The sequence below is a fragment of the Phocoena phocoena genome, chromosome 5, assembly GCF_963924675.1.
Source record: "Phocoena phocoena chromosome 5, mPhoPho1.1, whole genome shotgun sequence".
Taxonomy (NCBI): Eukaryota; Metazoa; Chordata; class Mammalia; order Artiodactyla; family Phocoenidae; genus Phocoena; species Phocoena phocoena.
In genome coordinates, this window is record NC_089223.1 from 17,748,881 (window position 1) to 17,820,969 (window position 72,089).

The 72,089-nt window shown below is 37.1% G+C and overlaps 2 protein-coding genes across 3 annotated transcripts; both read right to left on the reverse strand.

The window, feature by feature from the left end:
- Positions 1-282: 282 nt before the first annotated feature.
- Positions 283-46,783, reverse strand: DNAJB14 (DnaJ heat shock protein family (Hsp40) member B14). 2 transcript variants are annotated; one of them, XM_065877587.1, is made up of 9 exons: positions 46,513-46,783; positions 31,040-31,211; positions 24,529-24,674; positions 11,501-11,686; positions 9,857-9,951; positions 8,929-9,038; positions 7,913-8,085; positions 4,938-5,107; positions 283-471 (listed from the first exon to the last, which is right to left on the reverse strand). In XM_065877587.1, the coding sequence occupies exons 1-8, from the start codon at positions 46,643-46,645 to the stop codon at positions 4,983-4,985; spliced, it is 1,140 nt and encodes a 379-aa protein (XP_065733659.1). In that variant the 5' UTR covers positions 46,646-46,783; the 3' UTR covers positions 283-471; positions 4,938-4,982. The 2 variants fall into 2 exon arrangements, with proteins under 2 accessions (XP_065733659.1, XP_065733660.1); XM_065877588.1 differs by lacking the exons at positions 283-471; positions 31,040-31,211 and having other exon boundaries at positions 4,531-5,107; positions 46,513-46,616.
- Positions 46,784-48,206: 1,423 nt separating this feature from the next.
- On the reverse strand, positions 48,207-50,467 carry H2AZ1 (H2A.Z variant histone 1). Its single transcript, XM_065877396.1, has 5 exons — positions 50,280-50,467; positions 49,759-49,836; positions 49,357-49,470; positions 48,881-49,010; positions 48,207-48,643 (listed from the first exon to the last, which is right to left on the reverse strand). The coding sequence occupies exons 1-5, from the start codon at positions 50,280-50,282 to the stop codon at positions 48,582-48,584; spliced, it is 387 nt and encodes a 128-aa protein (XP_065733468.1). The 5' UTR covers positions 50,283-50,467; the 3' UTR covers positions 48,207-48,581.
- Positions 50,468-72,089: the final 21,622 nt, after the last annotated feature.

The window sequence follows — 72,089 nt, forward strand, 5'->3', positions numbered from 1 at the left end:
AACATTAAATATTTTACAAATCAGACATTTCATTGAAATTTCATTTTGAAATCTAATTGTATAATCTTGAATGCACTATAGACAAATAAAGTAAGATCTCCTTTACCAATTTCACTTCATTTAACTTACACAAGGCTTCCAGTAAAATTCCATCACACCTTGAAAATTACCTGCAGCTTTTAAAAAACATGATCTAAACTTCATATGGAAAGAAAGTCTTATGTAGCAACCCAAAAATTAAACAAAACAGGTAAGAAGCATTTCTTAATACAAATAAATTATAAAAATATTATTTATGTGTGAGTTTCTTTCTTCTCATTGATATAGTCATCCATCCATATACAGTCCAAAGCAGTTCATTTTTAAATTGATGCTTAAAATACTCCGATGTCATTGAAAAATCTCTATTATTTTAGTGGTGCTCTTAAATGGCAAAGTAGAATATCAGATTAGAATGTCCCAACTCCTGGACTGAAGTGAATGAGACATTCACACTCATGCCAGATGTCATCTGTTATGCAGTTACCAGACAGCTTGGCAACGAGTAATTCCAATTTTTTATGGTAACTTACTAAAACATTCCAAGAAACACTTCTTACCCCTACATACTTGCAGATTGCTATAGAAAGATACAATTATATTTGAAGTATGGGCCTTATAATAGGAATTTCTGTTAAAATATGGAAAAGATCAACAGAAAGAATCCACACCAATGAAATTCTGTGGACTGATTTTCAAAGTTAGAAATAAGAAAATCCACTGCTAATGGAAGCCCTGCTCTGTGCAAATATAATGTGGTATATATTAAACAATCACATATTTGAGGTATTAGCTGGAAAAAAAATATATATATACATGTGTGTGTATATATATATATATACACACACACACACACACACACACACACACACACACACGTATACATGGACACATCCACAGAATATTCACAAATCTATTGGCCCCAAAACCAGCAGATAATAAAATTAAATAAATGAAAAGGAATCACATATCAACAGGAAAGTTACACGCAGGAAGTTACAAAAAATGTGCTTACATAATCCTTAATATAAGGAATATGTTTTGAACTAGTGTTTTGAGGGAAAATGTTTCCACTTATACGAAACTATCTATTGAATAGTAATAAAACAAAGAGGAAGCCTGAATTCGAGGACTGTATTGCCTGCCAGATTATTAAAGGAATGTGCAAGAATTATTGAAGATCATCATTCTACCCACTTCTTCTTTGAACTTAAAAATTAGAATTAAAAAAACTTTGAAGTTATTGTGAGACTACTCTCTTTTCTTTTTCATGGGTTTATGGAGAATTTATGGACTTTGGGCAGTAGTCCAATATGGCCAAGAGACAAGGTTTTTCAGCTATCTAGTACAGATTAAAATTAAGATTTATTGTTCATTTTCAGAAGATTTTCTGTTCAGTTAAGAAAAAAGATTATGGGGCTCCCCTGATGGTGCAGTGGTTGAGAGTCCGCCTGCTGATGCAGGGGACACTGGTTCGTGCCCCGGTCCGGGAGGATCCCACATGCCGCGGAGCGGCTGGGCCCGTGAGCCATGGCCGCTGAGCCTGCGCGTCCGGAGCCTGTGCTCCGCAACGGGAGAGGCCACAACAGTGAGAGGCCCGTGTACCACATAAAAAAAAAAAAAAAAGAAAAAAAATTATGAATGCCTTTTCAGTTGGTTCACTCAGTATGACGACAGATAATAGTAAGAGTAATACTGAACACAAGCTTCATATGGGAAAGCTAATAAATAAGTGCACAAATTCTCCTTTTGAATCATTTGGTCTTTTGACATAATTCTTACTTAACTAAAAAGACGGCTCATTTGGTCCTCAGGCCAACATCTAGAAATATTTCACTGCCTTAACACAGGTGGGATATTTTTTAAATGAAATACATTAGAATGCATTATTAAGTAATACTAACATGTCACATCTGTTAAATAACAGCTGCATTTAAAAATACTACAAATCAACAAAGGGAAATCAAGAGGTTAACCATTTCTCTCAGTAACAATTTTACATACTAGTATAACTAAAGATTTAACAGGAAGAACACTTAAGCATGAAAGTGCAATTAAAGCAAAGGGCTGGAATTCTATCTTCCTGTTCCTAGTAACACCTGAGCTGACATAAAAGCAAAGTGGTTTAATGCACTGGCATATATATACCTTAAGGGCTTACTCTTCTCTACCAAATCTTTGTAATTATCATATATAAGAATGTAATGATTATGAAACAAATACTTATTTAAGCATTCAAATGCAGTCTGTTCCCAAAACATATTGTTTTCACTTATTATTTCTCATTGTTGAGAATTAAATTCTCAGATTTGATCACAATAAATTCCAAAACTTACAAATGATTAGCACCTATTTGGAAACAAAGGAATTAAAAGAGGAGGAGAAAAGGTACTATTTACTTTCCCCCAAATCCTTGCAAAGACAATGATGTTTGTGTATGTGTTTAAAAAGGGATAAAAATGTAAAGCACTAATAAATATAATTGCTGCCAAACTTCTAAAATACCAGTTAGAAAAGCTAGTAAATCAATACTCAAAGATTGAGGGCTTTTAGGCAATGATTAAAATGAAGAGGACAAGTTATCAAATTAAATTGGAAAGCTCAGGTAGCTAAAAATAAGATGGCAAAATGGAATTTTTGTTAGAAGAGCAGCAAATGTGAAAATCTTACATCTCAAGATAGCTGACACTGTAAATCATACACTTTGATTAAAAAAAAAAGATAGTAGAAGTCTTTTTACTTTGTAGAATTAACCCAAAATTCTAAGACCCTTGGACGGGCCTTTACACCATGATATAGCTGACATTAAGGACTTACTTTTTACTTGCATACTTTACATGTGGCTTCAATTGTCAGGCACTCGATCAGCCATTTCCCACAGTTGTTTGAAAATTTTATCAAATGCATTTTATGAAATGAAATGTAATGCAACTGAAATATAGTACTGTCCAAAGGCCATGTATGACTTCACAATATATAACTTCACTTAACTTGATAACTTCACCTATCCCCTTAAAGTCAGGATTAAGGGAAAAAGAATCAGTCAACAAGAGTTCAATTCACATAAGCATCAATCACAATAGTGTAAATATCCCATTAAAACTGGAAAAATAATAGATGAAACTTTTTTCATTTATATTTGTATAAGTTTTCTGATGCATATAAACTTTCAAAGTTAATTAGAATGCTATGACCTTGTTTTTAAGAAACTAATTCTATAGGCTGAAGAAAATATTTTAAATTGTATTTTCTTTTAAGCACGATATTTTTTCTTTTTAAGGTTGCATTTCTAAAGAAAGTTGGTTAAGCTGTCCAGTTTTCCTAGGATAGTATGCTGTTTAGTTAAACAACTAATACAATCAAGCATTTCTATTGATTTACTGGAAAAGGGGATACAAGAGAACATTTAAAAAAGAATGGTCATTTCAGAAGTTCTATTCAACAGATGGTATATAAATTACATTCAGAAAAAAATCTTTAAATAAAAGAACACTGCACTCTAACTAGCATTCTCTCACACACAAAAAAACCTAACCAAAGATGTGCTCATGTTCTGTTAAATGAGTATGAAAGCAAAATCATTAAAATACAACTGTTAAACATAGAAGAAAGAAAAAAAAACATAGACTAGAAATCAAATAGTTTCACATCCAACATACAGGCACCAAAAACTTCAATTTCCAGCTGATTTTTCCAATTTATATTATGGATTTAATTATAAGGAGCTTATTCCTATAGGATTAATTGAATTACTCAATGGTGAATAGATTTTAGCTCAAATTTTTGTAAGGATAACTTGCTATAAATCACTATTCTACCTACTGCTATGTTTCTGCTCACTGCTGTATATGGCCAAACAGATCATGCTCTGATCAAGTAAGTCTCATGTTAATCTACCTATATGTTTACGAGTTGGCAATCAGGTTAAAAGGCACAAAGCTTTATTTCAGTAGTAATTTTTCCTATTACTTAGACAATATTAAGAACTCATTTAGTTTTGGATCCTGTTTACTAAGGATCCTCATCACTAAGAAGAAACTGCAAATTTCCATGGGGGGTAAAACAGGTAGGCCCTTTTCTTCATAAATTTTAGCAGCCTTCAAAGATGTATATATATGAACATTTGGGGGCCTTATAGTTACTGGAATTGCAAATGACATAACTGCAATTTACTGTTGAAGACCCTTTTTGGTTAATGTTTATAGAGCCGTTTCCTCATATTTTCTTTAAAATCTATCAGTATAGCATTTCATTTCTATGCATGGCTTAGCAATTCATAAAACTAAATAAATAGCAAACTGATACTTTACACCAGTTCATTTATCTCAATATATAATTTAGAATATAATGGCAATATTAAAAATATCGATTCCCTCTACGCTGATAATGCTACAAGATTTTACACAAAGTTAAACAACTTTTGTTTTTTCTTTTCTTTTTGATAAAGTTTCATTGCAACCTCCACACACTGGACATCTGACAAGGAAAATGTAATTTCGTCATAAAACATTTATTCCATCACTTTAAACTAAAGTGTCTCATGGAGCTAAACACCAAAAGAATTTAAATAAAAAGGCAATAATCTGTATATACAGAAAACGATCATTCCATAAATATTTACATGACAAGGGAAAGAAATTGAGAATCTAAAACCAGAAATGGCTACAGGTGTGATAATCCTTTCTCAAGACATTTTTAGTTAGGAATCATATAAGCTTTTAAAGTGAAAATAACCGCAGAAGCATAACTAAAATATTAATTTTAGTTTTCAGTTTCTTACTATTTAAAGGAGCCAGTAGGTCATAAACAGTCCAAGATTTCAGGGACCAACTATTCAGTTTAGTTTTCAACATCAAATCTTTTTCTTTAGCTCTCATGATGAAACTAAACTTACTTACAGAAAAAATAGAGAGTACTCTAAAAGGTATAAATAAAATTCCAGTTCATCCTCCTTTATAAATACTTGTCAGCCGCTCCAATTCTTTACAGTTGTCCATGCTCAAGGCATCTGCCTTCCTTCGGAGTCGTTCATCATGGTATACTTTTGCTGCATACTGCATATCTGTTTCTGTTAACAACAACCAAAAAATTTTCTAAGTAAATAGTAATTTAGATCAACTAGTTGTTTAAACTCAAAGATGTTTTCATATAAGTCCTTCAATATATTTCTATTAACTGTTTGTTTGTTTTAAAGAAATCCAAGTACTAGACCTAAAAGCCATTTGGAATCCTACCATGTGAAACAAACACAGAGGGACTTCGCTGGTGGTGCAGTGGTTAAGAATCCGCCTGCCAATGCAGGGTTCACAAGTTCGAGCCCTGGTCCGGGAAGATCCCATGTGCTGCAGAGCAACTAAGCCTGTGCGCCACAACTACAGAGCCCGTGTGCCACAACTACTGAAGCCCTCATGCTCTAGGGCCCACGTGCCGCAACTACTAAGCCCAAGTGCTGCAACTACTGAAGCCAGCACGCCTGGAGCCGGTGCTCCGCAACAGGAAGCCTGTGCACTGCAACAAAGAGTAAGCCCCGCTCCACTGAATTTGTTGAATTGTATATTGAAAATTTTAAACATACACAAGTTGAGTACCACAATAAACACTCTAAAACCCCTCACCTTGATTGACCAATTCTTCATATTTTGTGAAACTATTGATGTTGATCTTGTCGGATTGTTAAAAGATTAAACTAAATTATGCCACAAAAACTACTTGGCTTATGCTAGGGATGGAGTAAAAAAAAATAATAATAAAAAATAATAATATAGAATACTTATGTACTTATGGGTACAAGACATTACGCTAAGTGTTACCATATATTATCTGTTATGGTCCATATTTTAATGACAAGATAACTAAGATTTAGAGAGGTTAAGTAACTAGGTAATGCGCTGGTGAAGACAGGATCTTGCAAGACAGTCCCAGAGTCGGCACTTTAAACATAACATTACACTCATTCATAAACATGAATATCTTTCTTTCTTTCTTTCTGTTTATGCAGTCAATTCCCAATTTTTATTTAAGGTAATAGAATGTAAGTATGCATAACCCCCAAATCACCCGTATTTGGCTGCGGACTAGGACTTGTATTTGAAAATGAGATATCTAATGTGCTCATCATTCTTTTAGCACAAAATAAGCAAGTCTTTCATACATTCATTCATATGAATTCATTAATCATTCATCCAACTGTTCATATATCCATCAAAAATTTACTCTGCCTATGTTGTACCAACAATTGTGCAAGGTGCTACAGATCAAAAAATTAGGTGAAATAAAATTAAATAAGTAAAATTTGGGAAATACTTCCCTTAAGACCTTTGGCTAATGCACGGTTTCCCAACCTCAGCAATACTGGCATTTGGGGCTGGATAATTCTTGGTGTGGAGGTTGTCCTGTGCATCCTAGAATGTTAGGCAGCATCCCTGGCCTTAACCCATCAGATGCCAGTAGCAATCCCTTCCACCCCAACCCTGTGTTGACGCACACAGTTTCCAGACATTACCAAATGTCCCCTGGGAGGCAGGGGCAAATCATTCCCAGCTGAAAAACCACTGGTCTTATGTAACCTTCTCCACTTTGAGAACATACTGATTCACAGACTCAGAGACTTAGAAACCAAGGAGGTTTCTCCTCTAACTATCAGTATATAGATGAAGAAACCAATGCCAGAGATAAGAACTCTCTTAGAAGTATACAATGGTTATGTTTTATCAAATTTTCCCTAGTGAATAAGAGATGATAATTGCTCCCATTTTCTGAGTATTTACTACATGTGAAACACTTCAACTATTGCCTGATTTAATTTTCACAACAAGCCCATAAAGTTAGGTATTAGAGAAGACTGTGAAGCACAGTGCCTAGATTATGAAAGCAAATTGGTTTTGAATCACTGATCACCTCAATGACCTTGGGCAAGTTACTAATTAATCTCTCTATGCCTCAGTTTCCTCATATGTAAAGTGGGTATAATCGCCTCACAGTGTCATTGTGGAGGGAGCTTAAATGAGTTAATATATATAAAGGGCTTGGGACATGACTGAAAAAATAGGCATTATATAAATTATAGTTACTTCCTGTACCCACTCATCATCATCATCATCCATTTTATACACGAGGGAATAAATTCATAGAGGTTAGAATATTCGGCCTTAATCACTCAGTTAAAAATTTCAGACCTAGGATTCAACTTTAGCCCGTTTAATTCCAATGTCTACACTATATGGTCTATATTATTATTTGGAACAGTAAGAAAAACAAAAAACTATAATAACAGTTCACATGGAGCATCTCAGCAGATTCTTACGGTCAATAGTCAATATTTTTATAGATATAACTGCTTAAATTAAGGAAGCTGAGGCTGGAAGAGCCTAAACAAATTAAGTGTTCACAAGAACTTCTCTACCTACAAAATAAGTAAAGGAAAGTGGAATGTCAACAAAACTCATTGTACATTAAGTGTTACCTGTTGAAGCTAAATTGATGAAGAGTTTCAAATTTAATTCTGAAACAGGATACATATTAAAACTGATGACACAGTTTATACCAGGATTTTTTTCTTTCTTAGTGGTACATAAAATAATGTTGCATGTTACAACTGACAACATCTTAAATACAATGAAATTTGATATTATCTACTTATTTCATCAAATATTTATTAAGAACAATAACATAAACACCATTTATTAAGTTCTTGCCATGTGCCAAATACTGTTATAAGACCACATGTACAGTAAAACATATTGTCTCATTTAACTACTGGGCTCCGAGTATGTGCCAGGCAATTCTAGAACATTCCTTGAGTAGGGAAATCTACAGTAATCAATTCCAAAGACTCTGAATAAGTTTTTAGATGTTAAATATTTGATAAACTTACTTTGTTGTCTTTCTTTCCAGCAATTATTTCGAATATTAGTCACATAGTCTTCTTCCACACTCTTTTCTACCTTTTGTAATAACATTCCTTTATATTCATTTTTAAAGTCTTTGTTGACATAATAAACGACACCCAAGTTTTCTGTCTGCATTTTAATCGTTTGCCCTGATCCACTGTAAAAGAAATGCTTGATCATTATTTTTTTAATTAAAATTGTACATTCTGATCTGCTTCTACAAATCAAGCTAATAAAAATAATTAAAACGTCAATATTGGTAATCAAATATTTAATATCATCTCAAATTACCTAAAACCACCACTTATGTCATAAAAAAGTAATCATATTTTAATACATTATGTTCCTGTAAGTTCTCTCAATTTTTAGTTAATAAAAAACTTATTTGTAAACAATAAATCACTTCTTATTTTTAGACCAATCTGTTTTTAATACTATATAATCACTAGCAATATGATTTTACAAAGTTTCCATTATATTCATTGTATTACACTAAAGTTTTTTGGAAGGTATGCTGCATTAAATTTGCTATATGTCCTGATCACTTATATATAAAGTATATTGTGGAAAAATACCTCACATAACAAAAAAGTAATATTTGCTTTTATTTAATCAATATTTTATAAACAGAAGAGTGAAGTCATATCCTATTTAACGACACAAATCCTATGTGAGATCAATCACAACTCTATTTTTGTCTTTAAAGTCTTCTAAAGCTTTTTGTCTTTGATGTCAACACATTACCTATTACATTAAATTGCCATCAAGTTCGAACGTAACACTTCTGTCTTTATCCACATTAGAACAGAAATGTAAACTAACACAATACAAACTTACTGCATAAGTAAACTACCTTTAAAATTAGACATTTTAAAATCAGGTACACATGTAGTAATAGAATATTTGGCACTTAAAAGTTTAAAAGAGCACAAGGCCCTTTAAAGTTAGTTAGGTAAGAAACAAGAGTTCTTTTTTTGTAAAACTTCACTGAGCTACTTACGATCTGGGATATAAGGAATAAGGAGGATTAGAGACCATCAATTGGCTTAATAATGACACGAGGATCAATACAATAATGGGCATCAGCTGGATAAACACAGAAAAACCTCCCTACAAAAAAATCATCAAAGAATAACAAATTGTAATATAACTTTAGTTGTCAATAATCCAACAATTGTCAAACATTTTTAGAGGAAGAAAGGACATTTGAGATCATCGGTTCAGTGCTTCCAAATCTGCCTGATCATACCAACGTCCTGGGGTGATTCTTATAATACAACTTTTTAGGTGCTTCACCTAGAGATCCTGATCATGATTTGGAAAACATTGGTATAACCTGATCTCATTTTACAGATGAGGACGTTCTCTGTCTCCCTCTTTTTCTTCGTACACAGAGACTCTATCAATACGCAGCAGGTTGCAAAACTATTTTTATCATGGATTTGAGGGTGGAACATGGACACTGATGAGAGTGGCACAGCTGGGGACCAGACCTTTTAATTTCTGGTCCAGTGCTCTTTCCATTTACCTTTCTCCTTCACGTAATTTAACAGCTATATGCAATTAGGTATAACTGCATTAGAGTAAGGCAAGTTACTTCTAATTTAATTTTTTCAGTGTTAATTCTAAATTATTTAGAACCAACAATAAGAATTTACGTTCAGAACATGCACACTGCAAGTTTACCTTCATTAGAATCATAGAATACCAAATGTGAAGGTGTCATATTGCCCAACCACCCCTCACCTTGACTTCTACCCCTGCTCCCCCAATATCCCTAAGGATTCTTTAGTCTCTATTGAACACCTCTGGTAAAAGAAAACTCATCACTTCCTTTTAAAACAACTTGCCCTATTTTCAGACAACTCTATGCTTTTCCTGAGCTGAAATTTGCCATTTTCTGATTTCTAATCATATCATAAACATACATCTCCTCTTTCTTCTTCTCTTTCATGTCCACTATGTTGATGCTGATGTTGACTGCTATAGCCAGCTCGTCCATTTGAAAATGAATGTACACTACCTAGAAAATTAAAAGCAAGGTTAAATTAGGGAGAACAATTATCATCAGAAAAATCATATTTTCCTTTATATTTTTATTTATTTATTTTAATTACTAAAACAATGCATGTTTGAGTAATGAATGCTTATTGCCCTCTCCTCTTGTGAGTGAAGGGTGGACAAAACCAGGAATGATTCTTCTTTGCTTCCCTTAAACTAAGGAGAAGCGCTTTCTTGATGAAAACTTGAATGAGAGGTCCTCCCTAATACTGCATACAGAGAGGACTTTTGCTGTGGTTGGTTGATTTTACAAACCTTGGATCATTAATCTGAAACTCTGCTTTCTGCATTTATCAATGAATCACAAGTACTTCTAGAAATCAAAAGCTCATGCTCTGATTCATTTTTTAAAAAACAGCTGTATAATATACTATGGTACAGGTGGACCACAATTTTCAAACATTTTCTTGTTGATGGACATTCAAGTTGTTTTCAAAAAAGGTGACCAACCAGAAATGGCTATCACTGATAAAGTAAACTATGTTATAACAAGCAAAAGAACTGCAAATCAACTATCAGAAAAATTCACTATTGTCTGAAAGATTTCTAATTGTTCCCAGCATATTTTTAGTCAAAATTATTAGTCTGAATAATTTTTTTGTGAGAGGTAATTATGTATCCTAGTATGTCAAAATGCAGGTTATATTTTCAGTCATTAATTTGTATTTACACATCCTCTTTCTTTCAAGGATGCTTTACAAAATGCCTTATCAATGATCACAATCTTTCTCAATAATATCCAGACAGGACTACCAGGCCAAATTATATTGCTACATTCATAAAGACTATCCTAATTTTGAATGGGATGTTTAACTTAGCACCTTTTGTTACTGCTGTAAACAAGACTGGACCTATAATTTTAAACACCTTAGAGAAGCTACTCTTAAAGAAAATTAATTTCCACACAAGCAACTTACAGTAAATGTAAGTAAAACACAGTACTACTTATGCTGGTACTAAAAATCTATTCATTTAGTAGTACTTCTAGAGTATTTTACTTTGATAGCGTAGTTTAAGAAATTATTTGTATCTTAATGTAATTTTTTAAAACCCACTTACTTTATATGTAACTTATGATTCAGACATTTCAATGGACAGTACCTCCACATACATCCATATTAACAATCTACAATATTATTAATGAAATCTACAAAGATCTTCAAAGAACCAATGTCAAATAGTCTTTCAAGGTACAGGTTACCTCCTACAATTGTATTGGCACTTAACTAATGCATTGCCACTGGATTTCCTACTTACAGATCCTTTCTTCAGCTCTATGTAAAATACACAACATCTTTTAAAAAATAAAGTATGTTCTAGAAAAAAGACAGACTTACAATAAAGGTAATAAGTCTAACAATTTTCTTCTATCTTCATGAAAAACCATCACAGGATCATAATACTATAAGAAAATGTCAGGGAGAAGGTACATAAATCTCTAAATAGCCTAACTGGAGGTGATGATCTCTAGCTTCATAAAGTACAAATATTTATAACTAACATTAAAATACCTGAAGGAAATCCACCACCAAAGAATATATTAAACAAGTCTTCTGGAGTTATATCAGCTTCACAACCTCTATGGAAATTAAATCTACCATTGTTCTGCTGATTACATGCTTGTTCTTCATTGCCTGTGAGGTCATACTGCTTTCGTTTTTCTGGATTGCTTAAAACCGCATAAGCATTTCCAATCTCTGAAAAAGTAATGAGCAAAAGTTGATAAGCAAAGCTTTTATATTATAAAAGACTGCCCCATATAAAGGCTATTTGTCAAACAACAACAAAAAGTGACTTGAGGTTAATCAAAAAAATAATAAGACAGTAACAATTTCTTTTAAAGGTATTATACATTGCTTACAATTACACATATTACCTCCCAATACAATTTTTTATATTATCCAGGCAAGTCTCCCTACTGCCTTGAACATAAAGGAATGCTCATCTTGCTTTCTTACCATTGTGCTCCCCTAACTTCCTGCTTCTTTTTTTGAGTATCCCAATGTAGTCATTCATTACTCCCCTTCAAACCAATAGTAATAGCAGTAGCCACCAACTACCAGGCTCTGACCTCAATATCTTATTACTTTATCCATTAGTATCTCAACTTTACAGATGAGCCCCCTGAGGTTCAAAAAAGTTAGGAAACTTGTTCAAGATCAAATTTATTTTAGGATAGTAAGTAAACTCTATGCAACCTACACCATAAACCTTTTTTTGCACACTCCAGCCCAGAGTAAGCTATTCTTCATTTTATTCCTGAACAATTTATTTCTCTTAAACTGTCAACTCCATGAGGGTAGGGACTGTATCTAAGTTTTCACTGCAATATCCCCATGGTAGAGCATAGAGACTGAATTTGTTTTGAATGAATCCATATATCCATATCTCTAGTCCTCCTATCTCACTTTGCTACTTTCATGATATTCATAAAGAATTCTATTGCCTACCTCATACTCCCATGTCCAAAAGAGCACATTAATTACCAAAATGTCTTCTCGAGGTAATTTACAAAAGCTGTAATGCTTTAATCAAAATGCAAGAATTACTCTATTCATATTCTGAAACATCTAATAATTAATCATTTTATAAGAACAGCTTACTTCTTAAACTGGATCATAAACCTCTTGCATATGGGATTATTTTTTAAATACTTTTGAGATCCCATGTGGTGGCTGCCATAGGCACTGTGCAAGCAAATACATGCTCATTAGGTAGTTGTTTCTGGAGGACTACATATCACGCTGAAATTAATCATATACAGATACTCTAGACCCTTTCTTCTGAATGAGAGATAGCTTTCAGGTGGTCTGTGAACCCTATGGTATGGTAGTTGTTTTTGGATGACTACATATCACACTGAAATTAATCATATACAGATACTCTGGACCCTTTCTTCTGATTCAGAGATAGCTTTCAGGTGGTCTGTGAACCCTATGGTATGAAAAATTAGGTGGATGGTCCATTTATCTGAGGAGATGGTCCAAAACCTTCTTCAGATTTTCAAATAGATCTGTGACTCAGAAATACAGCAATCATTTATAATGCTGCTCCAATGGAGAAGCATAATCAGAGATCCCAGCAATGTACTTATAAACACCATCAAGGTATTAACACATACGTAAAAAAGAAGTATATCTTTCAATATCTGCCAAAGTTGTACTTCCAGTAATAATATCAGTTTTAGGATTTAGCCTCTATGCACTAAAAGGACTATTTCAGGTTCATAATGCTATTACTTTTTATACTAATAATATATTGGCAGCCCAATTCTATCTTTAAAGCTTTGCTTTTTAAGAAAATGACTTCCAAACATTATGATGTTTTAGAAAATATTTGTGAAAGATTGTCATAATTCATAATTGTATATGTAAGACAATTTATTCTATCTACTGTGACTAATCTTCTATTCACTTACTTTGTGCTATACCTATAATCAAGACTTTTTTTTCAGGTCCTTATTATCTTACGAATTAAAACCAAAATTTATTTTGGTACTCAAAAGCCTCACAAAATACATTTCCATCTCAGTGTTATTTACTTCACTAAAAGATACCTTCTGCTTTATTCATTTTTCCTTAATCACACTTTTTATATCTTGAGGTTAACTTTAGATTCACATGAAGTTGTAAAAAATATTGCGAAGAGATCCCTTCTACCTGTTACTTAATTTCCCCAATGGTAATATCTTATAAAATTATAGCACAGTATCACAGATAGGATACTGACATTGATATAATCAGGATATAGAACATTTCCATCACCGTCTCAGGTTGCCCTTTTATAACCACACCCACTTCCTTCCCCTCCATCCCCTCTTTAAATCCCCACAACAACTAACCACTCTATTCTCTATTTCTAAAATCTTGGCATTTCAAGAATGTTATATCAATGGAATAATACAGTATATAAATAGAATGACACCTCCCAGATTGGCTTTTTTCAATCAGCATAATTCTTTGGAGATGGATCCAAGCTGTTATGTAAGCCATTCATTCCTTTTTTATTGTTTTCCATGGTATGGATGTTTGTTTCACTAATAACCCAGTGAACAACATCTGGGCTGTTTCTAGTTTTTGGTTACTACAAATAAAACTGCTACGTAGGGACTTCCCTGGTGGCGCAGTGGTTAAGAATCCGCCTGCCAATGCAGGGAACTCGGGTTCGAGCCCTGGTCTGGGAAGATCCCACATGCCGTGGAGCAACTAATCCCATGTGCCACAGCTACTGAGCCTGCACTCTAGAGCCCGTGAGCCACAACTATTGAGCCCATGTGCTGCAACTACTGAAGCCCACACACCTAGAGCCCATGCTCCACAACAAAAGAAGCCACCGCAATGAAGAGTAGCCTCCGCTCGCCACAACTAGAGAATGCCTGTGCACAACAACGAGGACCCAACGCAGCCAAAAATAATTAAAAAAAAAAAAAAAAAAAACTGCGGGCCTCCCTGGTGGCACAGTGGTTGAGAGTCCACCTGCCGATGCAGGGGACACGGGTTCGTGCCCCGGTCCGGGAGGATCCCACATGCCGCGGAGCGGCTGGGCCCGTGAGCCATGGCCGCTGAGCCTGCGCGTCCGGAGCCTGTGCTCCGCAACGGGAGAGGCCACAACAGTGAGAGGCCCACATACCACAAAAAGAAAAACAAAAAACAAAACAAAAAAAAACCTGTTATGTACATTCATGTACGTGTAAACATAAATTTTTGTTTCTGGGATAAATTCCCAGAAATGCAATTGCTGGGCTATTAGTTGAATACTTAGTTTTGTGAGAAATTGCTAAACTGTTTTACAGAGTGACTGTGTCATTTCATATCCCATCAGCAATGTATAAGTGATCCAGTTACTCTGCATCCATACCAGTATTTGGTGTTCTTACTAATTTTTACTTTAACCATTCTGATAGGTGTGTAGTGATATCTCATTTTGGTTTTACTTTGCATTATCCCTAATGGCTAATGAATGATATTAAGAAACCTTTTCACATGCTTATTTGCCATGTGTATATATTTAATCTTTTGTGGGATGTCTCTTCATGTCTCTTAACCAATTTCTAATTGGGTTGTCTGCTTTTTAATTTGGGGTTTGGGGAGTTCTTTTTGTTTGTTTGTTTGTTTTGTTTTGTTTTTTGCGGTACATGGGCCTCTCACTGCCGCGGCCTCTCCCGTTGCGGAGCACAGGCTCCAGACGTGCAGGCTCAGCGGCCATGGCTCACGGGCCCAGTCGTTCCGCGGCATGTGGGATCTTCCCGGACCTGGGCACGAACCCGTGTCCTCTGCATCAGCAGGCGGACTCTCAACCACTGCGCCACCAGGGAAGCCTGGGGAGTTCTTTATATAACCTAGATACTAGTCCTTTGTCAGATATGTGCATGGCAAATATTTTCTCCTATCTTGTTGCTTGTCTTTTCTGTTACTTCATAGCATCTTTGCAGAGCAAACAAAAAAATTTTTGATGAAGTCCAACTTACCCACTTTTTGTTTTATAAACTGTCTAGGTTAAGTCTAAGAAGTCACTGCATAGCCTAAGATTCTAAAGTTTTGCTTCCATGATTTTTTGCTAAAAGTTAAAGTGTTGTTTTATATTTATATTCAAGATTCATGTCGAATTCATTCTTATATAAAGCATGATATTTAGGTCAAGGTTAAATTTTGTTGTTGTTGTTTTACCTATGAATGTCCAATTGCTCCAAAACCATTTGCTGAAAAGGCTATCTCTTCTCCACTGAATTATTTTGCACCTTTGTCATATTGTATGGGTTCCCTGTCCTGTTCCATTGATCTATGTGTCTATCCCTCTCCCAATATTACACTGTTTTGCTAACTGTAGCTATAAAATAAGTCCTAAAATCAGGTACACTAATTACTCCTACTCCTTACCTTTAATGAACCATTTTTATTTATTCAGGTTCTTTGTATTTCCATATGAGTTTTAGAATAAACTTGCTCTTATCTACAAAGAAGTCTTGTTAGGATTTTGACAGGAACTGTATTAAATGTGTTTATCAACTTGGGGAGTCTTGACATCTTTACTACCATGTCCTTCAATCCATGAACATGATATATTGTTCCATTTATTTAGATACTCTGATTTCTTTCATTAGTATTGTGTAGCTTTCAACATACAAATCTTATACAAGTTTTGTTAAATTTACAGCTAAGTATTTCTTGTGTGTGTGTGATTGTAAACAGTAATGTATTTTTAATTTCAGTGTCTACATGTTCACTAGTAGTATATAGAAATATGCTAAATAGAAATTGATTTTTGTATGTTTATCTTGTACCCTGAAATCTTGCAGGATTCACTTATTAGTTCTAGGAGTTTTTTTTTTTTTTTTGGTACATTCCATGGGGATTTTATACATGATCATGCTATTTGCAAATAGGGACAGTTTGATCTCTTCCTTTCCAATCTGTGTGCCTTTTATTTCCTTCTCTCACCTTAATGCACTGACTAGAATTTCCAACACTATGTTGATTAAGAGTGGTGAAAGGGGACATTCTTGTTTGTTCCCAGTGTTAGGGGGAAAGCATTAAGTCTTCCACTGTTAAGTATACTGTTAACTGTAGGTTTTCCATAGTTGCGCGTTTATCAATTTAAGGCAGTTTCCTTTGGAATTACAATTCTTCTATCAGTGTTTTATTTCCTGTCAGTTTTACCATGAATGAGTGGAGAAATTTTTCAAATGCTTTTACTGCACTGACTGATAAAATAAGATTTTTCTTATTTAGCCTATTAACACAGTGGATCACACTGATTATATTCAAATCGTGAACCAGCTTTGCATCCTTGGAATAAACTCTACTTGGTCAGGATGTATAATTTTTTTAAAAGATTGTTTTGTTTTTTTAATAAATTTATTTATTTTATTTATTTTTGGCTGCATTGGGTCTTTGTTGCTGTGCGCGGTCTTTCTCTAGTTGCGGCAAGCGGGGGATACTCTTCGTTGCGGTGCGCAGGCTTCTCACTGCGGTGGCTTCTCTTGTTGTGCAGCACGGGCTCTAGGCGCGTAGGCTCAGTAGTTGTGGCTCGCGGGCTCTAGAGCACAGACTCGGTAGTTGTGGCGCACGGGCTTAGTTGCTCCGCGGCATGTGGGATCTTCCCAGACCAGGGTTTGAACCTGTGTCCCCTGCATTGGCAGGCAGGTTCTTACCCACTGTGCCACCAGGGAAGCCCTTAAAAGATTGTTGAATTCTGATATTTTATTAAGGATATTTGGGTTTATTCCATGAAGGATATTAGCCTGTAGTTTTCTTTTTTTGCAGTGTCTTTGACTGGTTTTGAGAGCAGCGTAATAATTATTTTGTGAAATGGACTGGGAAATATTTCCTTCTCTTCTATTTTCAGGAAGAGACAGTAGAATTGGTTTTAACTCTTCTTGAAAAGTTTCATAGAATTCTCCAATAAAGACATCTGAGCCTGGAGATTTCCTTTTGGGAGTTTCCTAATTACAAGTTTACTTAGCAGCTATAGGGCTGTTCATATTACCTACTTCAAAGTGAGTTCTGATCATTTTCAATTTTCAAAAAATTGGTTGTAAATTTATGTGTGTGGAGCTGTTCATAGTATTCTCTTACCCTTTTGATGTTTGCAGAGTTTGTATCCTTGTTTCTGATACTATTTTTGATAATAGTAAATTGTCTTCTTTTTTCCCTTTGTCTGTCTATTTTATTGATCTTTTCAAACAACTAGTTCTTTTGTTTCATTGTTTTCAATTTTACTGATTTTCACTATTGTTTTTCTGTTTTCAATTTTACTGATCTCCACTCTCACCTTTATTTCCTTCCTTCTTCTTGCTTTAGGTTTACTTTGCTTTTCTTTTTCTAGTTTCATGAGGAGAAGCCTAGATGACTAAGGCTGTTCCTCTCTTCTAACACGTGCACTAAGTGTTATGTTTCCTCTTAGTGTTGCTTTAGCTGGTTCCCTCGAATTTTTGATATGTTGAATTTTTATTCAGTTTAATGTATTTTTTAAAAATTCTCTTTGAGATTTCTTTTACCTATATTATCTTTCTGTTATTGACTCTATTTTGATTTCATTGTGGTCAAAGAACACACTCTGTATGATTTCAGTTTTTTAACTGGGTAGAAATTTATTTTATGATCCAGGACATGGTCTAACTTGGAGTATGTTCTGAGCACTTGAAAAGATTTTAGAGTCTGCTGTTGGGTGGGTGGAGTGTTCTATAAATGTTGATTAAATCTTCTTGGGTAATAGTGGTGTTTAATTCTTTTATATTCTTGCTGATTTTCTGTCTTTTTGTTCTATCAAGTGTTGAGAGAGAGCTGCTAAAGTTTCCAACTATAATTGTGAATTTACCTATTTCTCTTTCCAGTTATATTAGTTTTTGACTTACATATTTTGCATCTGTTTTTTGGTGCATACACATTTATATTGTTATATCCCCTTGAAGGATTGTCCCTTTATCATAACATAATATCTGTGGTAATTTTTTTAGTCTAAATTCTACTTTTTCTAGTATTAATACAGCGATTCCACTTTCTTTTGATTAATGTTTACATGATATATCATTTTTCATTTCTTTACTTTCAGCCTGTCTATATTGACATAAATGCAGTGAGTTTCTTATAGGTAACATATAGTCGAGTCATATATTTTTAATTCACTCGGCCGATCTGTCTTTTAATTGATATATTCAGATCATTTACATTTATATGTAACTACTGATAAGTTAGAGCTTATGTCTACCATTTTATTTTTTGTTTTCTATTCTGTTTTCTTTTCCCTGACTTCCTGGGAGTTATGTGAACATGCTTTTTGGAATTCCATTTTGATTTATCTAGTGTTTTCTGACTCTATCTCTTTGTACAGTTTTTCAGTGGTTGTTCTAGATATTACATTATATATACATACTTACCACAGCCTACTAATATCATCACTTTGCTAGTTCAAGTGTACTGTGAAATCCTTACTTCTACTTCTCTTTACTTTCCTTTGTTCTTCCCCATTTATAATGTAACTGCCTTATGTATTTTCTCTACATACATTGAGAACCACATCAGATAATATTAAAATTTTTGCTTCAAATGTCAAACATAATTTAGAAATTCAAGAGAAGCAAAGTATATTGCATTTACCCATATTTTTGCTTATGCTGTCCTTTCTTCCTTCTTGATATTTCAGATTCCTTTTTTTTATTATTTCCTTTTGTTTAGAAATTTTCCTTTAGCTATTCTTTTAGGGTATGTCTGCTAATGACAAATTCTATTACTTTTCCTTCATCTGAAAATATCTTGATTTCCCCTTCATTCCTGAAAGATATTTTTGCTGGGTATAGAATTCTGGGTTGATAGTTTCTTTTCTTTCAGTATTGAAAACGGTGCCACTTCTTCCTGGCCTGCATGATTTCAGATGTGAAATTCACTGTCATTTGAATTGCTTTGCCCCTATAGGTAAGGTGTCACTTCTCTTTTGCTGCTTTCAAGGTTTTTTCTTTATCTTCAGTTTTCAGAAGTTTGACTATGATGTGTCTTGGTGTGGATTTCACTGGGCTTATCTTTTTGGAGTTCACTCAACTTCTTAAATTACAGAAGTTTATATCTTTTGTCAAGTATTTGAAGTTTTCAACCTTTATTTTTTTTTAGTACTTCTTCAGCTATGCCCTCTTTCTCCTCTTCTTCTAGGAAACATATAAGAATGTGAAATCTTTTGTTGTAGTCTCACTTGTACGTGAGGTTATGTTCCTTTTTTCTCTTTCAGTCTATTTTCTCCACTGTTCAGACTGAATAATGTCCATTTTTCTATTTTCCAGTTCACTGATTTTTTTTTCCTCTGTTATTCTGCTGTTTATGCTATTCATTGCTAGTTTCATTTTGGTTTTGCACTTTTAATTTATAGAATTTCTATTTGATTCTTTATACCTTTTGTTTATTTGCTCAGACTTTCTATTTCTTTGCTGAGACTTTTATTCTAAATGTTTCAAGCATATCTGTAATTGCTCATTGAAGCATTTTTATGATGGATGCTTTAAAGACTTTGTTAGGCAATTCTAACTCTTCTGTCATCTTCATGTGCAATTATATTGATTGACTTTTAAAATTTGATTTGAAGTGTTCCTAATGTTTAGTATAGTAAGTGATTTTCAATTGATTTGTGATCATTTGAGATTATTATCTTTTAAGGCTCTCGACCTTTCTAAAGCTTCTGTTTTAATTGTCCTGTTTGGTACAGGAAGTGAGGATACCACCTTGTTACTCCAAGGTGGGAGTAGAAGTTGAGGTTTCCCCCTTGGCCTCTGATGACGTCTGAAAGAAGAGGCTCCTCATCACTGATGGGCAGGGATGGGATTTCCAGTCCCCAATCAAGCATCCACTGATATCTCTTTGGCTGGAAAAAGGAAGGGTGCCTCATTATTGCTCCCCAGGTGGCTTTAATGACACCACAATGATATGGCTTTGCTTACCTCTGGATGGCAGTGAAATTCCAGGCCACTTATAACACTACCCCAGGTGGTGGGGGAGAGGAAGGGATACCTTGTTACTGCTGGTAGCAGTGGAAGTAACAGCTCCCTACTCAATCTTCTCTGTTACCACCCCAGTTGGGAGGGTAGGGCATCTCATTACAGCCTGGAGAGGGTGACAGTATAGGTTCTCAGCCTCTGCTGGTGTGGGTGTGGGTGGGGCCACAGTTTTTTCTGTGGTATTTGGCTGCGGTAGAACGGCTACTGCTTAAAAGTTTTCTGTCTTGCTATGTTGCCCCTTTCTGGGTTGTCTGGCTAGAGACAGCAGGCCTTTCTTGGGAATTGTTTGTCTGTGCTCATTGGTGTTTCTGGGTTATCTGCTTCTCCAGCACCCAGTCTAAGACATAAAAGGCAAAATGAAACCCAAGCAACACACTGCCATGTTGTTCTTTGGGTCCCAAGGTCCTTAGCTGGTCTACCTTCTTTCCTCTATGTTTCAGTTTTCTTATGTTTGTTTTATTTTATAACTAATATCCAGTTGCACTTTAGTGTGAGGAAGAGGAAAAAGTATATCTCTTCCATCTTCCTGAAAGTGGATGTTGTCACTGACTTTTTTTTTTTTTTTTTTGCGGTACACGGGCCTCTCACTGCTGTGGCCTCTCCCATTGCGGAGCACAGGCTCCAGACGCGCGGGCTCAGCGGCCATGGCTCACGGGCCCAGCCGCTCCATGGCATGTGGGACCTTCCCGGACCCGGGCATGAACCCGTGTCCCCTGCATCGGCAGGCAGACTCTCAACCACTGCGCCACCAGGGAAGCCCGTCACTGACTTTTAAAACACTTCCCTCATTCTCATATCCAAGTTTCTGCCATTTTCTCTCTTCGCTAACCGTAGAAATCATACACACTTTGTGTAAACTCTTAATTCTCACCAATTATATGATGGCTTCTCCAATTACTCTGATTATAATTCTACTTTATCTTTCTGACTTTTCTTCAGACATCTTTATTCTATGTTTTGAATTTAATTACATCAGTCTTCTGGGAGATCCTGGGTAAATCAGTTAATCTCTCTGAGCCTCAATTTTCTTATTTGTGAAAGAATGACACTGGTTCCCATCTATTTCAGAAGATTGTTAATAAGCATTAAATTTTTAAAAATAGGAATGAAAAAACTATAAAATGCTTGTCAAATGTTAGGTATTACCATTATTCCAAATGTTCTGTGTGAGTCTTGTCTCCTCTTCAAAAATTACAAATTCTTTGAGTAAGAGGATATCTCATATTTTCTTACTGTATTTCTCTCAGAATTAGCCCATAGGGTAGACCTGATATCTCTGTTCTTATAGATTCACTCTAGATGTTAAGAATATTGAACTACCAAACCTAACACAGGCAGTAGCATCTGATCCATTATTATTTATCAAGCAAACATATAAACAGCTAATCAATGCCCTTGTCATTATATTCAAGTATATGTAAACAGGCACATGTACTATTCAAATAGTCTCTGAAATACTTGGGAGTCTTTGAAGGTCAAGGTAGATTGGGCATGTTTTGAAGATATCCACATCAGACAGAAGAAAAGGCATCCATTTGATTCAAATATTTTTTTAAGGTACGTTTATATATACTATGCAAGTCACTGTCTAGATGTAAATAAAATATTCCCTGCTTTGAGAAACTCACAAACCTAACTAAAGAACAAAGAAAGAGCTACATGAAGTTAAGAGTTCATTTAGTCTACTCTCTTATTTTTTTTTTTTGCGGTACGCGGGCCTCTCACTGCTGTGGCCTCTCCCGCTGCGGAGCACAGGCTCCGGATGCGCAGGCCCAGCAGCCATGGCTCACGGGCCCAGCCGCTCCGCGGCATGTGGGATCCTCCTGGACCGGGTCACGAACCCGCGTCCCCCGCATTGGCAGGCGGACTCTCAACCACTGCGCCACCAGGGAAGCCCATAGTCTACTTTCTTTGATAGTAAACTTTTATTTTTAAAGTTTTACAAAACACACAAATGAAAATATCTCTTCTATCTAATTTAATTCCGTAACCAATTATCTCCTCTTTTTCTATGCTTGAAAGATATAAAAAACAAGTGGTTTCCATTTTCTGTAAAAAGTATTTTGGCAATTACAGAGCAATAAATCTATACTTACCTCTCATATAAACAAAAAACTATAGTCTTTACTTAGAATAAACAGCTTGGTATCCCAAACACAGAAATTTAGATCAAATGCTTAAAAATAAAATAAGACGATTCAGAAGGTAATGAAAAGGTCCTATGTGTTCAATGAATGAAACCTGCCATTTCTGTGTGCTGACACACTAGCAGTAATATTTTCTAATTAACTACCTTTGCTCACCAAGCATCTCTGGCTTACAATCTGGGTTTTCTTTTCTTTATTTTTTTTTGCCATGCCACGCGGCACGTGGAATTCACAGACCAGGGATGGAACCCGGGCCCCCTGCAGTGGAAGCGTGGAGTCTTAACCACTGGACTGCCAGGGAAGTCCCAACAATCTTGGTTTTCTATGTAGTTTCCACTCAATGAAATATGGGTTCATCAACCACCACCCTATTATGATCCTCTTTGGAGTTAATAAATTGGCATTCTGACTTACAAATAACCCCCTATTTATTGAATAATGTGCGCCTTTCCTCTAGAGATTAATCACCGCCAAGCATGTTGATAAATATTAAGCTTCTAGTTTTGCAAAGTGTAGTATTAGACTCTGAAATGTACCACACCAAAGAACAATCACCTTTGTTAAACCCCTCTAAGTGTCTGTGTGGGGTGACATATGTGTTGCTCACATCTTCAAAACACAACACAGGCTGTAAAATATTGGTAGGTTCACTTACTGTTATTCTAAGACCGATAATGCTAACATGACTTCAATACAGAAATGGGAGAAAGAAGCAGTTAAATGTCCTTAACATTAATGAAGAATTAATACTGAAATCATCTAACAGATCACAAACATGCAAATAACTCACTGCCAAATGTGTTTAGACATCTTAAAAACACAAAAAATTTTAAATTAAACGATTTTAATTCAGAAAGTGAAAAAAAGGTTTTTAACTTTGGGGGGGAATATGTGCTAAAGTTAGTGTTTTTGAGTAAAGCAGCTTTTCCTATGCTTTCAACACACCACTTTTAATCTAAGGAGACAGAGAAGGCGCTCACTGTCACAGAGATAGTCTACTTTCACCAGCACCACTTTGGCAGCTGCTTTTACTGGAAAATATTAATAATCCCCAAATGTATTTTGCTTGCCAACTTCTTTTAAAAAATAAAACTGTTTTGCAAACAATTTTAACAGTATTTTTATGAATGACAATTGAGTCATCTATCTTTTAGGAACATTTAAAATGATTATCTCCTTCCTGTTATTCCAAGACCCCAGCATTTCACTGTGAACATACATTGGCTTTATGAATGCCAAATTCACAAGAACAAATAATCGCAAATGTAAGCATTTCCCTATGAATCAGAAGTTAACTATTATGAATAAATTGTAATAAACATGAATTATAAAACCAGTTCTCTCACACTTATTTACTAAATTGGCAAAAAAACTGAAATAATGAGAAAGAAAATGAAGAAAATATTAGCCAAGAGAAAAGAAACATTCTTGAAAAAAAAATCACAGTAGTTAGAACTACATATAAAATATGCAAAAATTGGCCAGAGTTAACAGAAATAGAAGAATACTGGACCAATAGTGATTCCAAGTAATTTCTCAATTCTAGACAGTCTTTAATATCTTAAAAACTCATAAAAAATATATTGCTTTTAGTTCTTTTAGAACCAGCTGGTAACACGCTAGAAGCTCACGCATAATCACACTAGTTGTGTGCAGTAAACTAGAAGGCGTGCACGGGTGTCCAGAAGTTACTTAGAACTCTGCCGAAACTGACATGTTGCTTCTGTGAAGCCAAACAGCATTTGTTTGGCTCTTGGTATAACAAGTTAACCGTGAAGTGTTAAAGGATTTTGAGGAGGCTTGCTTATGCTGGCCTCTAAATGCACCAGTCTAAAGGCAGAATTTAATATTCTGAAACAGTGTAAAATGGATTCTGAAAAGGGCTTAGAAAATTGCTTTAAAAGGTTTACTTTACTTTTAAAAGCATCTGTTGCTCCAGGTGCATGGTTTTTGTCTGGATGAAACTTCAAAGCAAGCTTTCTATAAGCTTTTTTCAAATCTTCATCACCAGCATCTTTGGTAACTCCAAGTACTTCATAGTAATTTTTACATTTGTTTATGCTGTGAACAAGAGAATGTGTTACATTGTAAGTAAACTTCAAGGAAGAGCTTCGAGTAATACCTCTATTTTTTTATTTACTAGAATAGTATAAAGAACTGTCTGTGGACTGTTTTCTCGACATCAAATTATAGTTTATCCATTAAGGGTTATTGCTCCATTCTCTTTTTCAATAACAGACCATTTTTCCAACCTCTCCCAGTCTAAGAAGAATTGACCATAAGAATGTCCTTGGTGCAATTTATCACAACTACAGAGAAGTAAAGCAAAGCTCATAACAAGTGTGGATGAAGGACAGAGCACACACTGTAACTAAAAGGAGAGAGTAAGAACAATTTTATAGTACTCTTAAGTGCATAAATAAATTCCAAAACTCCTCGCAAGTATGTCACAGCTAAAGATTAATGTGCATTGCATTCCAAGAGTTTTATTGTTGCATAATGTAACCTAACCAAATATCAAAGCAGCAGTTTAGTGCATGTAGGCAATTACAGTACCCTATGGCTTCAATGTCAAGGCAAGTTAATTCAGCTAGGCAATGATAAAGAGAATTCATTTGTGTCAGTCTCTATGAAAGATACAATCTCATAATAAAATACATCATGGACTCAAAAGTATTTGTTACACCTGATTTTCATTATGATGAACATACTCTTAATGATTACTTACATGTTTATAACCCTAAATATGCAACATTTAAGCCCAGAGTCTTTGAAGTATGTTAGGAAAAGAAATACTCTGAATGAAGCAGAGAATACTAATCCTTTTGTATGCTAACATTGTCCCATGGCCTAAAAATTTTTCTTCACTAAAATACAGCTACCTTTTAAATACTTTTTGTTGAGTACTATATAACTTTAAATGTGTTCCATGTATGAGAGCCTTGATGACAGAAGTAGTAAGAAGTAAAAGGATCTGAGGCACAATTGTTCCCTGACAGCTAAAGAACTGCAAAGGCTGACTTGAAATTTTCAGAGAAAAGAGACAAGATTGATCGTATTTCGCTACTAAACCTATTAGCCATCACAGTGCTTGGTACATGATGGGTTCTCAGTAAATATTTATGGAATAAATGAACCTTAGCGCTCCTTTCATAATGAAAGCATTCATCATTTGTTATATGAACAAGGGGAAAAAAAGAACACATTGAAAATATTATAGAATTTTTTAATAATCACAACAAAAATCTGTTAGGCACTCTTCTTCAGAGTAATAATAATTAAAATTAGATTTTTCTACTTTAGATACTTAATAAACATGAACACAAGTCAATAATTTCATAAACATGACATTTCCTTGATTTAGTCAATAATACTTATTGAGCATGAACTACGTCCCAGGGCACTTGAGATCTGTTAGAGAACGAAACAGAGAACAATCACTGCCTGTGTAGAGACTCATTCTCCTAGATATGTTAAGAAACTATGTGATAGAAAAAAAGAGAAGAACGACATGTACAGAACACCTACTGTGTGTCAGGCACATATCCACAACCCCATATCCATGTTCCAACATCCATAAAGTTCTGAAAAATGGAAGTTATTCTATAACTAACTTGACTGCAAAAACCTGACTTGGAAACTTTCAGAGGCAAAATTTCAAAGGCAAAACTGAACTGATGTGAAGCTGCTATAGAGTCTTCATTTATCACATTCAAGTGTGATATTTGTACCTTTTGCTGCAGAAATGGCACTATTAGGTTAGGGCTGCTTACCAGACCCTGCTAAGACATTATGTAATCTATAACATATGCTCCTTATTACTTTTTGAAAATATGAAGATCTCGAGTTCCAAACTACATCTGGTCCACAAAAATTTCACGTAAAGAATCGTAGAATCTTATTATGCTGATTATTTTATACAAATTATCTCATTTACTCCTCATTAGGTAGATATTGTTCCTATTTAACCAATGAGGAAATCAAGGCTTCGAGTGGTTATGTAAATTGCCAAATGTCATATAACCAAGTAACAGATGCAAACCAGAATTTATTTCTTCAACAAAAATTTACTGAATATCCACTTTCTGCTAGATGCTGCTTCAGACACTATAGTGGTAAATAAAGCAGTCAAAAATTCCCTCCTCACATTAAATTTACAATTGGGAGAGAGATAAGCAATTAACAAATATAGAAGTAAATACGAAGTACATCATATGACATCATATGGTGATATATGTTTAGAGAAAAATGGAGTGGCAAAGGGAAAGAGCGAATGGAAAGAGAGGCCTGCTATTTTAAATAGGGCGATTAGGAAAGGCGTCACAAGTGAAGCTTCAATCCTCAGTTTGTCTGACTTGAAAATCCTGCTGTCTCAGAATCAGAATAAAGAAGAAAAGGAGCCCATTCAGACTCCAGACCAACCATCCACTTCCTTCTATTTGCTCTTCTAATCAGTGTTTAAACAGATTCTCTGTTGGTTTTGGTGCCCCAAACATGCCTTCTCTGCCTCTCCTCTTGTTTAGTTTCTACAACGTCTTCAGACCTCAGCTGAGCTCTTCCTTTTCTCAAGAACTCAGATTCCTCAAGACTAAGTTTGGTGACCCTCTTATATTCTTCCAAAGCTCTCTGAACTTAGCCCTATCCCAGCAATTATCTTAAATGTACCACAGCTATCAGTTTACAGGTTCGCCTGCTTTTCGAGACTATTAGGCCCCTTGAAGGCAGGGATTGTGTCTTGTTCACCGTATGTGTTGAATGGATGGATGACTAGTACAATTTGAGGGCAGAAATGGTGAAGATCTAAAAGTCATTTTTGGACCAAAGACAGTAAAGTGCTGTAAGAAAAATATAGCTGGCACCAAAAAATCAATTTGGAATAGACTGTGGGACAAGGACCAGAGCTAAAAATATGACAGACACTATCTGAACACAGAAGACAAAAGGCAGTGATAAACAAAACACTGAAAAATCCTAAAGTCATTACTACTTGCTTTGAATGCCTAAGATGTTTCCTTATGTACCAGATTAATCCTATAAAATTATTTTGTTGATTATTTCCTGAGCACAAAAGGCTAGGCAATAGAAAAAGGCAGTCTAGTAGAGGGCTGCTGGATAGTATAGGGAAATTAGGTTGGAATTCACCTTCTAGAGATTCACCAGTCTTCTAGAGATGGGTCATAAAGCTAAATACCGTCACAAAGAGAAAAAAGGTAGGAAAAACAATTATTTCACTAACTCTTAGCCGTATCTAGCTCTACCATATCTTCCTTGCACTGAATTTTTCATCATATATTAGAGAAGAAATTCTTTGAGAAGCTAGCAGAGAGGTATAAAGTCAACATTACCAATGGACAAGCTGTACAGTATGTATCTCAAGTAACGCTGCAAATATACTCATTTACTTAATTTTTCACACCTAAATGAGAAATTACCATTCACAAATTAATTTTATTCTATATATTGTTCATTATACTCCTTTTCACCAACTAACTGCATTTGTCACATTTTTTTATAGTTCGCTCCTTACTGAAAGATTCAAATCTTCTTCACCATCCTCACCAAAGAATAAAAAAAGAAGGAAGGAAGGAAGGAAGGAAGGAAGGAAGGAAGGAAGGAAGGAAGGAAAGAAGGAAGGAAGGAAGAAAAAAGAAAAGAAAAAAGAGGTAATCTATTACCTGCCTTGGAAGAAAATATTGTGCAAAAAGGCCAGAAAGATATGTCTGGGAGCTCAACAGGGGAGATGTATGCATGGCTCAACTTTTATGTCTTCCTTTATGTGTGAGAAGGCATTCTGGCTGTGGAAGGAGGGGTCTCTTTCTATTCTTTTTTTCATATATTATAGATGATTTTTAAATAAACTTCAAATTTAATTGGTGTTTAGGAAAATAATTCCTTACTCCTGAGACAAAGGATTATTTATTTTATAAATTTAGCACAATGGTTTATTTTCTTTTCATTTAAAGAACTACAGCTTAAATCCAATCCTAATGAAATCCCCATAATTCAAATAATTTTAACAGTTATACAGAAGTGTTCCTAATTGATAAATATAATGATGGCCAGTTAATGATTTCTCACTGATCTTGTAAATTTTTAAAATAAAAGATGGGCTTTTTTTCTATGAGATATTAAAAGTCTCTTTAAATTAGATCCAGGACACCTTTTGCTCTGTAATTTTTCAATATATTTCAATGCAAAGACAACAAACAGTGCTTAGTTTCACAGAATATGAGTTTTTACAAAGTTACACACTTTTTCTTCAGTCTTACTGTAACCTAGCTCTTACTTATGCAATGGATGCAGTATTATTGCATGGCTTCTCCCATTGAGCCAAACTGTCACTGGGCAACTTGTTTGCATAATCGTGCTAACCAAGATAACATGGCTTTCTTCAGAAAAATCCCCTGTGTATAGGTAAAACAAAAACAAAAACACACAGCATGTAAGTGTTTGCTGGTGATCTGTTACCCCACTAAAACGACACTTACAAAGGCTAATATAACGAGTAAGTGTTACATGATTAGCTAAGCAACTCTTATTCAGTATAAGATACCAAGAGAAATACTTTGAATAACTTAGGGGTTCTATTAAAGAATGTTCTGATCATATTTATCCCCAAAGGACAAAAACTTCATTTATTTAACTTAAAAAAGGTATGCTAAAATTATTGATAAGAGAAACAATCTCTAATACAGGTATACTACTAAGCTAATACTTGTACTCCATAAAAATTCGGTATCAAACTTGGCTGGGTCCACAGTGCTAGCCAGCAATCATCCCATTCCATCTGCCTTTCCCCTCTGCGAATATTCTATACCTTTACCACTCTTCTCAAGCTTTCAATCTCATCTCTTTTCTTCTAACTGTCAGAGGATAACTTCATCTCCAATTTCATAGAGAACACAGACCCAAAAGACAGGAACTCCCTCAACATTTTATTTCCATCTGTCCAATTCTGGCCATATACAAAGGGGATCTGCACCCACTAACATCTTTCATCTTTCACACAATTCACTCTATTTAGGTCTTTTACTGAGAACAAGTTCTCCCAGTAAAAAGTAATTTCTACAAGAAAATAAAATTTGTTTTTGGAGAGATGTGGTTTCCTGAAACACATTTCAGCAAACTGTTTAATTAAAGGTTTTTCTTAAAGAAATTCAAAAGCAAGGATCTCATTTATTCACTTATCTCACTTATTCAGCCACCTCTGACACAATACTACTGTTATAAAAGTCATTAGCAAGATTATTTATAATTCTCAAAGTACTTCACTAGCATTCAGGCTAACCAAATATCCTTTACCATGATTATGGAGTCTTTGTTTCTTATTGTGGTCACACAGATAAAATGTTACATTCAAGCTTTAGCATCTGAATATATATGAAGAAAAGCACAATATGAATACATCGATACTTGATTTAAAAATAACTTCAATTCAAAATTATGGTGAGTAAAAAAGAATTAACTAAAAATAAGAATGGGGAAAAAAAGGTGAAAAAAGAAAGAAAATAAGATTAAAAGAGAAATAGGTAAGAAAGGTCAAAAGAGAAAGAAAACTAGCTTTACCTACTTTTCACTTAAGCTAGTTCACTGTACTATTCACTGTCTATGTTGAATTATCCAATTAATCACTGTTCAGAGTCCTTCATCCTTATACTTCAGTTTCCTTAGACAGCAATTTCAGTACAACATCAATACAGTTTCCTTAAGCTACAGCAGGAGACCATAACAGTATTTTCTCTAGTGTTTCATACTCAGAAGTTCATTTTCTTTCCAGAAAATCTTTTCTTAATTATAAAATTAATAAAGTCAATCTCCAAAACCCAGTTCCTAATTTTCCAATTCTACCTAATTCTTCTGCTTTAAGTAGAAGTGTATCATGAAGTAAAACTAAAACACTGAGACAGAATGATCAGAGTAAGAAAAATATTAAAAGGAGAGGACGTTATAGTGTTTGCATATGTATAAAGATAGCCTTAAAGAAAGAACATAAACAGAAAAAAAAACTATCCTTCATTAATATAAGTAGGAAATTGAAAATGCTGCTGCAGTTGCCCTCAATCTTCTTCTCATATGAAATTCTCCTGCTTTCATATATATATACATATGACAAAACAATTCTTTATCCTCTTTCAATATTGTTATCTAAACACTGTACTGTGTCAAAAACTGAAACAATTTGCCTCAAAAAATTTCTTTCTGTAAGTAGCTTTGTGGCTTATAGTTACTTTAAAAGATGGAAACTTCCAGAGTTGGTAATTTACAGACTGATTTCATAAAGAATATAAAGCATAAGACACCCAGAGTTCAATTCCTCAATGTCTGTTCTGCTACTGAATTATAATCCAAACCCATTTTTTAGGTGTTATGACATTAAACTTATATTAGTATCAGTTATAATGGACACATAAGTTATTTATTCCTACCTGAGAACTCCATCTACTTGGTCTTTGGTGTAGCCTTTTCCACTTTCACCACTACCAGAGTAGCTGTCCTTTGTGCAGTTAGGCTTGCTTTGATCACTACTACCTGACGGTTTTCGGCAATGAGGGCTATTTCCAGCAGTGCTTCCATTTTTCATAATTATTTCCAATAGTGCTGTGGAAAGATACAGAAAGCATACTATCTCTGTTTACATACACGTGGTCTTGAGAAAAAAGTTATAAAGCTGACAAATTGTGTACTTCAGAAAGATACACCATAGGGTCTTTTAAAATAAATAGCAAGCATTCCCTTATGTACTTAGCTGTTGACAGACTACTGATCACCATTCAGAAGTAGAATATTAAGAAGTTTAATGTTAGTAACTCAAAATTACTATCATCCAATAACTTATGACATACTTTTATTTGTCACATCATGGTGAAACTGCAGAATACCAAAGAAAAAGATAGTCCTTAAAGTAGCCAATGAGATTACCTAAAAAGAAACAGAAATTAGACTTCCTATTTATTTCTCAGCAGCAACAATGGCAGCTAAGTGAGTAATATCTTCAAAATACTTAGGGAGAATAACTGTCAACTTCAGTTCTGCACTAATTTTCTGAAAATTAGATAAGATTAAAATAAAAACATTTTCAAACAAATAAAAACTGAGAAAATTTACCACTAAGATTTCACTAGAAGATACTTAAAATACATATTTTGAACAAAAGGAAAATGCTTGCAGACAGGCTGAGATGTAAAAGGGAATGGACATCATGAGGTCCAAATACTGTGGAGCAAACACTGTGGTAATGTGTGAGTAAATCTAAACTGAGTCCATAAAGCAACAGTATATGTCTAGGATCTCCTAGAAAATACTGGAGAGGCACAGAAGAGGGTAGAGAGAATATATGAAATAAGAATGGCCATGTATATTCATAATGATTAAAGATGGGAGGGTGGGAGGGATTGATTAAACTATTCTCTCTCCTTTTGGGTATGCTTGAAACTTCCCACAATGAGTTAAAACTAAACATTGAAAAAACAAAATCAACAGAACTAAAAGGAAAAAACAGAGAAACCCACCTTGACAGTAAAAGATTTTAACACACTTTTAATCCAAAGCTGACACTGGGTCGATTAAATAATTACTAAGGATACAAATGACATTAACTTCTAATTTATCAAGTTTGATCTAAGAAACATAAAGTAATTATATCCAACAAATGTGAATATTCATTCTTTACAGGCACACAAGGAATGAAAATTGACTATGTTATAACTAGACCATAATATTATCCTCTTCAAATCTCAAATAATTAGTATTATAATATACTACAATCTCTGAGCAAAATGCATTTAAGTGAGAAATCAATTACAAAAATGTAACTAGATCACAAATGGGTTGGAAAGGAGAAGAGTCTAGAAAAACTCATGTATCAGAGAAACAATCATAATATAAACAAGAAAATGGAATTGAAGAAAAATGAACATACTACATATCAGATTTTGTGGATCATCAAATGGTGCTGGCACAACTGGAGAGCTATACAAAAAACAATGAATCTGGACCCCTTCTTCACACCATACACAAAAATTAACTCAAAATAGATCACACACCTATATGTAAGAGCTAAAACTATAAAACTCTTAGAAGAAACTATAGGAGTAGATCTTTGTGACTTTGATTTAGTCCAAAATTCTTAGATTTGACAAATTAAGTAAAGTGGCAGAAGAAAAAAAAAGAGAAACTGGACCTTATCAAAATTGAAAACTTTTGCCCCTCAGAGAATATCATCAATAAAGTAAAAAGACAATCCACAGAATGTGAACAAATATTTACAAAATCATATATCTGAAAGAGACATATATCTAGAATATATAAAGGATTCTTACAATTCAATAGTAAAAGGACCAAAAACTCAATTAAAAATGGGTAAAGTATCTGAATAGACATTCTCCAAAATAGATATACAAGTGATCAATAAGTACATGAAAAGTTGCGCAACGATATCCACTAGGCAAATGAAAATTAAAACTACAATGAGATACCACTTTACATCCACTAGGATGACTATCATCAGCAAGATGGACAATAACAAGTGTTGGCAAGAATATGGAAAAATGGGAACCCTTATACATTGCTGATGGTAATGTAAAATGCTATGTCCACTTTGAAAAATCACCTGGTAGTTCTTTAAAAGATTAAACATATAGTTACTATTTGACCCAACAATCTTATCCCTGGGTGTATACCCAAGAGAAATGAAAACATACATGTATACAAAAACTGGTTCACAAATATTCATAAGAGTATTGCTCGTAATAGAAAAAAGTTGAAACAATTGAAATGTCCATCAAATTATGAACAGATAAATAAAAGGTGATATGTCCATATAATGGAATATTATTTGACAATTTAAAAAATGAAGTATTGATATATGCTACAACATGGATGAACCTTGAAAACATGCTAAGTGAAAAAATCCAGTCACAAAAGACCACATATTGTATGATTCCATTTATATGGAATGTATAGAATAGGCAAATCTACAGAGACAGAAAGATCAGTTGTTGCCAAGGGTTACTGGGGAGAGAAGAATAGAATTGGGGAGAAATGAGGAGTCATTGCTAGTGAGTATGAGGTTTCTTTCTGTGATGAAGAAAATGTTCTAAAATTAATTGCTGTTATGGTTGCACAACTCTGAACCCACTGAATGATATACTTTAATTGAATGAATTGTAAGGTATGTGAGTTACATCTCAGTAAAGCTGTTATATATATATTTTTTAAAATCCAGCATTGTCATTGCCACACGGCTTGTGAGATCTCAGTTCCCTGACAAAAGACTAAACCCAGGCCACAGCAGTGAAACTGCTGAATCCTAACCACTAGACCACCAGGGAACTCCCGATAATTATTCTTAAAATTTTACATATGAGAAATTTCTTCCATATCTTTTTCCTAGCTAATGCATTCAAGAGGTCACCAAAGACATACGATATTCAGTTTTTATAACAATCTAGCTGTAGATGGTACAGAAAGGCTCTTAATTAGACACCAATCTAGTAGTTATTAACAATATAAGAATAACATATAGTTAATTTTTAACTATAGTTTAGTTCATATTTAATGCAATCACATTAACCTTGAGAGCAGAAGCCAGCACGGTCTAGTGGGTAGTAGTTCACAACTTTTTAATATGAAAAATTTTGTGGAAATTCTGGGAAGACAACAGCTTACATTTTAAACCTCATAAATTAGAGGCAATTAGACAGCAAAATCAAAACCTCATGTACAAAATCCCAAAATACAAGAAGGTGGGGACAAGCCACCAATAGCTACAAGATCTATGTGGATAGTATCATCTGTGCAGGGAAAAGCAGAGGACAGTAACAGGGCATTTTACCAGTCCACAGAACAAAATAACTGCAAAATAGCCAACAGGGACTCTCTATGAAGCAGAGCAGGCGAAAATGAGAAAAGTGAATAAAAAGTAATGGGTTTTGCTCACTACAATAGCATATGATTGAAAGGGTTCACAATAACTCTTAAGGGCATCCAGTCACTACAATTCTCAAAACTAATCAGTCAAAGCTCTCCTCCAGAACAAAGTCACACCAAGGAGAAACTGCTGGGAACAGGATCCAAACTGAAGAGACGAGAGGCAATAGAAAAAAAAGAAAAGCAAAATTCCAGATAAAGTGGGGAAGGAGAAAGGAGTGAGATCTTATATAGCAAGGTGACATACTTTCAAACATTACACAGAAACTGGAGAAGATCTCTGTGTATTTAGAAAGGCTAACTAACTTCACATAAAAATGAATAAAAGAAAATGATAGAAGTGAAATCTGATACAAAGTTACATTAAAAAAAAAGAACAGGATAAATCTCTGAACACAATGAAAGCACACCACAAAGACTTGCCAACAAAATAGGTAAACACTATAACCTACTATTTCAAAACAAGCTGAAAAGACTTTTAAAAATTATTCACAATACAAAAGAACATAAATTAGAATTAACCCCCCCCCCAGATTATCTACCCATAGCTTAGGTGATAAAACTCAGGAGACAAAAAAAAAAGAAATGGAAAAATCAATTCAAAAAAGAAGAATTAAACTAGAAGAAACAAAGAGTTAATAAACACAACAGAACTGCTGTGTAAATGAAAGAGAACATAAAAAGTACAATTTTTTAACTAAAACAAATGAAAAAGGCAAAAAATTAGAAAGAAAATGGCAAATATCAAAGATAGTTAAAGAAGATCCAACATACATATAATGAGTCCTGAAGAAGAAAAATAAAGGAAATTAAATCAATATAACAATAATTGGAGAAAACTTTTCTGAAATAAAAATAAAAACATCTGAAACCACATAATGAAAGGGCCAATCATGTACCTAAGAATACTGACCCAGAAAAACCAACATTAAGATATACTCTAGTAAAATTAATTGAGCATCTAGTCAAAAAGATCAAATGGCTTATTCTCTTATAAAGAAAATCAGATTGTCATCAGACTTTGCTCATCAGCAGTACTTGCATAAAACAATAGAAATATATATTTAGATACCAAAAGAAAGAAAATCTGAATCAAGGATTTTGTATCCCTCACTAACTTCAAGCATTAAGACCCACAGCTGAAACTGTTTTCCACATTCCAGAACTTAGGGAGCATAGTTCCCACAAGGCCTTCCTAGAAATCTACTAGAGAACAGGCTTTAGAAATCCAAAATTAGACATACAATGACATAAGGACTGATGGTGAACATTAAATGTACAGTGACCTATTGAGTTAAAACTGAACTACAATTAAAAGAGAGCACATAGTATGTAGTAATAATATGCTCTGACACTGTAGATAGGTTCAAATATTTTTTAAATGGTAGGATCCCTCTGTCTTTCCTTTTACTTGTAAAAAAAAGATCATTTGTTTTCTCTTCCTTTCATTTTCATTTGGCAGCTGAAGCCTGGACCAAAGGAACTTATTGGGACCAAGGAAGCACTCATAGCCAAAAGCATGGCTAAGCTTGATAGGCCTGCACCAATGGGATCAAAAATGCAACTTATTACATACAGGGGGAAAAATGAACAAATAAGTAAGTTGATAATAACGGGAGCCACATTTCTTACTCTCAGAAAATGGAATTACAGGGGGCTTCCTTAGTGGCACAGTGGTTGGGAGTCCGCCAGCCTATGCAGGGGACATGGGTTCGAGCCCTTGTCCACGAGGATCCCACATGCCACGGAGCTGCTAGGCCCACGCACCACAACTACTGAGGCTGCACTCTGGAGCCCGCAAGCCACAACTGCTGAGCCCGTGCACCACAACTGCTGAAGCCTGTGTGCCTATAGTTCGTGCTCTGCAGCAGGAGAGGCCACCGCACTGAGAGGCACGCACGCCACAGCGAGCAGTGGCCCCCGCTCGCCGTAGCTGGAGAGGGCCCACACACGGGAGCGAAGACCCAACACAGCCAAAAATAAATAAATAAAATAAAATTTTAAAAAAACAAAAAATGGAATTACAAATATGAAAACACAGAAGGTTAGAATGAACCCTGTGGACTTCAAACGGAGGTGTGTGAATCTTTGCACAGACTGCAAAATTAATAGAGATTAAATTACTACAGGCATGTGTATACCCACAAACACATATAACACAGAGATATACATACACATACATACATGCAACATACACACATACATGCATTCATACATACATATATTTCTTTTTTTAAGATCTATTTATTTATTTATTTTTGGCAGCATTGGGTCTTCATTGCTGCACGCCGGCTTTCTCTAGTTGTGGCAAGAGGGGGCTACTCTTTGTTGTGGAGCGCAGACTTGTCATTGCAGTGGCTTCTCTTGTTGCGGAGCACAGGTTCTAGGCGCGTGGGCTCAGTAATTGTGGCTCACAGGCTCTAGAGTGCAGGCTCAGTCGTTGTGGTGCATGGGTTTAGTTGCTCCACGGCATGTGGGATCTTCCCAGACCAGGGATCAAACCCGTGTCCCCTGCATTGGCAGGTGGATTCTTAACCACTGTGCCACCAGGAAGTCCCCATACATATATTTCTTAGCTCTACCAAGAGGACCTAGAGGCAATGACATACCTGTAGCAACGAGCTTATCAAGTGTCTATATCTTAGTTTCTAAGTACCATTATCCACTAGAAAGAATCAGGACTCCTGGGGAGAGAAGTGATTCCCAGGGCAGAGAAAGTAAAACGTAAGCCTGAAAACTTTTTTGTGCCAGAAAGTAAGGGAGTTCAAAGAATGATGAGGACAGGTCAAAAAGACATAGCAGCCAGCTTGAAGGGGCTCCTACTGACTAAATCTGAGGCAATCTGAGCATCAAAATGAATAACGATAATAATGGATTAAATAGGAATCCATGAATCCATACTAATAAATAAAGTTGAGTGCCAACTAATAAACTGCAGAAGAAATAATGGAATAAAAAACCAACATGTGGCAACCATCAGAAATTTCTTCTGAAAAGAATCATCAATGGATGCTAAAAGGAGTTAGTGAAAGTTTGTTGTGGAACAGGGCATTTACAGTTTCAAAGTATTTTCCCACAAAATATTTATTAATTACAAGAGGGGGCTAAACAAAGTAAGTTTAGAGTGGAGAAACCTGGTAATCACCAACTTCACCAAGTGATCAAAGTTAACCTCACCAGTAAGGACCAAATCAACATAACATGTCTCCTGATAAGTTACACTAAGAACATGGTATGCCTGCCAAAGATTCATAAGAGGAAATGTCAGCCAAACCCAAATTGAGGGAAATTCTATTAAATATCTGGTCTGCACTCATCAAAAATGCCGAGATCAAGAAAGAAAAGACAGGGGATGTACATTGGTACAGCTGCTATGGAGAACAGTATGGAGGTTCCTCAAGAAACTAATAATAGAGCTACCGTATGATCCAGCAATCCCACTCCCACTCCTGGGCATATATCCAGAGAAAAACATGGTTCAAAAGGATACATGCACCCCAATGTTCATTGCAGCACTGTTTACAATAGCCAAGACATGGAAGCAACCTAAATGTACATTGATAGGTGAATGGATAAAGAAGATGTGGTACATATATACAATGGAATATTACTCAGCCATTAAAAAAGAATAAAGTAATGTCATTTGCAGCAACATGGATGGACCTGGAGATTATCATACTAAGTGAAGTAAGTCAGACAGAGAAAGACAAATATCATGTGATATCGCTTACATGCGAAATCTAAAAAAGATGATACAAATGAGCTTATTTACAAAACAGAAACAAACTCACAGACTTAGAGAATGAACTTATGGTTTGGTTGCGAGGGGCTGGGGTTGGGGAGGGATGGATTGAGAGTTTGGGATTGACATGTACCCATGGCTATATTTAGAATAGATCACCAACAAGGATCTACTGCATAGCACAGGGAACTCTGCTCAATACTCTGTAATAACCTAAATGGGAAAAGAATTTGAAAAAAGAATAGATACACGTATACGTATAAATAAATCACTTTGCTCTACACCTGAAACTAACATAACGTTGTTAATTGTTTGATTAAACAATCGTTAGTCAACTATACTCCAATATAAAAAAAAAAGAAAAAAGATATCTAGAGAACAAAATATGCCAAATAAATGCAACATATGTCCTTTTTGCTATCAAAAACATCACTGGGAGAACTGGCAGAATTTGAATGAGGTACATGCATTAATTTCATGAATCTGATGGTTATACTGTTGTTATGTAAGAGTGTCCTTGTCTTAAAAAACATACACTGAATTATTTAGGGGTAACAGGACATCATGTCTACAACTTACTCTTAATTGGTTCAGGAAAAAATATAATAAGAACAAATTGTGTATGTGTGTGGGTGGGGGAGAGATAGCAGGGAGAGAGAGGGAGGGCACAATAAAGCAAATGCAGTAAAATTTTATCAAATAGGAAGCCTGAGTGAAATGTACATAGGGAAGTCTACACAATTTTTAAGACTTTTCTATAAATTGGAAAGTATTTCAGAATTTTTAAAAAGCTAAAATATGGAGGGAAAATAGAGAGAGTATATGAAAAGAAAATATAACTGTTTTCAGTAATTTTTATCAGTGAGGTAGTATTGGTAATATTACACTGAAACTATTATGTATATGATGTGGCATAAAGCAAATAAATAATCATGACACAGTCTATCATTTGCCATGGCCTTGAAAACCAGGATTACTACTGTGGAAGGAAAAAAACAGAAATAGAAGTGAGAAAAGTTTAAACACCCCAAAGTGCTTAACTTGAATTGGTCTTACTAGTATAAACTTATTTAGCTGTTTTAATTTAAAAAAAAAATTCCCTAGTCTGTACACTGAAAAGGCTCAGAAACAATGAACAATCTGTTAGCCACAGCATCCTTAGTACCAGATTGTGATACTGAAACACCATTTTCCACTAAAAGAAACCAGGGCTTACTGGAGATATGGTTGATTCCAGGTCTAGTATAGGGAATATACTAGAGGAACCTGAAACTTTCTGTTATACCAGAGAAAGGAAACTATTAAAGACTATTGTGAATGTGTCTATAGGACTCAGGAGCTAACCTAAAGGTGTTCCCACTGGCCAGATCTAAAAAATAATATTATCTGCCTTTGGAAAAGGGGAGCCAACTCCTTTTCTTGAAAACTGATAAAAGCAGTCAAGCACTTATCATATCCTGCCTTTCCTATATGAACTGCAACACTGTGTAACCCTAAGACAGGTGAGGGGAAAGTGTCTCTTTATAGAAGTATTTCAGCCAATAAAAGAAAAATTATTTTTTAAAAATGGTTAAAGCCAGATGTGAAAGTGGTTATATGTGTTTATATTTGCAGGTGGCCACAAAGTCCCTATGCATGCTAATTAGGAGTTACCTGTACATTCCCTTTCATTCTTAGCACAAACACATTCTCTCATGGACATCTTCCATGTTAAAAGCTAGATGCTAGATATTGTTAAAGCAGGATCATACAGTTGCTTTAAATTTTCAAGTTATTATGATACTGAAAATCTTTCTACAATTTCATGCATAGGAACTGTGCTTAACAATGGCTGTGTGTATACATGCACTCACGCCAAGCACTCTTTGGCTCCAGAAGAGTGAAAATTTGGACAAGTTCCATTACCTCTGGGTCTTACTATCCAGTTTTATCATCTTAAAAATGGAATCAGCAAGGTTTTCTGGATTAACAATCACTGGAACCAATGCCTGAGAAGGTAATGGATTCAGTTTCAAATACTGTCAGAATTTAGAACACATTGGCCTTTTCTGATTTATTTAATGTCTTAGCTATCATATGAGATCTCAGTTACTACAATAATGTGCAGTATTACAAATATTAATTGGGCAGATACAGTACTTATAAACCAGATTACATTTACTTTTGGTTTTAAAACTATGCAACCTTATTTTATGTGTTCACTTTCCAGACAAACAGCTTTGCTTGTGGTTTTCATGTAATTTGTACTTACTTTAAGTATACTCCGTATTAAGGACCGGTGGAAAAGTAAATATAGTATTAAAAATGGTTATGTGGATAATCCAAAAGTGAAAAACCAAGATCTGTTTTTATTTCATAAGGTTCTGTTGCACACCTGTTATATATAATGTCCATCACTAACAAAACCTAAAATAAGAACACATGATTTGAAAAAAGGATTTTTTTCCTTCCTCCTCACAAACTGGAAACAGCTTTTATTTGTGTGATTATAAAAGTAATGTTGTTCAGCTCATTAAAAAAGACATAACAAAGTGAAGATCACTTATAAATCCCACACAAGAAAAAAAATCACTCAACCATTTTGGTATATTTAACTCTAGTTACTCTAGTTGGCTAGCTATCTAGTTTTTTATATATTCTGAAACAAAATTAGAATAATCTACATATGATTGTAGCTTACCTTTATTAAGTTCATAATTCAATGTTAAATCTAGGTCCACATCATCTTTATTTTTTAAGACCTTATTCAGAACTATTGCAATAGGGGAGAGAGAGCAGGCTGAACTCTGAATTCATTAAGACAGCTGGGAATTTGTAGCCAATAAGCAGGATGAGGTGGGTCAGTGGATGGAAAATTACTGAGGCACATCATCGTTTTTAATAGGTGCATAGTATATGAATGCAATGCAATTTATTTAATCAATTCCCACTGATGGACTCTTTCCAAATTTTTGCTACAGTGACAACCCTTATACATACATTTTTGCACACCTGTCCGATCATGGAAAAACTTCACTTGTGAATATATTACCATGAAAAGGCTTATAGCTATAACTTTTTCATTTATTTATTTAACAAATTGTCTTCATTGATAAGGGAATAAAATTATATAAACAAGTATTATTCCAGAAAATCTAGGCTTTACAGATGCCACAACTATATGCAAAACACTGTTAGACACCCTATGAGTAGAAAAGATGATTAACATTAAAATAGTTCCTGACAACGGAGAGGAATAACTATATACATAAATAATACAAGGAATAAGTGCAAGGCAAGGAGAACTACATGTTAACTAAGAAGGGAATGAGTAGTTGAATCCAAACAGAGACTAATCCTAATTTAAGGTAATTATTTTATGCTTAAATAGGTAATTAAAAAAATGACAGAAAAGAGACGAATACTATATTGTTAACTCCAAGGCACCATCCAAATACTTTTGCCATAGTATTCAATAGTAATACGTGAAATTCTTATAGCTCTTAATAAAATAACCTTATAATAATCCTGTGAAGACTACAGATAAAACTGCGGCCCAGGAAAGGAAAGGGGAATGACAGGAATTGAGCCATTTTTGTGTCCAGCAGATACTTCCTATTTCATTCTTCTAGAATGTAAGCTCCCAGAGGAGAAGAACTCTGTCTTATTGTTCACTGACTCCCTAGTTCCTAGAACAGTGCCTGCCACAAAGAAGTATGGATTCAGTAAATATTTGTTGAATAAATATATCCCCATTTTACAGATGAGGAAATTGAGGATCAGAAAGACAGTTATGGATGTAGCGGCACAAAACCATTAAATTAAGGCTCAAACCAAATTCAGTATTCTTTCTTCAACTATAATGTCTGAAATAGTTTGGTTATTAGCTGAAATTTGGAGATCATTTTATAACACTTGGTGCTATCAAAATAACTGTTCTGAATGTATAATTTACACTTGTCACTAAATTTTGATTAAGTCAGAAACAGAAGAAAACGGAATTGTCTTGAAAGGAATAGGCTGGATAATACTACAGATGTGAAATGACAGTTTTAAAAGCTTTATTTTACCAATTTAAGTGTGACAAAGGAGGACAGAACTTTGAATTTTTTATCAGATTTAAATTTAAAAATAATGCAGCAAAAAAAAAAGAAGAAAAATCTACAAACATATGTCTCATCTGAGGGGAAAAATAAAAAGAGGACTATTTTCATTGCTATTGTGCAGATAGATGCTGCAAATTATATGTGAGTTATCCACTCAATAAAGTAGACACAGGATGGCCTTTTTTGAAGTCAGAGGCTGCCACTTGGTTCAAATTACTATGAACTTCTTGAAAACAATTAAAATGCTTTTCTCTGAAAAAAAAAATCTATACTTCAAACTGCCTGCCAATTAGTATGAAACACCAAAGTATTAAAATACCAATGTAAAGAATTAAAACAGTGAGACTGGAAAAAAAAAAAAAAAAAAGAAAAGAACAAAAAAAATAAAAATAAAAACAAAACAGTGAGACTGTATCTCTGTAAAAATCCAAAACATATCAATAATCCAATAAATATACAGTTTAAGAAACTAAAATGCAATTTACTTTCGCATGCTGACATTACTTTTCCAGAATATTTATATGTCCTATGTAGTAGACATATACATATATCATCCTTTCAAACATAAACCAAACTCACAGTATGAAAATATTTGAAAGCTGTAAAATTCAATTTGCTTAGAAGTCCACTGCAATAAATAAACTGTAAAATAATATTCTCAACTAAATACTTAGAAAGCAACAATGTCCTAGACTCATTTGAAGATGCTTTTCCTCAAGGGAAACTCCTGCCAGCTTTTTAAAGTGGTTTATCAATCAGACTTCTCACCTGGCAAGAATAAAATGTAAAGAGGACAAAAATTCTGGAATTTAGCTAGAACTTAGTCTTACATCTTCTCATTCACTATATAAAAATAAGATAAATCAAAATGCAATGTTTTATTTTGCCTATCTTAGCATGAAAACACATTCATCAAAACTCTGAGTTACAAGGATTTGAGGGTAGTCTAGAATGGGTGAAATTCAGGTATAAAAATTTTAAATTCCATTTTAACCAACAGCTTCAATTCCCTTTTACATTAAATATTTTATCAGAAACTTATACAAATGTTCTAGATCTTTCCCTCCCCTGAATTCTTAAATTATTCCAATAAACATCTTCTGAGAACATTCTATGTAAAATACACTTTAAGTATTTGCATGTGACTTAGCTAATGTTCACATGGGCCCTGTGATGAAATCTTCCTTGTACTCATAACTAAACAAGGTTTGGCAACGTTAAGCAACTCATCCCTGGTTATAAAGCTGTCAGAGGCAAAGTCTCCACCTGAATAAGGTCTTCAGACTACACCACAACTGTAATCAACCACTTTATTTGGTAATCACATATTGCCGTACAATACACTGTACTATTAACTTTCACTGTTATTTTCTTAATTTTCCCTATGTTCATGACTTTAAGAGCAACGTGTTGTGCTTTGATATCTTACAGTATCTTTAGTATTAGCAGATTGATTCAAGTTGCTTGTATGATAGAATTACAGACTACAAGTTTAAAAGTTCTCAAAGCCTCACACTTCTTAAATGGAAATGATACCAAAATAATTGAGTGCTGTTAAATGCCTTCCATGTATTAACTCATTTAATTCTCATAATAGCCCTATAAAATCGGTACCTTATTGTCCCATTTTGTAGACAAAAATGCTAAAAGCTAGAAAGGTTATCTAACTTGCCCAAGATTAAGGTTACAAGCTAGTTTGGGGCAAGGCTTCAAAAGTCAAGGTATTCTGTCTCAAGTGGTTACATGCTCAATGTTAAAACTGTCCCTCTAAGACTAGACAATGACTAAATGAAATCATGCGGTCCTACAGTTGAGAAATTCAAAAAATTTTAACTCTGGGCAATGATTTCTTGGATATGAAACCAAAAGCACAGGCAATAAAAGCAAAAATAGACAAATGGCCCTATATCAAACTTAAAAAACTCCTGTACATCAAAGGAAACAACAGAATGAAAGACAACCTACAAAATGGGAGAAAAAAATCTGCAAATCACATATCTGATAAGGATTTAATATCCAGAATACATAAAGAACTCCTACAACTCGACAACAAAAAAATAACCTAATTTAAAAATGGGCAAAGGACTTGAATAGATATTTCTCAAAAAATGATATAAAAATGGCCAACAAGCAAATAAAAAGATGCTCAACATCACTAATTGTTAGAGAAATGCAAATCAAAACCACAATGAGATATCACCACACACTTGCCAGGATGGTCACTATCAAAAACCAAAATGCAAACAAACAGAAAATAACAAGTGTTGGTGAGGATGTGGAGAAACTGGAACTCTTGTGCACTGTTGGCAGGAATGTAAAATGGCGTTAACTGCTATGGAAAACAGTATGGCATTTCCTCAAAAAAAGTGAAAACAGAATTACCAATATGATCCAGCAATTCCATTTCTGGGTATATATCCAAAAGAAGTGAAAGCAGGATCACAAAGAGGTATTTGCACACCCATGTTCATAGCAGCATTATTCACAGTAGCTAAGATATGGAAACTACAATCTATTCATAGATGATGAATGGATGCCAAAAATGTGGTGCATATATATGCAACGGAATATTACACAGCCTTCAAAAAGGAACTCCTGTTATATTTATGCTACAACATGGATGAACTTCAGGGACACTATGCTAAGTTAAATAAGCCAGTCAAAAGGGGCAAGTACTATATAATTCCACTTATATAAGTTACCTATAGTAGCCAAATTTTTAAATGAAATTACAGTGGTGGTTGCCAGGGGCTGGATGGGTAGGGAAATGGGGAATCATTTAATTGGCATAGAGTTTTAGTTTTGTAAGACAAAATTTTGGAGATCTGTTGTACCAAAATGTGAAAATGGTTAACACGAATGAACTATACACTTAAAAATGGTTAAGTTGCTAAATTTTGTTGTGTTTTTGCCACACTAAAAACAAAAAATCACTATTTTTTCTTTCATTTCCCTCTCCTGTCCTTCCTGGTACAGTACTTAACAGCAGTGTAATGAAAAGGATAGAGAAAAGTACGGAATGCAAGGGCTTTAACAATGTAGAAAAGAATTAAGAAAACAACAACAAAATGAAACAGGTCTCCCCACATTCTTACTGACTTACTGATATTTGTCTTAACCTGGAAATATCTTGAACCTCAAGTGAAAACAGTATCCTATCGGCCAGACAATGCAGTGTAGTGGTGAAGGGCCTTTTGGAGCTAGAGAGCTCAAGTAGTATTCTGACTTTGTTACTAATTACTGTCTGACCTTGGGTAAGTTATTTTCATTCATTTACTCATTCATTCATTCATCAAAAAGTCTGTTTCCCTATGAGTAAACCTGGTCAAATGAATCCTAGGATTGTTCTGGGGAGTAAATGAAACAATTCATGTAAAACACTAGACACTTTGTAAGCACTCAATACATGCTGGCTATAATTACTTTATAGCCTAGAAAGCAGGACAAGAACAGGACTTAGACTAAAGGAAGTCCAGTACTCTATTCCTAAACATGTGCCTCATTTGCCGATAATTATGGTGCTATCGAATCGGATACTACTTAGCAAATCATTCCTGACTCTATCATTTTTGTGCTTCTCTCTTCTAAAGAACTCTCTCTCGGAAAAGCAATGTCATCTCAGGTGTTCGAAAACGTTTGCTTTGGCAACAGTGTTTCCTACCCCAGAGGCGGTGGAACCAGGGACCTGTACAGTAACCACCAAGAGTTCCCCGTTCCTCTCACTTCATTAGGGGCCTAGACCTTATTTGGGGGTGAAGATGAGGAGGGAGGGGGCCACACACCCACACACCCAGATATAAAGCCCCACTCTGGTAAGGCAGGACCAGACGAATCTCCTGGAAGAATGACAGCTGGACATTTACGAAAACCGACCGGGGAACCGGCAACTCTCGCCTGCCGGCTGAGAGCCGGCATCTCGCAGGCAAGCTGGCGCGGAGGGAGTCTCGGGCGGTCCACAGCGGGCCCGGCTGGGTCGGTCAGGGCCGGGGCGGGGGTGTGTCGGGGAGGACCGTCCGGGGGGCCGAGCGGGCGGGGTCGTGGGGCCCGGGGGCCCTGCGGCTCCCAGAGGGGCGATGGTGGGGCGGGGGCGGGTTGCGCGGCGGCCCGGGGACCGGCCGGGGAAGAAGGGGACCGAGGGCCTCACCGCGGGCCGAGGGCAGTGGGTAGAGCTTCTCGGCCTTCTGCAGGAAGCGCTGGGCCTTCTCGCGGTTGCCGGCGTTCAGGGCCTCCCGGGCGATCTCGACACATTTCTCCGCCTCATCCCGGTTCCCCTCCATGGCTTGCGCCCTTCTTCCGTTTCCTGCGGGAGCGCAGCGACGAGAGACGGAAGCCGCCGTCGCCGAGGAGGCGAGGCTGGCCGGGGTTGGGGGCGTGCGGAGGCGAGCGGGGAGGAGCGCAGGCGACCGCGGCGGCGGGGCCCCGGCGCGCTGGCGGGCTCGCGGCTCCGCCTCCTCTCGGCGGCCTCCCCGCCCCCCGCGGGCCGCTACGGCTCGAGCCGCATCCCTCCCGGCCCCCGGACTGACCTCCCGGGCCCGACCGCCCGAGCCGACTCGGCGGTCCCTGCCTGGCGCGGCCCGGCTCGGGGCCGACCGACCTGGGGGCCGGGGGTGCGGGCGATACCGGGCCGGCTGCCCGCCGGGGGGTTCCGCCGAGGCGGGGACCCGGCCGCCTGCAGCGGCAGTGACGTGCCCTCTGACCTCCCGGGGCGGCCCGCTCGGGCGGCAGCCCGCCTTCCTATAGCGGCCAGGCGACAGGTCGGGGTGGGGACGTCCGTTTTCAGGAAGATTCCCAGGGATCGAAGGCCCCGCCTCTGGGCCCCCAGCCTCGGGAGGATTCCGTCAGGTGAGGACCGCGCTTCCGGCACAGGTGTTCAGGAAGCCCAGGAGAGCTTAGTTTGACCCTCACTCCTGTTTCATTGCCGTATTTCAGCGATACACCATTTTTCTGACCCAGATGCCATTAAACTTAGTACATCCAAGTGGTACAAAGCAAACGCTTACATAATTTGTAGTTTGCACTTATTCTGGTGAAAACCACAACCCTAATAAGGCTTCATGACCGAAACAGGACGTAAATCAGCTCTTTGAGAGCGTATTACCATCACATAAGTACACTTGTTGGGTTTTCTCCCTTCTTACATTTTAACATCACCCCTTGTGAAATGATGTACCATGTCATGTTGGTCTCCTCAGTGAAGGGAAAGAGCCCACTTTTTGCTTGGTAACGTCCTCTTCCAAATTTCAAAAATTAAGAACTTGCCAGGAACCAAGTGTCGAAATGATCCGTACTACAAAATAACCATTTTCACACAATGCTCAGTAGAGATATTGTTAGCCATGCCAGCAAATATGAACTCAGGACTTCCATAAAAATCCTGATTCCTCTCTGTAAAACAGGAATAGCACGTCCCCCAAAGGTGTTACCGTGTATTGAACAATTTAATTCAAGCAGCCTTCAAAACAGCCTGCAGCACACAGGAAACACTATTCTCAGTCTAAACTGGAAGTTCCTACCTGCTCCCCACCTCTCCGAACCAACTCCACCACAGTGCTCTGGCGTAGTGCTGCTGTCACTAACAGCAAACACAGCTAACAAACGGAGATGGTCAAACTTAACCTAGAAAACAGCAACCTGTCCCATGTTCCGGTTCCTGCTGAAGTTTTAACAGTTCATTACATAGTAGTAAAAAAAAATTATACTTGTGCCTTGTGACTCTGATGTACAGAATTAAGAGTTTAATTTCAAGGAAAGAAACGTGCTTAGGTTATTGCTGGATAAGATACCTATTCAAAACAAAGCTGTTCCTATTATAATCAAGCAGATTTTATACACAACTAGTTTGGGATATGACCTTTATTGAGCTTATCCACCGGAGTGGAAATAATGTCTGTACAAAACCAAATGTTTGTTACTATAACTTCTGCATCACAATTAAAATCCAAACAGTTTTTTAAAAACAGTCAACTCAATCAAAACCCACTACTTCAGAATCAATAGCTTCTTTGAAGCCACAGTAACACTTAAATATGGTTAAGACTCGAATGCAGAAATTTGGTTGGTTGGAAAGCTAATTAAACTTCCAACTTGCTCAAATAGAATTACAAAAAGGCAAAATTGTGTTTTTCACAGAGATACAGTCCACTGGAATCACCAACACTGGACAGCTGTTAAGAGTATTTAGAGTCCTGAGATAATAAGGAATCCAGGCATCCTTTAGACAGTCTTCTGTTGTCCTTTCTTCCCAATCAGAGATTTGTGGATGTGTGGAATGACACCTGGAAGAAGGATAAAATAACATAGTACTTTAAAACCAAGACAGTTTAATGTTCAACTTGGAAGACGTCTTTAAATGTGAGTAAAACTTCAGAAATACATACAGATATCAAACTTCATGATGCAACCATACTACAGATCACTGAAACTATACTGTGTCCTCTTCTAGACTGAAAATTACTAGTAGGAATTAAAGCATTCTTTTCTCTAAAGCAATTAAAATTTTAGTATTTACATACCACCACCAGCAATTGTAGCCTTGATGAGAGAGTCCAATTCCTCATCTCCACGAATAGCAAGTTGCAAGTGACGAGGGGTAATACGTTTTACCTTCAAGTCTTTTGATGCATTTCCTGCCAATTCAAGTACCTAGAAGACAGAATGTAATCAATCTCCTTCCCGCTTTCCTTATCTTCAAGATCCTGACAAGAATCAAAGCCTCATGAACGTGTATCTACCAAGTGTCATCTCCCCCACTACCTGAATGGCAAGATACGCAAAAGCTATAAAGGGGGCACGCAATTTTATTTCCTGAAGCTGCAAACTCAAGCCCAGCAGGATCCCATCGTGAACACCAGCCCCCTCTAGCGTTGTCAGAAGCTTCTCGCCGCGTTTAGAGCCTGGGAGTTTTCTTGCATCACTTTCCTCCTTCCCTCCCGCCGCCTCCCCCCACCCCCCCCAATCTTTCCCAGATTATAGGCGTACACCCATTTACCTCTGCGGTGAGGTACTCCAGGATGGCTGCGCTGTACACAGCGGCAGTCGCGCCCACACGTCCATGGCTGGTCGTCCTAGATTTCAGGTGTCGATGAATACGGCCCACCGGGAACTTTATTTTTAGCATACACAAACATAAATGCACAAAGGTAGACGGGCCAAAGACGGTAAAATTATACGCGCGCCAAAGCAAGGGGAACGGACGCTGGTGCAGCAACGCGCCCCAGCACCCACACACGTGATCGCCCCCCTCCCTGATATTTATTGTATCGGTAAACCAAGTCGCGACACCATCACCCACGCAAAGACGAAACGCTCATCTAGAGTGATGATAAACAAGAGAGGAAAAGGAAAGAAAAACGCCACGATTCCCAGACTGCACGAACCACCACTGACTGACCTGCAAACCGGCTCTCTGCGAGCGGGAAACCGCCTTTGTCTTGGCCTTTCCGGAGTCCTTCCCAGCCTTACCGCCAGCCTGCGGCGCGCACACGCCCGCGAGCGAAGAAGGAACGCAGAATATAGGATTACCAGGGCGGCGCGCCCCTCCCCCACCGCGGCGCGGCCCGGGCGCGAGCGCGGCCCCGTGCCCAGCCGGGGTCTTCGGCCCGCCGCGCGCCGCAAGGGCGACCCCGCCCGCCCGACCCGCGCTGCGCGCCCGCCGCGGCCGCGCGCCGCCGTCCACCCGCTCGCCGCCCGCCGGCCCCCAGCGGCGCTGCGCGCGCCACCCAACCGTCGCCGCCCGCCGCGAGATCGGAGGCTGCTCCGCTCGCCGCCGACAAAACACCTCCCCCCGCTCTTCCAAATCCTGTCTCCGCGCGTTCCCAGCCGTTGCCGCTTCAAACCCATCTCCGTTTGTAACGGGTTTTTCTCCCGCCGGCAAAAACCCGCGGAGCCTTCGAGCGCCTCCACCAAGTTTACCATTTCAAATTCTGCTGAAGCTCAAACAAGCAAGGCAGAGTGAGGACTAGTCAAACACCCAGCGAGAACCTGCCACCTACTCCTTCGTCGCACCGCGATTCAAACTGCGCTGTCTCCCGCCTTCCCCGCTCCCTTTATACTGCAGAATGTTCCCTCATCCGGGAACTCGGATTGCTCATCCCACCAATGGCTGCTACCCGCCCTCGGGACGCGTCCTTGAAGCTCCAGCCAATGAGCAAGCGAAGAAGAGGGCGGAGGGGCGGGCGCTTCGCAGCTCGAGCCGCTATTGGGGCGTGGGGAAGGTGGTGGGGGAGGGCAGAGGGATGGGAACTGGGGAGAAAAAGGGCACGGCGGCGGGAGGGAAGAAACAGAGCGAGCTACGCTGCGGGAGCAAGGGGACCCGCCGGCTGTGGTCACGTGCTTGGGAGGAGGGGCTGAGAGGCTTAGGGGCGGGGCATGCAGTACCGAGCACCGCCCCCCTCCCCCCCCCCCACGTCACCCACTCAGCCTTCTCCTAGCCTGGTTCCAGAGACCACGTGAAGTCTCCGGGGGTCTAGCGCGCCCTCCTTCCCGCCCTGCCCCCCCCGCAAGAGCACCTCGCAGGCGGAGACCCACCAGTCGTCATCCTTCTTCCGGGGCCCGGGGTTCCCGCCTCCCCGGTCCCCTCTGCATCCCTGCGGCTCCTCCGGTCTGACAGGTAGCGCGAACGCGTCCATTGAGAGGAGCCCCGAGTTCATCGCGAACCACAGCCTTGATAGTGATGCCGCGTTCCTTCCCCCTAGGCGAGTCCCGAGCCACCGACTGGTCACGACCCACTGTTGCCACTTCATTTTCAGCTGAATGTCCCTACTCTTCTTTCCTCACGACTTGTGACTCCCCTACCTCCCCTACCCCACCCCAACGGGGTAGTTTCGCAGGAAAATCAGTGAAGCAAAGTCACCTCGTTGGTCACAAAAGACGTTTTGGTCTACCCATAGAGGGCTTGGGGTGAGGCGGTTATCTTTTCTTAAATCATAAGCCATGTTTTTCTGGAAATTACATGTCAATGGGTTGTACCTATAGCCTGGTGTCTAAAGTTGATTTACTGAAACCTTAAAGCTATTACGTGTCAACTTGTATGCTAAACAGTTTGCTACATGACAAATGTTCGGTAAATGTCAGTGGGGTAACTCCCAACATGATTCACAGACAGTTACAGATGGTCCGTGTAATCAATTGCAAATGGTGGGCTTAAAAAATAGTACTGTACACACACAGTACGATCCTAATGCCAGCTACCTAGTCTTCCAACTAATAGATTAATAACACCTGTATACATGTCCAGCTGCTTGAAGAAAGTAGTGATCCAAATCTTTAACATTTATAGTATTTAATAGTGTATTACATTTTAAACATATTTCAGTATTTCTGACGTCAAGAAATTTTAAAATACATACTTTTAAATACTGTAGTTCGGGTTTCAATTTGAAAGATTTTATCAAATTAGAGGACCTCTCTATTTCTAGGAGTTAAGTTCCGAGATTCCCAACAATTTGACACGAAGGCTTCTTATTTTCTTCCCCTTGCAACTGAGATTTCTTAGGATGTAATCAATAGCAAGAGTTAATCAGTTCTCCCACTTAATTGATATAATGACATTAAAAGCTATGAAACCTGATGTAATAGTTAACCTGAGCTCCACTGAGGCTTCCTGATACATAACTTACAAACCTACATTAATACCTTTTCCAGTTTGGAGACTATATATGTACTCTTTGCTATGAGGCCCAGCTAAAGGAATTCACTGTTGCCTCACTGAATAGTGGTTAAGAGAATGAGTCAGGAGCAGGTAGACAAGAATTCTGCTCTGCTTCCTTCTCAATGTGTCACCTTAGTTACTTTTTGGAGCTTCAAGTTCCTCTTCTATGAAAAGGGTATGGGAACACCTATTTTCACATGGTTGTTGAAAGATTAAAGGAGAAGGTATGTGATGTACGTGCTAAAGTGTTTATCACGTAGCAAGCCCTTAATGATAACTATGGTATCTTCTACACTGAATGTTGGGGAGGGATGAAATAAAGTATCTTTGATTCCTAAGTCTTTTTCCCTGTCTAGTGCATTGTTGTCCTTTGACATGAAAGCAGCAAGCCTGAAACCTACCCGAAGTATATGCAACCAAGTCATCCAACATCCAGACTAAAATCCAAAATTGGTTTAATGCTTTCAATAGTTTTCCTCATCCTTTGGAGAATCGGAGAATATCAGTTTCAACACTTTTCACAGCAGTTTTGTGAAGGTTTCCTACTCGCTTTGCTGCCCTGGAAACAGCATGGTAAAAATGTGTTAATATTCTTGGTTTCTCCTCAACTTGGGTTTATACTAATACATGTAATACACGTGTATATATATATAGCCAGAGCTATATACTTCTTTTTGTTCAATGCCCTACCCAGTCAGCTACTTAGTAAGTGCTCTCTTATCGTAGGAAACTAAACTAATATGAGGTAGATGGCTCCACTGTTATTGACTTTCTCCTTAATAGTCTTTTCCTAACTCAGCCACACTTTCTATGACCAATTATTATCCCCTCTCAAACACTAGTATGAATGTTAACTTCTATTCTTGACTTTTTGAGAGATGGTCTCACACTGGGGAATCTCAAATTTCTCGAGTATATCTTACTTTGAACACCTGTTTTTAAGCAAATGCAAACAGACTTCCCAGTTATTTCAAAGGATATCAGCCTACCACTGGTAGTGGTCTCTGGCCTGTTAGGAACCCGGGCCGCACAGCAGGAGGTAAGCGGCGGGGGAGTGAGCAAATCTTCCTCAGTACTTATATCCGCTCCCATCACTCGCATTACTGCCTGAGCTCCGTCTCCTGTCAGCATTATGGTGAGTTGTATAATTATTTCACTATATATTTGAATGTAATAATAATAGAAATAAAGTACACAATAAATGTAATGTGCTTGAATCATCCCCAAACCACCACCCCTGCCCCCGGTCTGTGGAAAAACTGTCTTCCCAGAACCCGGTCCCTGGTGCCAAAAAGGTTGGGGACCACTGGCCTAGATAGATAATGGCAGAATTCTTTTGGTTAGATAATCCACATTAGAATCTTGGCATCCACCTAGGGCATCCGGGAAAGAAAGTGCCATCAAGGGCTCACTCAGTTGTCAATAACTGAGTCCCGCTGCAGTATAATACAAAATATTGAGCTAGAGTAAAAGAACTGGGAATGATTCTGGGCAGCCAGCCACTTACTAACTATATGGCCCTGAGTAGGTTGAACTCTAAGCCACAGTTTCTTCATTTTTTATAGAGGGATTCACAGCACTAGATAAGCCAACCTCATAGAATTGTGAAAGGATTTCATGAAGTGTGAGGAATATACTCCATATATTCTAATATGATGTACTAATATTTGTGGCACAAAGGCCATAGTTCTCCCTGAATTCTTCACGTAAGTGTGATTATGTTAAGAGAAGCCTATGTGTTTAAATCAGTGTTGATGAAACAAAGACCATGGATTTAAATTCCAAATTTCCCAGTTATACACCTCCCATGACCACAGATTTCACACACTTAATTCACAAATACAGGGCATAAGTAAAGAGGATCAGCTGAATCTACTCTACCTGATCCATTGCCATTTCAGGAAAAACAATTCAAAGATCATGGGACCCAATATCTCTTTTAATACAGCACTAAGTTATTTTTTCTGTATGTTAACAGTCCTCAAAATTTTTGGAAATTTGCTGTTAATTTTAAAATTAAAAAATTGAGGGTCTTTTCTTCTCATATTATCCTTTCATTGTCTATTATTGATCTTTAGGATTTGCTGGGTAGAGAGAGGGAGTCTATGTGTTGATATTGTTTTCCTAAATAATATTTCACCTATATTGGTATTTAATAACTTATCCCTCCAGCTAAATTGTACATTCACTTGCATAATAATGTCCCTATCATACGTTTTTAACATAATTTCAAGGAGATTGTTATTGACAGTTAACACATTTTTATTATTGTATTGTCTTTATATATACAACTGAAATGGAATACAATACCGTACATCATAACATATGATATATAATCCCTCCCTAATAAAGGAATAGATGTGATATATTCCAGTTTGGTGCTCTCAGCCTGTTAGATAAACTAGAACACAACCATTAAATTGTACCAGGCAACAGGCCAAGCAATAGCAGTTGGGAGATGGGATGTATAAGGCTCAGGTTCTTCCCTCCATCTAGCTGAGAGGATTAGACAAGGAAGAAAATTTAAACAATGCTCTAATCATTAAGGCCACATTTCTAAGGCTGTTACAAAATAAGTACCTGATTGGCTGCCAAATCGACAGTTCCTCTAGCTTGAAGGACAGAAAAAAACATGGGCTGAAGTGTCTTGAAGAATTTCTGTTTAAATGGACAAGGGGAGAGATCGACTAGAATGACAGGTTAACGTAAGGAAGTAGCAATTAGAAGGTAAGTGTGGCAGTGATTCCTGGTTATAACCCTGTGTCTATTTTCCCATCTTCCTCAGTACTGGAACTTCAAATTTTTAGTGGGACACTTGGTCATGAGAATATAAGTACATTTGGCCGTGGAAATAAGTTTTGACCAAACGGTGTAAGCGGCAATGGTAGGCACAAAAAAGATCTAGGAAATTTCCTTAAAAGAGACAAGTCCTTTTCTTTTCCATTTCTTCTTCTCACTGACTGGAATAAAGACAAAGTTGGAAAGCCATTTTGGACCATGAAATAAACTTGGGAATGTAGGCCACATGTAAAGGAAATCAGATAGAATGGGCAAGAGTCTTTGGAGTTTCAAACCTGCCCTGGATCTCTTTGAACTTTTACATCTATTTTGTTTGAGCCACTTTTATTTTGGATTGTCTAGCACTTGCTGAACCTGATCTTAACCATTACAGTAAGTCAACACCCTAAATCTTAAGGAAAGATAGCACCGTTTACCCTGAGGCACTAAGAAACCAATCAATATTTCTGAGAAGGGGTTCCTTGATTTTAGGATACTAATCTAGCATGGGGTACAAGGCAAATGACAAAAGGGAAAATTTTTGTTCAAAGGCTGGTAAAGCTGATGTATGTCATTTAGGTATAAACCCTAAAACCAGTATAACACTGAAACCAAGACAAGGATGTAAAACATTTTGAAGGAAGACTCAATAAGATTTAGTAGCTAGGTGTGACATTTAGGAAGGTATAGGAAGTGGACATGGATAAATGAGAGAGGGCGTGAAAGAAGATACTCAGGTTTTTAGATTGGTGGTCTAAGATATGAAGTGGCATCTATAGAAATGGGGATGCCAAAAGGGTAGACATAGATGGGCAGAGGAGAGAAAAAAGAGGAAAGTCAGGAAAGTTCTGAAATATTTAAGTTGACATTTGGGGAATTCAAGTGGAATTTTCTAGTAAGTATGTTGGCAATAAGGGCAGGAGCTTCTGAAAGAAGAAGTTTCAAAGATATATCCCAAGAAGGATTCCCAACAAAAACATTAGGCGATGATGTCAGAACTGTTGAAAGATAAACTGAGGCACATTTAAAAGTTTTAAGAGTTTATTTGAGCAAAAATCAGTCGGAATCAGGCAGCGCCGAGTTGGAAGTGGTTAGGAGCATTCCGCCAACAGGAGGTGGGGGGTGGGGGCGGGGAGACTCCTGGAGAGAAGGTCTGGAAGAAAAGAAAGGAAATAATTTGATTTGCTATAGCTTAAAGCAATTGGTTGTCTTTAGGTTTTGATTTCATAACCCTGAGGCATTTACAGGCTTAGATTTTAGGCTGACATAGCATTAAAGCCACCTCAATCTAATAACCTGGTTCTTTAATTAATTTGACATCACAGATGACAATAGCAAAGAAAAGAGTGAATACAATTGAAAGCTGAAGAGCAGCCAAAGAAAAAGATCCAGAGAAGTAAAGCGTAGTGTCTCAGTAGACATAGTGATTCCATACTAAACTAGAAATCTCCTGTAGTTACAACATCTGGCAAGATGGTGTTCATCACGTGTGTATTGTTGCTCTGGGTAAAGAATAATCTGTTTGATCTTTACTACTCTCTTCTGTTTACCAAAGATGATGAGGTTGCCGCAAATTCTGAGACTAAATCTCGTTTTATCAAAACTCTTGGTTATTAAGTAAATCATTTATGCCCAATGTTATAAGGCAATGAGAAAAGCCCACTGGCTAAATTCTGTAAATTTGAAATTCCACATTCCTATCTTAGTACTAGTGGGAATCCAAATACCACCTTCATCCTGAGGAGGAAAGGGAGCATCACACAAAAAAAGGCAAGAGTCTAAAACCATGCAATGTATACTTCACACCCCTCTGCAGACTTTGGCTCCAGGGCCAAAACCATAAAAAACGTTGTGGTCATCACACCTATTGTTTTTTTTACATCTTTATTGGAGTATAATTGCTTTACAATGGTGTGTTAGTTTCTGCTTTATAACAAAGTGAATCAGTTATACATATACATATGTTCCCATATCTCCTCCCTCTTGCATCTCCCTCCCTCCGACCCACCCTATCCCACCCCTCCAGGCAGTCACAAAGCACCGAGCTGACCTCCCTGTGCTATGCGGCTGCTTCCCACTAGCTATCTACCTTACGTTTGGTAGTGTATATATATCCATGCCTCTCTCTCGCTTTGTCACAGCTTACCCTTCCCCCTCCCCATATCCTCAAGTCCATTCTCTAGTAGGTCTGTGTCTTTATTCCTGTCTTACCCCTAGGTTCTTCATGACATTTTTTTCCCTTAAATTCCATATATATGTGTTAGCATACGGTATTTGTCTTTCTCTTTCTGACTTACTTCACTCTGTATGACAGACTCTAGGTCTATCCACCTCACTACAAATAGCTCAATTTTGTTTCTTTTTATGGCTGAGTAATATTCCATTGTATATATGTGCCACATCTTCTTTATCCATTCATCCGATGATGGACACTTAGGTTGTTTCCATCTCCGGGCTATTGTAAATAGAGCTGCAGTGAACATTTTGGTACATGACCCTTTTTGAATTATGGTTTTCTCAGGGTATATGCCCAGTCGTGGGATTGCTGGGTCATATGGTATTTCTATTTGTAGTTTTTTAAGGAACCTCCATACTGTTCTCCATAGTGGCTGAACCAATTCACATTCCCACCAACCAGCAGTGCAAGAGGGTTCCCTTTTCTCCACACCCTCTCCAGCATTTATTGTTTCTAGATTTTTTGATGATGGCCATTCTGAGATAAATGTGACTCCCTAGTCATCTCAATTAGATGGACATAGCTCAGAGAAGAATCTAAAGGTTTTTCCACACCCTTACACTTTCCCAACTTCATTTTGTGTGTGTGGTATGTATGTTTGTGTGTGTATGTAGGAGTGGGAGTGGTTGTTTGGAATTATGTTTTAGCACAGAGTAACCTGGTGAAAGCTAACTAATCCAGCTAACAATCTATCTGAAAATCACCTTGTTAACTATTGTAACTGCTTTAAGGAGTTTTTCCCAGTTTGCTATAGAATTATTCTCATCGAGATTTCATACCGTCTGGACCCAGGCAGAGAAAGAAAGAGCAATGCTTTTGCTCATAGGAGTAGATAAGGCTTTCAGAACATGACTAACGAGTCACTAGGTTTAGGATACTTGAGACATGATATTAAGCAAGATCAATTGCTCAAAATACTTCCTAATGATTCTGTACATTTACAAGGCGCTTTATGAGTTTTCTATGGAATTTGACCTAGAGGTCAAATTCCCACCTAAAAATGTCTGAGGTAGACATGATCATGGCTTATCTTCATTTTAAAAGATAAAGAAGTAGACTTAGGGGAACATTCAGGGATAAAAGGACCTGATGTAAGTTCCCTATGCACTTTCTAAAGCTTCGTACTTCCGAGTTAAAAACCTTCTCGGAAGAGGATTTGATTAGTGCCCATGACCATACATACCTGTGATCTTCTCTGTCTTATACGAAATAGATACAGTCTCTAACTGAACAACTTTTAAGACATCAGTGTTTGTAGATGAATACTGTTTTCATTGCCTTCTAGTGTCCTGATGTTTCGTGAAATAGTCATTAATTTCTTCAATAAGCCTTCTCTACTGCTCAGAATCTCAGCAGGAAACAGGCTGAGATGAACTCTTTCTCCATTAACAGATTAGTCTAACAACTCTAGGCAAGAGCTGGCCAGGTAATTTATCATATTTCACCACAGTATATGGAAATTTACATGCTGGCTCTTTGTTTAGATTTTTATTTCCTGTTTTAAAATTAAAACAGTGTACTCGTCTTAATTCTCAAAAATGAAACAAGTCATTTTTTTTCTCACAACTAAGCTGACAATTCAGGAATTTTACAAAAATCTGTAAGGAGAGGAAAAAGTGTTACTGTATATTATTATAATGTAGAACCTGTTTCACATCACTGATTTTGTAATGTAGTAAAACTTTGCTAATTTTACAGAAAGGACTTTTTCAAATTAATGAATATTATGAATTATAGAGCGCTTGAAAATAAATACACATATGATATGTATAAAAATAAACGTAGAAAATTTATAATACTTTTACATGTGGACATATAACACTCCAAGTGACAAGGAAATAGTTTTGCCAAGAACAAATACTAGTAGATTTGCTTTAAAAAAGAATTTGTAACAGCATTATTTATTTGTAAATGTATCAAAGCTCAAGAACTTTTAAAATATATATTAGAAAATTTCTATACTTTCTGTTCTCTATTAAGTTGGTTTACAAACTTTCTTTATGGATGATTTAAACTATAGTTCAATTCCATTTCCAATGACAAATTCTCAGTGAATAGGATCTGGAATATTGAGGCTCTACTCTTGGTTGCCTGTGGCAATCTGATTGCCTCAAGGACTGGGAGATGAGACTTGAAACTGCATTTACAAAGCATCACATTTTTATTCAGACTGCATACTTTGGGGGTGGTCAAATCTCCTCAAGGCACTTCTAGGTGCTGAAACTTTGTCTTGAATGATAGCTCATGTAAAAATACAGACATTTATAAGATTGCACCTGTCATAGGCTCCTTCGTTCCATTTGCCTCACACAGAACCAAAGGCTATTTTGCAAGTGGGACACAGTGCCTTTTCACTGACATGATCTTTATTTATCTGGGCTACAGATTCGTATATAAACATTGGAACAAATATATTGAAGAATATGAAGCCAATAACCAGAGCCCTGAAAGACCGATATTGACTCACTATTCACCAAAACCATTTTTTCTTCCTGAACATTCCACGAGAACTCCTGCTCCCTTGCAGGGAGGGGTGGGTCCTTGTCAATGTGTGTGGAAGTGGCATGTGTCATTTTCATATCAAGTCTTTTAAAAAGTAAGTGTGTCTTCTCCGCCCTCTTTTTCTCTGTTTGAGAGTTGTACACAAAGCAGGAGACTCCAAAGTTAGATAGGAGGTTAGAGCCTCAAGATCAATCACACAAAAGCCACCCACCAACCAGGAACACTAGACCAATACTTTTACTGTGTTAAATCACCAGTTTTGTTGTTTATTAAAGCAGTTCGCCTTCCCTAACTAATCACCTAGTTTACAGACACAAAACAGTGAAGGTGGAGGTGTTTTTGAGAGACCTATATGTGTGTAATCTATTATTATTAGGATGCTGGATTCATTTGCTACTACTATACAATAGAAGGAGAAGTTTTGGCAAACGTTCCCTAATAAAGAATCCTTGTTTTCATTGTTCCCTACTTTTAAAAACATTGTGCTTTGCAAAAATACAAAGGAACTTATGCACAGGTTACTTATCGTGGCAGTATTTGTAATAGCAAAAGATTGGAAATAACCCAGATAATCATTAATAGAGAACTTATTAATAAACTATGGCACATCAACATAATGAACTAAGATGGAGCTGTAAAAGGGAGTGATATGTGCATATTGATAGATGGTGATCTTCAGGATATAGTATTCTGAAGTGAAAGAAATAAAGTACAGAATAGGTTCTCTAACATGTTATGTTTTGTATAAGTTGTATATTTGCTCATATTTGCAGAAAGAAATAATAGATTGATAAACCAAAAATTAATAAAAATTATAGTCAGAGGAAGGGTAGAGAGGACAGGGATGGAAGTAAAACTTCTCGTTTTATAGTTTTCACTTCGGTGTGCTGTAAGTGGTTTTTTTTTTTTTTTTTCTCGGTACTTGGGCCTCTCACTGCTGTGGCCTCTCCCGTTGCGGAGCACAGGCTGCGGACGCGCAGGCTCAGCGGCCATGGCTCACCGGCCCAGCCGCTCTGCGGCATGTGGGATCTACCCGCACCGGGGCACGAACCTGTGTCCCCTGCATCGGCAGGCGGACTCTCAACCACTGCACCACCAGGGAAGCCCGTAAGTGTTTTTATATAATTAAAAAAACAAAAGTTTAGTAAGCAATCTGTAAATATTTAAAGCAAATTGAATAAATTCAACCGGATTTATTCTAACAGAGGAAAGAAATTGTTCCGAGAAAACTTAGAAATAGTATTACTCTCAATCTTCAGTGGAATATACTATAAAGACACACACACAAAAAATACCAAGAAGTCTTACACTTCATTCAATAGTCAATGTTGGTAATAATATCAGTATTGTTATTTTTAAAATTATTACATGTATATAATAGGATAAAGCAAATTATTATGTTAATTTTCTTAAGTATCAGTAAGTTAGCATAAGAAAAAGAGATATGAATATAAAATCAAAAATGCTAAGACCCTTTAATTTTATATTTGAACAGAAATATCAGTGAGAACATATGACTTTTCCCCTCCTCTTAAAAAAACGTGTTTCTTAGCTCTGTCCAAGGGAAAGCCTTAGAAGCAATGACAAGCTACTATCAGTAAATACTCCTAGTGGCAAGATCCTGGTCTCTAAATATCATTTCCTACTAAATGGAATCTATTGAGAAATGGCTGACTCCAGGGATGGGGCAGAAAATGTTCGTGATGAGCTTGTGATATTATATTGTCCCAGAAAGTGACACTATCAAAGGTTGTGGAGTCTTGCAAAAACGACGCAGAAAAAAGTTTGAAGATTCTCCCAGTGGCTAAAATGGGGTAATTTGAACATCGAAATAATGCCTCTAAGTTTAATTCCAACACATTGAATTTAGAAAAAGCAATGAGTTCAAATTGAAGAGAAAAGAGAGGAGGAAAGAGGACAGGGGAGAGGAGAGGGGGAGGGAGAAAGGAAGGGGTAGGAGGAGGAAGGAGAGAGAGAAACAGAGAGAAAAGAAAATCCATTGGATGCCATTGGAAGTGTCCACAACACCAACTCACTACTCTAAAGATTGATAATTAAAGGGGAAGAAGTGAACATTGATCTTGTCTCTCTGCAACGAATTATATTTCAGTTTATACTGAACTAACTGATGAGGAAAAATTCTTCTAAACAAAAGATTTCTGGCTAATAAATACAGAAGAAATAAGGGAATTAGAAAAAAATCCCATTATGCAACCTTCACATGAATCATTTAAAGGTCATAACTCTATGGTAAAACTATTTTTCTTTCTTTATAATATATTCCACTGAAGATTGAAAGTAATAATATTTCTAAGTTTACATGGAATAATCTTTTTAAAAGAATATTTTATAGATGGGGCTGTGTAGTTCATTTCATATCTATTCAAGTCTTTAGAACTAACTTCTTAGCCACTGGAAATCAAAGGACACCATACAGACAATGCAAGGGAGCATTATTAGCCACATGTAGAATGGGCAAATTGACCTGGTTTGCCCAAAAAGGAAATAGCACTGAGAAGAGAGGAAGGGGAAGAGAGGAGAGACTGAGAGAGAGAGAGAAGAACGCTGTTTTAGATTGAAAGATTTTAAAAAAGCATTAAGAGACATTATAACCCAATAATGTGTGTGAACCTCCTATGGAAGCTGATGTTCTGTCCTTAGTTTTTTGTGGGGTTTTTTTTTAAGCTTAGATAAGTGGGGAAATTTGAATATGAACTTAGCATTAGGTAATATTAAGGAATTATTGTTAATGTTATTAGATAAAATAACATTTAGTGATGTAAAGAAATGTCCCTTTATTATTTGCAAAGAAATGTCCCTTATTTTTATTATTTGTCCCTTATTTTATTATTTGTAAAGATGCACGCTGAAATATTTAGGGGAAAGATGAAAAAATGTTTGGAATTTGCTTTAAAACATTCCAACCAAAATAAGAATTTTTTTTTCAATGCAGGAGAGATAAACATGGCAAAACATTGATGATTGTTGCAACTGGGTATTTGTTCTGCAAATTTCAGGCAAAGTTCAAAACACATTTTTTTTTTTTTTTTTTGCCCTGCCGCAGGGCATGTGGGATCCTAGTTCTCAAACCAGGGATGGAACTAGTGCCCCCTGCAGTAGAAGCATGGAGTCTTAACCACTGGACCGCTAGGGGAGTCCCCCCAATTTTTTTTTTTGAATGTGATGAAACTGCTACAAATGGTATCTTCATGTAGGGAGGGAAAAAAATTGTAAACTTTGTAGTCATGAAAAGTTCAAGTCCAACGCATTTGTGGCCCCCACTTTTTCAGGGGCTAAAGCTATGTTTTGCATCATGGTTTGCCCTTAAAAATGTTTTTTTATAAAGGGCAACCCCAATATCTGATTTGAACGGACCAGGATGGCTTCTCAGCCACTCTGGTTTCACCACGTAAAGGATACTTTATTGTTTGATGTTGTGCTCAGCTGTCTTTAGCAGACAAGTTTATCTATATAAATGTTTTTGTTGTTAATTTTGTTTTGCTTTGTCTATACTAAAATAACATGCGGGGAATTTGTATAAGAGTTCACAGCGTACCAATGTGGACCACAAATTATAAGGAGCAATGAGGCAGGAATAGAAAAAAAGAGGAAAATTGAATTCAGGCAATGTGTATTTGACACTGATACTTCCCAGCCAAGAGACATTGGTCAAATCAACCTCTGTGAATACTATGCTTCTCTTGGGCAAAATGGGAATGGTAACGTGGTTATTATAAAGATTGCATGAGCTATGTGAGGTATTTTTTTCAGCTCTAAAGCATCATAACATTATTAGTATGAAGAATGAATACTGGCAATATTTCATATGAATATTTACTTTTACTTTCCAAAAGTGAAAAATTTTCTAAATTATCTTATTTAAAATAAAGCAAATGGGGCTTCCCTGGTGGCGCAGTGGTTGAGAGCCCGCCTGCCGATGCAGGGGACATGGGTTCGTGCCCCGGTCGGGAGGATCCCACATGCCGCGGAGCTGCTGGGCCCGTGAGCCATGGCCTCTGAGCCTGCGCGTCCGGAGCCTGTGCTCCGCAACGGGAAAGGCCACAACAGTGAGAGGCCCGCGTACCGCAAAAAAATTTAAAAATTTTAAAAATAAAGCAAATAAACACACCAAAATTTTCCATTAAAGGATACCTGAGTAAAGAAATGATAACTTCATAATACAGAATATTACCCATTTTACTGTTTCATGCCTTATCTTTAATATATCAAGTTTGTGTGTTTGCTTTACTTCAGCACCTATTCAAAAACATAGGTAAATTTAGTACCATACTGAGGGACAACAGGCAACATTAACTGTGACTTAGCTTGTTTTCAGTAATTTATAATTTCAATTTGCTGTCAATACTCAGTGTTGTTATGCCCTTGAACACAGCTTTTCTCTAAATTGTTTAAGGCACTTAAACATCTCGCATTAATGAAAAGTTGTTTTACAATATAATTGTGAATCATGAAAAGAGAATTGAAGAAAATGAAACCTTTTTCCCTATCATCTCTTCAGCAAAAGAGGCCACATGAAAGAACATGAATACCTCTTTAAAGTAATTAATGACTTAAGGGCTACAAAGTACTTTAAAACAAAGAAACACAAAAGTATTTTTTTTCCTAATGAACAGCAATAAGAAACATTTCATCTGATTTTCTATCAGTAGAAGGATTAGATCAGCTCAGCAGACACAGAGCCCCACGTTAGCTTTTTACTTTGTGCCTGCCAAGACTCATTTCACTACAGTGATGTTAGACCTTATGTAGTTAAACTAATATCCTGTTTCTTCAAGAGAAATCATAGAGAAAACAGACTTTATTCCTGTGGATACTTTAGTACTTCTAATACCTTTATCAGCTGGCTTTTCCATGTTTCATGACCCTCACTTTTTACTATTCTTGTCTTTCAACCCAGATTGATCTTTTTAGATAAAAATTATCTATCTATTTTTGAAAGGTTAAATGTTTACATGTTTCAACAGTTTAAAAGGCTTAAAAAAAAAAGGTACATAGTGAAAATTCTCTCTCCCATCCCTGTCCTTCAGTTACCCAGAAGTATGTTTTCCCCATACTTTCCTTGATGACGTGCTTTTATTCACATTACTTCTTTTATCTGAAATTATTTCTTTTAACCTTTAAACATCTTTCAGTTTTTGCCCTTCACTTCTTCAGAATGTAGGTCACTACTCTCCTATAACGAGCTTTCCCTGAACCATTGTCTCTAAAACTGATCTCTTATTTCCCTTATTCTGCATGATTGAATGTGGTTTGTACCTTGCTTTCTTTACTATATTTAAAATTGCTAATATTCCTAAATTATTTTCATATTTCCTGAGCAGAAGATTTCTGAACAGCTTATGGATTTGTAGGTTCCTCGAAAGTAAGAAATGATTCCTATCTCTTTTGTTTTCCACGTAGCAGGTAGTCTGGACTTCAGCAAATGGTTGATGTCTAATACCTTCTCTATCCTCAAAAATCTTACCTGGTGGTTCTCAAAATTTGCTGCTATTAGAATCAGCTGGGCAGATGTGGAAACGCATAATCCTCTGGCTTCACCCCATACTGATCATATCAGAATCTCTGGGGGTGGATTCTACGCATAAGGACTACTTAAAACTTGCCATATGACCGCAATGTGCAAAGGTTTTTTTTTTTTTTTTCTTATTTTATACAGCAGGTTCTTATTAGTTATCCATTTGCAGCTAAGTTTAAGAATCAGTAACCCTAACCCACCTGCTTGCCCTCTGTCTCAATCCTTGAGCTCATTTCAGGAAACCATGCTCTTCCTACCAAGGTCGAGCGCAAGCCCTTGCCTCACCCACACCCATCTTTCCTGCTTTTCTCTGCTTGACCGTAGGAAAGAGTTCCTCTTCCTCCCTCAGGCCTCCTTCCAGCAGACACGTTGTCTAGGCTCCCTTTCCTGGCAAACCTTCTCGAAAGGCCTTGCTATGCAGATGGCTGTCATTGTTTCCCTCTCCATCTCTCTCTTCAGCCCACTTATATCTGGCTTTCATTCCCATCAGCCATCCAGAAATGTCCTTGTCTGTGTTACTTGTCATGCCGCCAAACCCAAGGGTCAGTTTTCGGCCTCCGTCTCAGCTCTCAGCAGCACGACCACTCTGGGCTCCAAACACCGTCTTTCTCGATTTGCAGGATCCACGTGGTTGCTCCTTCTCTCCCTCTGTTTCCCCTTTCACTGCCTCTTCACTACCTGACTGCAGGACGGCAGTTTCCCAGGGCTTCATCCTAAGCCCTCTGCTCTCTCCACACGTTCCCATGCACAACTTGTGCATAGAGATGATTTCAGATAGCAGATGATTTGAAAAAAATGTTACCTTAATAGATAAGTATTTCTTTTCAATGATATTAGAAAAACTACAGCCTACAAATCAAACTCACTTTAAGGCTATAAAGTGAAGGAGGTAAGTTTAAATAGCAAAGCACATGACACACTTCATAAAACACCCTTTACACGCCTCTTTTCTTTCCCTAAATTTCTCCAGATCACAGCTACCTTTGTTTTTTCTAAAATCCTCCATCAACTGCTAGGTCTCCCTTTTTCTTTAACCTTCCCCCCAGCCATCCTTTCCATTCTTCCCCATTCATCTCTAGTGGAAACATCTTGTTGATGAGCTTCTGTACGCTGATTTGAAACTGCCTGTATTATTCAGAAGGTAGGGTTCACCTAACAGGGAAGTCTTCAAAATAGGGAATATATACATTGCCAGGAAGCCATAGAAAATTTACTTGATATAGAAGAGATACTCTGGGGAAGAAAGAGGTGCGGCAATAAAACAATATATACATATATTTTAATAATAAAGTCTGTCTCAAATATGTTTTTATTATCTAAGAGTCTGGAATTATTCACATTTAGGAATGTTGGTACACTTTAGAAACAGGGAGTCTCAAAAACACCTGGGTTAACATCAAAGCTGTCATTTTCATCACCAATTTATTTAAATATTTAATGGGACTAAGCACTGTCTGTATATAACTCTTATTAGATTTACATCCCTAAGATTTTGATAGAATACTTATAATAAATCTTTTTTCTAATAGTTCTGTTAGAATCTTTTAAGCTCATAATAATGTCTGACATGATATATGTAATAATTCTATTAGTATCTATAGGTTACGTTTATTAGTTTATAATAAAGCACCAGGAAGTATACTGTCTCTGTAGGACAGGAAATAAAACAATACAGATGTCAAAATCTTAATGAGTAACCAATTTCTATTATTATCCTATTATTGCATTTTGCCTTTGTTTTGTAATCTTCAGTGGGGTTCTTTAATATGGGGAGTCATCTCTTTTCAGCATCACAAACTAGAACAGCTGATAAACTGTAAATGAGGCAAGTAAATAAGATATAAATCCTCAATTCCTTGGGAATGAAACAATACTTTATACATTTATATAATGACTTTTAATAAATCAGACCTAGCATTTGTGTGGATTCATATACTATATTCCTGAATGTTTGCTTGTTACAAATTAAGCTAACATTGTTAAATAAAATATCTTTTATCTCCCTACATTGAAAAAACTTCGTTTATAATGACAACAATTTTTTAATGAAGAGCTATGTTATTGTTATATAACTCCAAGTTAGAAAATGTAAAGGATGACTGATTTTAATTATGGTTGGCATGTCTGGCCTTTTGTTGATGAACCAGTGATATTTGGATAGTATATAGTAAAGGGATATGGAACTAATAAATTATTATATATTTATTCCATAATAATTGTTATTCTTCCTTTCATTTTAGAAATGTCACTAATTATGTTATGATCAAGATTTTCATTTAATATATGTTGACAGTATGTCAAATTAGACAATGTTTCTTGATTCATTAAAACTTTTTGATAGTTTTTAAAATTAATTTAAATTGGGCTGGGACCGCCCTGGTGGTGGTTAAGAATCTGCCTGCCAATGCAGGGGACACGAGTTCAAGCCCTGGTCCGGGAAGATCCCACATGCTGCGGAGAAGCTAAGCCCGTGCGCCACAACTACTGAGCCTGCGCTCCAGAGCCCGCAAGCCACAACTACTGAAACCCGCTCACCTAGAGCCCGTGCTCCTCAACAAGAGAAGCCACTGCAATAAGAAACCTGCACACCGCAACGAAGAGTAGCTCCCGATCAATGCAACCAGAGAAAGCCCGCATGCAGCAACAAAGACCCAATGCAGCCATAAAAAAATAAATTTATTTAAAAAAATAATTTTAATTGGGCAAAACTGCTGATGTAATAACATTTGGATTTTTAATATAATTATTAATGCAGTACTTAGGTTTGGTAGTGAGTCATGAATTTTACATATCAAGTGTTGTGGTGGGTTTGCATGTGATAAATTATTGTACCCTATAAGATTTTACAAAATATTTAAAATTTTATTGCCATCACCTTTATTGCAATTTGTGCTATCTCTAAGGCAATATCTAAAACTGTAGAGTAATGTAAAGAATTGACAGCACACTTGACTGATGCTATATCTAGTCTTACATATTCAATTATAATATGAATTGCATAATATTGAAAATTGCTCTTCAGCTACCATGTGGAATTGTTGTGATTATTATACTAGTTTATGAGCATTCCTGGAATGGAACTTAACACCAAAAAAGCGTACACTAAGCACTACTGGGAAAAAATATTTTGTTACACAAGAAGCTATTGCATTGCCCTGATTTCAGAATTGCCTTGTAGATAGGCGATGTTGTCAACAAGTAGCCCTATTTCTAAACTAAGATGCCTATTTCCAGGGCATAAAAAGTCAAATCTCTATTTTGTTAGAGTTATATGATAGGGGGGAGTTGCAGATGTTTCACAATGTCACCGATATTTGAAAAAGTGAATTAAAAATACATATCTACTTACCAATAAGGTTTAAAGTTGCCATAAATTATTGATGTTAATTTGTAATTACGTGACAATTTTTAGAACAACTTTACTCAAAATAGGCTTAAATATGCATAATGCTGCTAAATTTCTGAGACTCAATATAATACACAACAGCCATTTCAATACAAGTGAAATCCATAAATATTAAAAAGGCAAAATTTTGATTTAATGAAGACTGGTCTGTGGACTACTAAGAAATAATTAACATTCAGGAAGTAGTATATATCAACAACTGTGTGACAAAAATCTGAATATAAGCAAGTATGTATTTTTTTTAACTTTTTTATTTTATGATGGTAAGAACTCTTAACATGGGATCTACTCTCTTAACATATTTTTAAGTGTGCAATACAATATCGTTAACTGTAAGCACATGTCGTACACCAGATCTCTAGATATTCATCTTGTATAACTGAAACTCTAAACCTGTTGATTAGCAACCCCTCGTTTCTCCCTGCCCCCTCCCCCTGGTGACCAGTGCTCTGATCTCTGCATCTATGAGTTTGACTATGTTAGACACCGTCTGTAAGTGAATCGTGCAATATTTGTCCTCTGTGACTGGCTTATTTCACTCAGCGTAACGTCCTTCAGGTTCATGCATGTTGTTGCAGATGAAAGAATTTCCTTCCTTTTCAAGGCTAATGTTCCATTCTACGTATATACCACATTTTCTTTATCCATTCATCCATCCATGTACAAGATATGGATGATTTTAAATGAACCACATGTTAAAATGTGAAATAGGGCAACGAATTTTTTTTTTTTTTTTTTTTTTTTTGCGGTACGTGGGCCTCGCACTGTTGTGGCCTCTCCCGTCGCGGAGCACAGGCTCCGGACGCGCAGGCTCAGCGGCCATGGCTCACGGGCCCAGCCGCTCCGCGGCATGTGGGATCCTCCCGGACCGGGGCACGAACCCGTGTCCCCTGCATCGGCAGGCGGACTCTTATCCACTGTGCCACCAGGGAAGCCCGGGCAATGAATTTTATTACAAACTTTTGAGATCTATTTTATTGCTTCATTGACATCTACTCATATGTTTACTTCTGGAATTTTATTTTTAATTAGAAACTGGGATGAGGAAATTATTTGAGTTCTAAGGACCCTTAATCCCCCCCTTATTTAACATACTCAGACCATTCCATTAATGGAATGAAATGCCTACTGGGTTTTTGATGACCAAAGAAGTCATCAATTTATAGAGCAAAAATGGAATCTGTTTCTGAACAACAAACTATATTCAGTAACTTAATAAATATTTATTAAATGCACACTATATACTAGCTATTGTTCTAGACACTGGTTTATAACAATGAACAAAAAGAGTCCTGATTTCAAGGAACATACATTCTAGTAATGGGATGGAGTGGGGTAATGACACAGATAGAGAACAAATAAGTAAATTATATAAAATGTTTGAGGATAAGTACTGTGAAGAAAACAAGTCAACATAGGGATATGGGGAGTGCTGAGCAGAGGTTGGAGTTTTAAAGGGATTGTCATGAAAGACCTCACTGAGAAGGTGACTTCTGAGGCAGGAGGAGGTAAGTATTAAAATATACACACACATTTAAAAAGATAATCTCAAACTTACAGAAAAATTACAAATACAATACAAAGAACTCTTTTTCCCCTAAGCCATTAGACAGTAAGTAGCTGACCTGATACCCATCGGCCCCAAATACTTTGGGGTGTTTTGTTGGGTTTTTTTTTTGTGGTACGCGGGCCTCTCACTGCTGTGGCCTCTCCCGTTGCGGAGCACAGGCTCCGGACGCGCAGGCTCAGCAGCCATGGCTCATGGGCCCAGCTGCTCCGCGGCATGTGGGATCGTCCCGGACCGGGGCACGAACCCGTGTCCCCTGCATCGGCAGGCAGACTCTCAACCACTGTGCTACCAGGGAAGCCCTGGGGTGTATTTTTTACAAACAAGGACATGCTTCTACATAACAATCAAAGCATAACCATGAAAATCAGGACATTACCCTTCCTACAGTACTACCGTGGAATCCCTATCAAGTCCACAGACCCCATTCATGTTCCTCCATTTGCCTCAAAAATATCCTTTATTGTAAAAGGATACAGTTCAGAACGTTGGATTGCATTTAGTTGCCATGTGTTTTTCATGCTCAGTCTGTAATAATCCATCAGCCTTTCTTTGAATTTCATGACCTTAACCCTTTTTAAGATTATAGATCACTTATTTTATAAATTGCCTCTCGGTTTGAATTTGTCTGTTGTTTCATCATGATTACATTCAGATTCTGCATCTTTAACAGGAATATCATAGAAATGATGCTCTGTTCTTCTCATTGCATTCTTTCCAGTGGCTCATGATTTCAATCTGTCCCATTATTGATGCCATTAACTTGGATCACATGATTAAGTTATAGTCGGCCAGGTTTCTCCACTGAAATTATCACTTTTCATAATAAGTATTTAGTAGAGAGGTACTTTGAAATGTTGTTCCTCATCCTACTTCTCATCAAACTTTTTATCTCTCAATTGATCTATCTCATTGAATCCACGATTTCCTATTTTATTCAATGCATTATAATTTTTACTACCAGTATTTACTGCCATGCCTAATGGTCCCACGTTTGGCTGGTAGGAACACTTTTTAGCTGATGCCAGTGTGTTTTTGACATGCCCCTATCTTTCTGGAGCATTTCCTTGTTTGGGGGTCACAAGATACTCAGGATCATCTTGTACTTTGTCAATCCTATCCCAGTCATTTCTTCAAGGAGCCCTTGTTCCTTTCATTGGAGACTGATGTATAAGCCATGATTTGGGTGTTTGGTGTGCTCATTGCTGTTGGGGGTGGGGATGGGAGTGGGGTGGTCCCTGCCCCAAGGTCTTATCAGTGGTTATATGTAGGGAATATAGTGTGCGTACACATATATATGTATGTGAGTACACATACATATGTACACACACATACGCACTTGTATATAAACACACGTACATTGACAACTGCATTAGTTTTCCACATCCATCTATAAGTATCTAAATCTATGAGTATAATCGATACTTTTGATTCCTATCAAACAACACAGAACTCATTTTAGTTTTCTCCCTTTTCATGTTTATTTGATCAGTCTGCTGCAGCCCCTCACCCATGTGAAGCTCCCCCATCCCTCTCCCATGCTTAGGCTTTGATCCCCTGCACTGGGCTATCTTCATCCCCACTGCATATGCACCTTCCTCACTCAGGCTCTTCTACACCAGGCTGGGTCACTTTCCCTGCACAGACAATCTGTTCACCTCTCCTGGGCTCTAACACCCTGCACTGGGCCTTTCTCGCATGGATGGCTTCTTTATCCTTCTTGAACTCTGACACCTCATGCTGGCCCTTCTTCCTCTGTGGACTCCCTCCTCAACGCCCTCAGGCCCTGAAACCCTGTACCAGGCTGTCCCCATGCATGGACGCCCTCCTCAGGCTCTGACTCCTTGCCTGGGCCTTCTCCCAAGGTTGTTGCCCTCCTTGCTGGGCTCAGGCTCCACCCCACATATTTCCCTTGTGCAATACCTTCCATACCTTGCTCGGGCTCTAACATCCTCCCTCCATCCCACCCCATTTGGAAGCCCTCCTCACCCAGTTTCTGGCTTCGACACCTGATGCCAGGTTGCTCTCACTCAAGCGTGGCATCCTT

Bases quoted from the DNA above. Each gene is read 5' to 3' on its own strand.
- DNAJB14 (XM_065877587.1), bottom strand. From the start codon at position 46,645: ATGGAGGGGAACCGGGATGAGGCGGAGAAATGTGTCGAGATCGCCCGG. The intron at 9,039-9,856 runs GTATGTTTATGA...ATTTTTTTGTAG, and splicing joins GAGAAGAAGAAAGAGGAGAT to GGAGGTTTTTCTGTGTTTAT. The intron at 5,108-7,912 runs GTAAGTTTATCA...TGTTGTTAACAG, and splicing joins CTGGAAAGAAAGACAACAAA to AAACAGATATGCAGTATGCA.
- H2AZ1 (XM_065877396.1), bottom strand. The intron at 49,471-49,758 runs GTCAGTCAGTGG...CTAAAAATAAAG, and splicing joins CGCAGAGAGCCGGTTTGCAG to TTCCCGGTGGGCCGTATTCA. The intron at 49,011-49,356 runs GTAAATGGGTGT...TCTGTCTTCTAG, and splicing joins TGGAGTACCTCACCGCAGAG to GTACTTGAATTGGCAGGAAA.